The following is a 72,089-nucleotide window of genomic DNA, read 5'->3' as shown; positions in this document are numbered from 1 at the left end:
CGCGTGTCAGTCGTCTAATTTTCCGGCTGTTCAATGCAGCCCCCACAAAGGAGAATAGTCCCAGATTAAAATCCACATATTGCTGTAATGCAGTGTCCGTTTGATCAATGTCCTCTAGGGCAACAGTTCGTTTAACCCTGTTCAGAACGAAATCGTGATATAACGTGTAATCGTTGTGGTACATTGGAGGGGCAATGAATACAGGAGGTAGCACAAACGATACATAGCACGTGCCCAACCACCCCACTGGGAGCTGATGGTACCCCTTCGTTCCACAGATAAAATATGTGTTTCGGGATGCAACAAATGAAATGCCATTCGGGCTATCAAACGTGAGGGTAATGTTACATTCACTCTTCCCTACTGCAATCGTGCCCTTGTTTCTAATACATAAATCGGCTTTGGTAGCAATAACATTTATGACATGAGCACTAGATACATTCACGTTTCGCTGATTGCTATATACACGTGGGGCAGATACATTGTCAGGCCTGTACTCTTCCCATTCAAAACGTGTGCCCTCAGCCCGGGGAAACCCATCTTTGTCATGTAAACATATTTTATTCAAACGGAAAAGCACCCCTCCTTTAGTTGGCCATCTCAGAGTAAAAAGGAGGGTGTACCAGGCGTTGCATGACCCATTGTGTGAAAACGGAAGTGGAATAAGTGGGGTGCCCCCTCTTTTCTGGTGCCCAGGCAACATTCCACACACCCAACAATTAGAAGTATTGGTCATATCATGCGTGTGGTGAAGAATCTGAATGAAGCTGTTATTCAAATATGTTTGGCGATGGCGCTCTTCATGGAATGGCAATGTAAAATGAAAATGTTCAGACGGTGCCGGGGTAGTCGGCAGCAAATGTTCACGTACAGGCACCACAAGTTCGACTACCCAGGCTATAACAGCTATCACCACAATAGTCAAAACAAAGAGAAAGGCACCCAATATTTTCTTATCACGAGATGCCGTTAATGCCATAGTTCAAGAAAGTTAGTGCAAAGTCACAAGTGGCACAAATTGTTCACAAATTGTCCCAGATACACGCACGTGTATACCTAACAAAAAAGAAAAATGCGGTGCTGAACTCCGAGGTAGCCGTTGTTTTCTTCTCCGGGCCAAGACGGGTGTCGCTACTCTGGCAGAACTGATCCCCCCCCCTTGGAATTCCCGGTTTCCGTTTCACAAACCTGGAGCGGTAACCAACCAGTCATTTAAAAAGGACACAAAAATCTTCTTATCGTGGGCGTAGGTTGTAGCGCTCTCTCCCAATCGTAGTTTGGTCCGGGAAGGCTCCCTTCACTTCGGCCGACGTCACAGCTGGGCTCTTTTCTTTCTCCAAAATCTCCTTGTAATCAGTCAACACAGCAGGAGTCACCAGATCCGGAGAGACACGGCGACAATGTGTCGAATGCACCCACCGCTTCCTGTTTGTTACTCGTACTGCGGTGCGGGTCGACAGGAGGACCTGCTCAGGACCCTTCCACCTGGGCTCCAAACTGCTTGTTCTCTCAAACGAGCGGACCATCACGTGGTCACCAGGACGAAGATCATGGCCTTCTCCAGTAGAGTTGTCAGGGAGCGCTTCTTGAACCTGTTGATGAATAGAGAGCAAATCATTTGTTAATCGTGCCAAATAATCATTCATCATAACACAAGGCACATCATGTATTAATCGCGGCTTGGGCACCCCCCAAATGTTCATAGGGCGGCCAAACACCACCTCATAGGGCGTAAGGCCGGTTCGTGAGTGGGGTACTGATCTAAGAGATAGTAGTGCCAGCGGCAACGCATCTGGCCACTTCAATGATGTAGACGCCACAATTTTGGCCAGCTTAAGCTTCAACGTGGCATTGTACCGCTCGACCAAACCTGCTGACTGAGGGTGGAATACAGCGTGGAATTTTTGCTGAATCCCTAACCCCTTCAGTACATATTCCACAATCTTTCCAACGAAATGGGGCCCATTATCGCTCCACAAAAATTTACAAACTCCAAAGCGAGGAAAAAATTCCTTAAGCAACACCTTAGCTGTTGTCAAAGCTGTATTGTCTTTCGTGGGGTAGGCCTCAACCCATTTGCTAAAAGCACACACCACCACTAAGACGTACTTCAGGTGGTTGCATCGCTCAAGCTGGATGTAGTCCATTTGAAGCACTTCAAATGGTGCTGAAGGTGGAACGAAACCTCCTTTCGGAGTATGGGTCCCCTTTCCAGGATTGTGTTGCAAACACACCAGGCAGGTCTGCACTACTCTCGTTGCAGTATTAGCAATCTCGGGATGTTCCCAAACTCGTGTTAAAAGCCGAGTGATTGCAAGAGCTCCGACATGAGCCAGTCCATGTGTCATCTGGACCATCGCCTGTAAGTAAGCCGCAGGCAATGTCCACTTCTCCATGTCTTTGCTTCTCCAACACCCCTCATCATCTAGTACCCCATCTGCTGCCCAAGCCGCAACTTCAGATTCTGTGGCTGATTTTTGGATATCCCGTATCTCTGCTCTAGCATCACTCCATCGCTCAGCCTGTGATTGTACCACGTACATGGGGGAGCTAGTTCGGGACATAGCCGTTTGCCTTGCTATACTGTCTGCAAAGGCATTTCCTTGACCCACTCTATCCGTAATATTTTTATGGGCACTGCACTTTACTATCGCTACTTTCTTAGGGCCAAGCAACGCATTTAGGAGATCACGCACTAGCTCTCCGTGCATAATGTGCTCTCCGTGTGATGTCAGAAACCCCCGTTCTCTCCAAAGAAGCCCGAAGTCGTGGGCCACTCCAAAGGCGTACCGGCTGTCCGTGTATATGTTCACACATAATCCGGCACTCAATTCACAGGCTCTTGTTAAGGCTATCAGCTCTGCTGCCTGAGCTGATTTTTGTGGTATCCTAGCTGTTTCTACCACTGTCTTAAGTGTCGTGATCGCATATGCTGCGGAAGTCGTGCCATCTGGCAGCCTTAGGCACGATCCATCAACCCACAGTTCCCCATCCACATCTGGAAGTGGCACATCCTGTAAGTCAACACGACCCTTTGTCTGTTCCTCGGTCAGGAAAACACAGTCATGATGTTTTTCTTCCTGACCCTCCTCGGCCGGATAGGGCAATAAAGTGGCAGGGTTCAAAGTAGCGCATCTTTTCAATGTAATATGTGGCGCCAAGAGTGTCAGCTCGTATCCTGTTAGCCGTGCACTCGTGAGATATTGGGTCTTGGTTTGGTTTAACAGGGCGTCTACTGCGTGAGGAACTAATACCAACAATTTGTGTGATAACACTATTCCCTCACTCTGTCGTATGGCTACTGCAGTTGCTGCTACCGCTCGAAAACACCCTGGCAACCCTTGTGCTACAGGATCCAAAATTGCAGAGAAGTATGCACATGGTCTCTGTTTATCCCCATGTAATTGCACTAACACTGACAACGCGCACCCATCATTCTCGTGCACGTACAATGTAAAAAGTTTCGTATAGTCTGGTGTACCTAACACGGGTGCGGAGCAAAGGGCCTGCCTCAACTGCTCAAAAGCTTTCTGACATTCGTCTGTCCACTCAAGAGGCATTGGTGTGGCTTTGGACAGTAATGCTAGCAATGGTTTTATGATATGCGAAAAACCCATGATCCATTGCCTACAAAAAGATGTCAACCCTATAAAGGCACGTACATCTCTCTGGGTGCGGGGGACTGGTGTGTCTAAAATTGCTTGAATTCGATCAGATGTTAATGCACGCCCCTCCTTAGACAACAGATGACCAAGGTATGTCACCTGGGGTCTACAGTATTGGAGCTTCTTCTTCGAAACCTTGTGATTGTTTTGCGCCAAAAAGGAAAGCAACGCAAGTGTACTCTGTTCACATTGTGCATAGGAGTCAGCGGCAAGCAGAAGGTCATCCACATACTGGATGAGCGCTACGCCGGACTGCAATTTAAACGAATCTAGCTGCCTTTTCAAAGCCTGGCTATAGATGCTAGGACTTTCAGTATATCCTTGGGGAACACGGCAAAATCTATACGATTTATTATTGAGCGTAAAACCAAACAGATATCTGCTATCAGGATGAACAGGGATGGAAAAGAACGCATTCTTTAAGTCAATAACGCTAAAGGTGGTGGCTGTCGGTGGAACTAAGGTGAGCAAAGTCGTAATATCAGACACCACCGGATATTGGGGAATGACAATTTTATTAATCTCTCGCAAATCGATAATAAATCGATAGATCTTGCCATCAGTGTCTCTCTTAAGAATCGGTAGAATAGGGCTGTTACAAACATTATAAGGGACCTCCTCCACCACCCCCGCAGAAATCAAATCCTGAACAATATGAGTCAGTGCAATTTCACCTTCTCTCGAAATCTTATACTGTGGCACTCGTGGTAGAGGAGCCCCCTCCTTAACAGTAATGTGTATTGGTGGAATGCGCATCTCTCCCACATCCGTATCTGAGGTCGCCCACAACGTGTGCGGCAGGGAAGCCAGAGCAGGGATGTCTAAAATGGCATAAAATCTGTCAGGGTCAGGGCAATCATCAGGGTCAGGGTAATTGTCGTTCAGAATAACCCACACTCCCTCTGGAGCGCAGCGTATTGTCGCTCGAAAATATTTAAGCAAATCAATCCCCAGGATATTGTCTGGGGTATGGGGTGATAACAAAAATTGACCAAAGCTAAAATATTTGTCAATGCATAGTGCAAGGGGCTTGGACAATGGGCTGGGGGAGGGTGTGCCATCAAACCCTACACACGTAATCATTTCGCCAGACAGGGGAGCCCTCGGAACCAAGTTTTTCGACAGAGCGCTACGAGTAGCTCCTGTGTCGACTAGAAATTGATCAGTAGAACCCAAAATACCCGCTGTTACATATGGACCTTGCTGATCTACCGGCACTTCAACTGATTCCTTACCCCATCCTACGCAATCCTATGCATGCACATAATCCTGGTGCTCCACATTCGCTCCTTCCAAAATCTGAAATTGATTCCGTCTATCAAACGTATTTCGTTCGTCCTGGCCACGGCCCCTCTCCTCAATCTGTCTACGATCACCTCCGCTACCCCTCGCTCCAGTATAACCTCCTCTCGACCTTCCACTTCCTCGACCACGCTGACTACGCTGTTCACGAAGTACCGGACAATCTTCGGCCCAATGCCCAAACTCCTTACAATAAGCACACTGATCCTCCGCAATGTCCGTACGACCATACGACGCGTTTCCTCCACCCCGTCTACCTCTCTCATTCCCTCTACCCTGTGTTCCCCGAACCTGCGCCAACATCACCTTCGTTTTCAATTCCTTCGCCTTTTTCTCTACACTTTCTTTAGCCTCCACTTCCTGCCGCTCATAATACTGAGCCATAGTCAATAAAGACGCAGGGGTCGCCGTGGCCCAGGAACTTTCACTCGACTTCAATCGCTTTGCAATCTCTGGAAGGAGATTAGCTACATACTTATCTACAAACAAATGCCGACCCGTATCATCTGTTAAAGATTGACCACTGTAATCATGAAAAGCTTCCTCGAAGCGTGTAAAGAAATCTGAAACCGTTTCATCGGGTTTCTGCTTGCACGATGTTAGCATAGTCCAATCAATCTTTTTGGAGGGAACAAGCGTTTTTAATTTATTCAAGATAGCTGCCGGCAGATCTAGAATCAACTGGCAAGGCTTACAGGCTGGTTCTCTGTCTAAATCTGCGGCATTTATTTCCTTCCACGTCCCCCCCAGTACCGTTTCATCATTATTTTTACGAATCTGCCTCCACATATCGGGTGGTAATATCAGCCCAAAAAACAAGTCTATATCCACTAGAGTCATCACACAAGACGATATAGCCCCCTCTACTCCCTCATAAAATGCCGCCGGATTCTTCCGAAGATCAGGTAACGAATTTTTCAGTGCCATGACATCTGCTCTATTCCATGGCGTATATACCCAATTATACACAAAATACCCTTTCGCATCCTTTGACAATTTATCATCATCCGTACCTTCCCCTTTTGGCGGAACATACAAAGGTGCGGCTTCACGCATAGGCATAACATGCAACGCAGAACTCTTATCTGAACCACGGAGAGAACACTCCTTAGCCCGCCCATTATTCTCCGATTCGGACTCCTTTTGCCTCCGTTTCCGTTCCTCCCGCAATTGGGTTGTCTCATCCCGCAGCTTGATCAATTGCTTGAACAGGTCGTCAACATCTGAAAGATCAAAATCACCTTTAGCTAAATTCTCACGATGCACCGACAACACTTTAGGCTCTAACGTATCAGAAAGATCACGATATGCAGTTACAACTTCATCCGCCAGACTGGACAGAAAATACATTAATTCAAGATCCGACCACCCTTTCTTTTCTGTTAACAACTGCTCCTGAGTAACACAATGCTTATTCACTTTACGAGCCCAACTACGTAAATGAGCGGACCTCTCCGCAGTAAACCTGAGAGCCGATACCCCCTTCTTGCTCAACGAATCCCGTCCATCACCCTCGGGATCTGCAGCCGGAGCCGTCGGCGGAACGTACGGAGGTGGTGACCGATCTAACAAAGAAAAATCATCAATTTCATTATTAAGGACAGGATAGAGTGGTCGACGAATAGGAAATTGACCAGTCGTTTGCAAGTTACGTTCCCGTTCCTCCCTTTCTTTCTTCTCCTGAGCCTCCTTTTCCTCAAGCTGTAAAGCCTTATCCCGAGCAGCCTTGCGCTGCTCTTTGTCCGCCAAGGCAACCTCACGCTTCATTCGCTCACGCGCCGCTTTCTCCCACATTCGCACACAGTCAAACATGTTTTGTCTAGACCTACGTTGAAACATACATTGCTCTACAAATTGTATTTTACTCAAATCATACGACCCGTGTAGAGGCCATTGCAATTCAGAATCGGCCTTGGTGTATTTATGCCATAATTTACTGTACATAATAGGGGGAAGGCCAAACTTTATATACATGTCCCTATTTGGAGTTCCCTCTGGGGGAGCCGGCTGTGATTCCGCTAACCTAATTGAGGTACCCTCACCAAAACAACACATTCCTCGGAGTGTGCTGAAAACAGGCATGTTCAAAAAGTATCACGAAAGCGTGACACCAGACAAAATGGCACTTACAGTTCTCCACACGATTGTGCCGCTCAAAGGAAAAAACAAAGTTAGAGAAACATCTCTACATGCCTGCCTATGTGAAGTGCACTACACATATAAGTTCAAAGATCACAAATTCACAATGTTAGCTAACTCAGATCAAAGATCATAGGACTTTGGCAAGCGTCCGAGGACTACCTTACCGATCACAAAGCACAGATTTTCAGTAAGCGTCCGAAGACTACCTTACCGAACACAAATCGCAGAACTTCAGTAAGCGTCCGAAGACTACCTTACCGAACACAAAGCTTACCCAAATTCCCAAATGTCCAGATTCCAACTGCCAAGGTCGTGTAAGCCAAATCAGCCAAACGGCACTCTCTCGGCGATGCAGACACTTCGGAAACTCAGTCGGAGACCGGCGCCACCTGGAAGGTCAGATCGGAAGGAAAGGAAAAAACACCGTGGCAGCCAAGACTCGGGTCACTCGTGGCAGCGCGCGTCCATGGCGAGTTTCCAAGCCTTCGTCACGACCTCTCCTTCGGGCATCCGAGTCGCCGATGAGTCCCTTCGTGGTCGCCAATTGAAGTAATTCAGGGTTCTCAAGGCCTACACGCTCCAAAGATAACCCACTCACATTCAAGAACTGTTGGCACGGAAGCTGTAAAAGGCAAAGAACAAGTTTATTAAGACCCCATGGGGTGGTGGTACACTCAAACAGCACCCTTCGGTAATGCAAGAGGTATCACACCGAACACCGGTGTGACCCCGTTTATATACAGTTTTGGGGCAATAAAAGATAGGCGGCACAAGTTAGGACACATTTAAGGACATATATGGTCATGTTTTGGAATACTGCCAGCTCATTGGAGGGGGCACAACTCCGCTGGTCAGTTTGATGCACATTCCAGAAGGTTTACGGGTCAGTGGGAACTGCGCATGTGCGACTTGACCACTACTAAAAATAGCTTGTTGCTGGGCAGAAAGGAGTGGTCAGCGGAACGGACAACGGACTAAAGGGCACGTTGGCCACGAGGCCGCTCATGATCTAAGATGGCCGCTGCAACATTCAAAATGGCGTTTTCATATATAGCCAAGTTAAGGAGGACAACGTGTAGGTTCAGCTAATCGCTAACGCGGCCGGGCCAATTACAACATTATCTCCGCTTTTTTGGCTTTAAAAGCCAAAAAAGCGGAGATGATGTGTTCGCTCTAATAACAAGAGGGTGATAACATGCATTAGCGCATGTTAGCACCCTTTTACCCGACGCCTCCCTTTGCATCTCTAATGAGATGCAAAGTGGGCGTCACTGGGCAGAACAACCTTGTAAATATCGCTGATGTGCACATCGCGATATTTACAAGGAGGCCCAGGCATTTTTGAAGACATTAGTTTTTGGCAAAAACCATGGTTTTCGCCAAAAACTAACGTCTGCAAAAATGCTGACTTACCTATACTTTGTATTCGAGGTGGATTATGCTGATACGACCACAGGTTGTATCAGCAAGGTTATTGCCGTTTTCCAAGAAACATCGCTGGAAAACCAGTGATGTTCCATGGAAAACAAGGTATTGCTTGAATAATTATCGCCATTGCGCTATGCTTTGTTAATACAGCCCTAGCATGGCGATAATTATCAGCGATAGCCGGCGATAACATTTCTCACGTTAAGAACAGCCAGCGATAATTAGCTATGGCCGTTGAGAACATGCCCCTACTTTTTTCGTCTGAGTATTATCCCTGAAGAAACACCCAAGTGTATGAGAAGATTTCTTGTGAAAAGCTTAGAATCCAGAGAAAAACGATTGTGTTACTATGGGCCAGATGTAGGTAACTTCAATTTAGCGAATCCTTAATAGCGATTTTTACCAAATCGCTATTAAGGACTCGCTAAATGGAATGTAGGTAGGAATCGCTAAAAAAATTAGTGATTCCTTAACATTCCTTAATGACGAATCAGTAATTTAGATTTTTTATTAAGGAATACCTAGCCATTCATTCCTATGGGATAGGAGGCCCATAGGAATGAATGGGAATCTATTCACTATTAGTGATTCGGTATTACCGAATCGCTAATAGCGCGAGGTATTTCAAGGGTGCCAGGATGTCCAAAGGACACCCTGTTGCACCACTGAAATGTGAATGTGTTTACATGTGGCGCACATACATGCCTTAAGGGCATGGATGTGTGCCACATGGCACATTTAAAAAAGCAAAAAAGTGCTTTTTTAAAGGAAATCTCTACTTACTACCAAATTGGTGGTAATTACGATTCCTTAAGGCTCAAGTGCACTATTTCTAGTGCTACATACATTGCATTTAAGGAATCGGTATTTCCGATTCCTTAAATGCAGAGCAAAATAAGGTATCGCTATTTTGCGATTCCTTATTTTGCATGTAGGTATGAACTAACCTACATTGCACTCAGCCAAATACCGGTCAGTAACACTGAAATTCTCTGAAATTCGGCCTTACCGACCGGTATTTAGCCACCTACATCTGGCCCTATGTGACATCTGCATAGATATCTATATGTACACAGACACAGGAGGAACCCTGGAAGGAATTAGCATGCACATTTCATTTGTAAATATTTTAAATACATTATTTTCTTTGATAGCATTTCGAATAATATATTTTTTTATTTTTTATTGTTTTTGTGCGATTCAGCTTTGAATGCCGAACACACCTATTAAATAAACTCAAATTCAAATTGATACTCACACAAATACTAACCCAAATACAGACATCATTCTTAAACATGAATTCTTATGCAGACACAGGGACCAAGCACGTACTGGTATTTGCTTCCTTAAACACTCATATACACAGCTCAAAAGTTGTAAAGAAGCAATCATTCCTCAGTATGCTTATCCACCATTTGCTTACGATAGTCCTACCAATGCTGGCCTTCGGTGGCTCTGTGACAATTAGTCAAAAGCAATAATTCTTCAATGGCAGAGTCCAATGAGGCACGGCTCGTGTTAATCCAATGATTTCCCACCTCTAAATATGGTAGGGAAGCAAGTGAGTGGAATAATGAAACAGGACATCCATCAATTTACAGGGAATGTCCCTGTAACGCCTACCTCAAAATGTTAAAGTGTGCTGTATGGTTCAATCTGTGCAGACAAAGAGGCAACATTGGGGTTACCGACAATACAGTACAGGAGAAGAGAATCTAGTCATAAAAGATTGTGTTGAGAATTAAATTGCCTGGAATGGCAAAGAAGGGTTTGTTGAAGTTTGGTCCTGAAGAGGCAACAATGGTACTCAGAGAGTAACTAGGGTCAGTAAAGTGTCCAAGATGGTCATGCAGCAGCAGTATGGGTTCAGGGGCGGCTCTAGGCTCATGGTGGCCCTGGGCAGGGAGTGTAGGTAGGGGGCCCCGGAAGAGGGGGTCTGGGTGGGGCGAAGCGCGGAGGACAGTGAAGAGGGGGGGGTCAGGGTGTTTGGAAGTGGAACAGAGCGGGAGGCCGCCACGCAAATATGTATCCATCCTCAGAGGATTATTATATTAAGGATATATATTGGTGTGGTGGCCCCTTGGGTTTGGTGGCCCTGTGCAGGTGCACAGCTTGCACATGCGTAAGGCCGCCCCTGATGGGTTTCAGGAATAAGTGTACTCATATTGGTAAGGATCATTGAGGGAACAATCAGAGACTGTATTTGAATATCTTCATGCAGTCTTTCTCCGCTGAAACAGTTCTAAGAAACTGATGACATTACACTGATTTAATGAGAGTCTTACATGTAACATATAGTATTGTCAGTAAGTATTTGACACTTGCTAATTAACAGGCATTAGGATGGCATCACTTGTACTTTTGCTGCTCACCCACTGCATTTCTTCCAATTCCTATTTTCAAAGAGTTTTACTGATCGCTCATAGTAGTAACTATGTACATCACAGTTTGCTTAAGCATAGCCCCATTTATTTTAAAGTACTTTCAGTACCCTAGTGAAAAGGGTTGTCAGAAATCCAGAACACAAAGCTAGTGTCTATTCTATCCTGGCATGTGTCTTGGAGTGCCGACCCCTTATCCTTGGAGTCAACTTTCTCTCTTACTCATAATTTTAATTAATCACCAGTTTGGACAACAGTGGGTGAAGTACATAGGGCCCGATAAACCAAGTAAACGAAGGGGCAGATTTATATTGGGAATGCGCCACGTTTGCGTCACGCAACTGCGGCGTAAACGTGGCGCATCCCTACAACCCATTTACAACGTGACGCATCTAGGCAGATGCGTCACGTTGTAAAGCCCTGCGCCACTTGTGGGCGTTTCGGCGCAGGGTGGGCATTCCGGGGCAGGTGCGCCTCGCAAAAGTGGCTGAGTGAAATCTATAAGATTGCACTCAGTCACTTTCAGGCCAATGCTGCGTCAAAACCCTGCGCCTGCTTGAAGTAGGCGTAGGTCTTGACACAGCATTGTAAAGATGGGGCACCCCCGAGCCTTGCAGGAGCTGTGTCGCGCTTGCGACGCAACTCCAGCAATGCGCCACTTTTACGGCACAGATGCGTCATGCATCTGTGCCGTTTTTTCCCCATGGTGCGCCGCATTGTAAATGCGGCGCACCATGGGTGGCGGAGCAGCGGCGCAAAATAACTGGCGCATCCCTGGGGATGCGCCAGTTGTCATAAATCTGCCCCTTAGACTTTTGTGTAAGGTTACTACTTTTCAGTATTCACAAAGGTAAACTCAGACTAAAAGTCTAACTTTACTATTTTTCGGTATTCACAAAGGTAATCTTAAAACGAAAGGTCTAACTTTGCTACTTTTCTGTATTTACAAGTTATACTTAGATCAAAAGTCTAAGCGCCCTTTTCACAAATGTAAACTTAGACGTTTGGTCTAAACTTAGACCAAACGTCTATGTTTACGACGTTGGGAATTCACAAAGGGCATTTACAAGTACTCTCTTTATGTCTGCCCCCCGGGGTAGGGATCCGCCTCGAGCGCGAACATAAAGATAATACTCATAAATGCCCTTTGTGAGATCCCAAAGTCGTACACTTGGGGGCATATCATCAAGGCCATGCGACAGTTATCGCTCAGCGCTCTTAGTACGAGGATAATTATCGCCGGCCAACTCTGAATTTTATCGCAGAGATAGCGTGCTATCAGCAACGCTTATCTCCAAAGCGATAAAATTCAGAACACAAGCTGCAAATTGTGCGATTATCGCTGGAAATAGAGCGATAATCACACAAGGTTTGGCGAAAGCTTGCTGATAGGGCAAGACCTACTTAGCCATGATATCCACTTTACATAGGATATCATGGCTACGTCAGTTTTGATACAGGTGTAAGGAAAGTGGCGATAACAGAGGTTATAGCTACTTTGCTTGTCGCTATGCAGGTTAGCATGCCCATTGATAATTCTCCAGTTATGTCAGGGCAGGAACGCCCACTTTGCATCTCATTAGAGATGCAAAGATGGGCATCTGGGGAAAGGGTGATAATGCAAGGATTCACGTGATAGCGTGACCTTGCTGATTAGGCGATAAAATTATCGCCACTTTCCGTCCGAAAACGGACGCTAAAGCGGCGATAATTTTATCTCTGGGGCTTGATGATATGCCCCTTAGATATTTGGTCTACAATTAAACCAAACATCTAAGTTTACTTTTATGAATCGGGCCCTATCTTTACTAGTAGTGACTTATCTTTATGAATACTGAAAGGTAGTAAAGTTAGACTTTTGGTCTAACTTTACCTTTTGGAATACTGAAAAGTAGTAAGGTTAGACTTTTGGTCTAACTTTACCTTTGTGTATACTGAAAAGTAGTAAACTAGACTTTTGGTCTAACTTTACCTTTGTGAATCGGGCCCATAGAAGACATGTGTGTTTATTTAGCAAGTTTCCCGATTATGTACCTTGTAATGATGCCAACAGTTAGTTAACAGTCCACCACAAAATGTAATTTTTGCACTCTGTATGTATTTCAGATATGTTCTTGCACTTGTCAAGCATTGCAAATGTCGGTGAAAGTTGCGCCAATACAGGTGCAATGCCTGCAATGTGAAATGTTCATGCCAAACTGTATTGCGCCACTTTAATTTATATATTCGGTTCTGTAGAACGTGAAATGAATTAGTACGCGTACAACAATAGTTTGCATATTACCATCTAATGAGCATAATCTAGCAGACCAACAACATTACACGATTGACATTGTTTCATTGATGTCATGCATAGTTTAGTTATTTAATTGGGGAATTTCATAGTTCAGTTCAAAGGCACTTTGAAGCCATACTGAACCACAATACAATGAGTAATAGTAATATAATATGAACATAAATAGGATCCACCATGGAACACCATTTCTTCAACCAACACATATCGGCCTATCACAATCGAAAATACATGCCACTTCAGCCAGGGATCTTTTCATCATACTCATTCAACTCTGTAAGAAATGTTTGCATAGTAATTGGAACATTTTAATGAAAAAATATTCTTAACCCGGGAGCACTACCTGGCTGGTGCTGCAAACGGCCAACGGCCGACGCAGCCCCAACCGTTCTTGGAACGTTCCGCACTGGCGCGGAACGTTTGAAGCAGCCAAGGTGTTAAATTGAGTCCCTGCAATGATATTCTGTTATTATAGAAACAACTACTCTATGATGATTTGAAAAAGCTAATATTTCTGCTTTAGACATTGGGGTTAAGTTAAAAAAGAGAAACTCACAGTAAAGAAGCATGCCATCCCTCCTTGAAACAGCCACATCTCTCATCGCACTTTAGCTCTTGCTAATTAGCACGGAAGATTCAGAATTCTTGGAAACATATGAATTTGTCATTTTTCTTCTATATTTATCTCCTATTTTCGAGTGTTTTGATTGGTAAGCGTCATGAATGCATATTAGTAAATCACAAAAATGCTTTCTTCATAAATGAAAAACATGTTCCAGCCTAATTAGTAGAATGTTTTTAAAACATAAGGTCAGGTTGTTATCATTGTCAATTAAGTAAGAAATACCAATATAGTTTCCAATCGAAATTAGGCTGATTTAAGTGCTGGTAGTCTACTGACCAAGCCATTCTGTTAGAGGTGCTTTTTGAGTTAGATGGTTTGACTAGGTTTATTTCGAAGGTATAGCAATAAGCAATAGAATTTATATGTTTCTGAGTCTAAAGTAATCTAAAATAATGCATTACTAAAACCTAAGCATTGCAGACATTCTTCCTGTAAAAAGCATTCTCAAGTTAATGCATAATCAGCATATGGCATGTTACTTCTGAGCTTTATATATTTAAAAGCTTCTAGCCAATGCTCCAATGCCACAATAAAGTCCACAGGGTTGTATTGACTTGCAATATGCTGATAGACTCTTCAGTGTAAGGTATCATGGGAAGCGATTCATAGTTAGGGGCCGATTACGATCTCGTTAGGAAACTCTTCCAAACAAATTGGTTTCTGAATCGTTTTCCGAACGAATCGGGTTCTGCAAGTCTGACCGACCGATTACGATGCTTCCGTATATCGTTCGGTTGGACTCCCATTGACTTCAATGGAAACCTGTGTACCGGATGAGAAGACAGGATCCCATTGAATAAAGAGGTTGTTGGGGAAAACCATGCACCCTGTGATGGGCACCCCAAGGTGCCTGCCACACTGTGCATGGTTGGAAAGAGTGTCCCTTGGGTACCCCAAGGGACCGATTCGGAAGGCCCGGGTGAAGGGGGGGCTGCTATGGGCCCCCAAAGTCAGATTCTGACTGCCGATCCGAGTCGGAACAACTGATTCGGAAAGGCTGTCCGAATCGGACCTCGTAATTGCTCGGTGGGAAATGCGGTCCATAAACCTGTATGAGTCAGCTCTGAACGACTCGTTTACTCTGAATGCCAACCGGAACCGAGTAGGAAAGTCAGAACGCTTTACAAACATCGCAATCGGTTGTTCAGATACCTTTCTGAATTGGTCGGTAAGACAGGTTCTGAATCTGATTTGGAAGACGCAAATCCGATTTGGAGCCTTTCCGAACATCATCGTAATCGACCCCTTAGTAGAAATGAAGCAAACAACAAAGTGATGGAAGAAATGCTTGTCTTTATCTCAGCCACTTGACATCGCTTCTGGGCCACTTCCCAGACAATTGTTTTTTACCCACTATGCCACTCTAAATAGAGATCATCAATATGCAAATTAATCTTGACCTTCGCCAATAGGAACAGTTGAGCCTGAACTGACAAGCCATGTCACCTCAATCATACACAATCACAATATACTCTAGAACAGTTTCCACTGACTTAGTCCTCATCAATCAAGTATAGCTTTAGTTCAGAGCAATGTACCCACGTCTAATAACACCCTTTATACTTTGAGCATCTAATGTGATAAGCAACAAACTGATGGAAGGAATGCTTGAGTTCATGTTAGCCCCTGGCACTCACTCAGGGCCACATTTTAGACCATCATTGTTTGATTACTATGACCCTCTAGACAGGGACAAGCGATATGCAAATGGATCATGGTCATGAGGAATGCAGGAATGTGGCCAGAGCAATCACCCATGGCTGAGAAAAGCTGGCACTGAGTAGACGATTTTCTGTGTTTGTTTGGCCAACACCACAAACAGAAGTGCATGGTGGGAGCATGCTGTTTAGCCTAGATACTTGTACTGGAAGCATACCTTCCAATGTAAAATCCCATGCCGAGACAATTCTCAAACATTCTACACTTTATAAATGTGCAGTACAGTGCAGCATGCATGAAATGTATTGAATATTTGGAGAAATTAAAGTATTTCTCCTTGTTAGCAACTTTTTCAAGGATGTATTCTTTTTTAACGCAAAGCCCAGTGGGGATATGTAAGTAGGTTAGGCTTTGCACTAAAAACTATGTGGGGCATATTAGCAAGAACCTCGTTAATATTATCGCCGTTTTAGCGGCAGGAAGCGGCTGCTAAAACGGCGATAATGGGCTTGCTAATATGCGTTATAGAATTCCAAGAAAAGCCCAGGTTGGATGTCCTACACATCTAACCTGGGCTTCTATTGGATTTCTATAACGCATATTAGCAAGTCCATTATCACCGTTTTAGTGGCAGTTTCCTGACGCTAAAAGGGCGATAATTTTAACGAGGTTCTTTTTAATATGCCCCTATGTGTGTTTATGTTGTTCCACTCAAGGAACAACCAATTATTGCCTCCTTCAACCAAAGTATCACAGAGCGAAGCAATACACTATTTGCACTGACAAAAGGGCACCTTTTCAGTGCAAAATACCATTGAAGCTATAAAGTGAATATCCTTGTGTTGGAGGATGGGCTTTTGGTAGGGGTAAGTATGCACCAACCAGTAGCAATAAGGCCACCCACACAATATAAGGTCCAGGCAATGTCTCAAAACATTGGCCCCTGGCTCAACCCTTGGTAGCTGGCTGGGAGCAGGCAGGCTTACCTCAGGAGACAGGTATGTAAAGAATTTAAATACATCAATACATTAAATAAGTAAGACACAGCGCGCAATAAAAATCCACACCATTTATAATATGTAGGAACTATTGTTATATTAAAAATGACACCAAAACATAAAAAAATGCAATGTAGAGAACCAGAGATATGATTTTATAAAGATGAACCACTTTATAGTGCTTAACACTATATAGCGCAACAGTTTACCTTCCACTCAGAAACTTTCCTGGAGGATTTTTACTCGACAGCGAGCAAGGTTTGTTTAAGCGGGAACTCCTGGTCAACTCCTGGAAGTCTTGAACTGTGGAGCTTTCAGCAGGACGAACCTGAAATCCAGGCCAGGTCGCGGTTGAAGGAAGTCAGCTTGACTCTCGACACTGGAACAGTCCACTTATGGAGTTTTTTCCAAAAGTTCCTCCTAACTGCTCCAAACTTCTGGAACTTCTTCCTGAAGTTTCTATTGAGGGATGAAAGCACAAATCCAAGGGTCTAGAAGCTCTGAAATGGTCCACAGAAGTTTGGACTACAGTTCCCACCATGCACCTGGTCAAATCATTAAATATCCACCAGCCGCACTCCAGGCTGGGGATTTCTTGAGAGATATGGTGCAGGGAAGCTCTGCTAACCTGTTGCTTTCAGGGAATCCACTCCTTAATCCTTTTTGAAGCAAGGCAGAGTCCTCCTGGCTGTAGTTTTAAATGTGCAACAGGAGCAGTCCTTCAGGTAGCAATACTGTTTGGTGCAGACAAGGGTTCCAGCAGGGCACTCCTTCTTCTTGTAGTTTCAGGCTGAAAATGCAAAGTCAGACATTGAACTAAACTAGAACTAGAACTGAGTTGCTCTCCAACTCTCACATATTTATTCAATCATTTGGGGCGTCAAGCAGTGGGGCACCCCAGTCTAATGAGGGGGTTGGGTGCCACCCAAAAGCATGACAGCTTCCTCCAAAGTGTGGCATATTCATGTCCCACAAAACATTGCACTTTCAAATTCAAGATGGAGATTTTCTCTTCTTTGTAGTAAGACTGACTAAACTAACCTACTGGGGTTGCTCATTCCATGAACACCGCCTCTTCACCTGCTGCAAATTCCGATCCCGGGCCTGCCGTCTGGCTTGGATTACAGGAAGAAGGGGTGGTAGACCTTGAATTCCTTTCTGTCCTTCTTTGTCTTTGAAGCCCAGTTTGATTTACTCAGCCCCCTTTCTGACCCATCCTGTGCAGTTGCAGAGCTCTCTTCATCAGATAACCTCTGCTCTGTGTGGCCATTTATTACTTGATCAAAGCAGCCTGGGTAAGCCAGTTAAGGCTGACCAATCAGGACAGACTACTTGAAGGCTGGATTTTAGCTGAAAAAAGAAAGTCCCATAACTTATGTTAGACCTGGCATCTTTGGCGTGGTTCCCCCTACCTTTTTACCTCTATCTTCTGTATTTTTGATGCTGTGCTGGATTTCGTTTTTGCTGGTTTAGATGCTTTGGACACTCTGCCACTGCAGATCAGTGCCAGAGTGTAAGTGCTCCCTATGTAAATTGTTATCATGATTGGATATACATGACTGGCATATTTGTATCACCTCGAAGTCCCTATTAAAGTGCACTGGGTGTACCAGGTCTGGTGATGACAAATGCTACTAGTGGGCCTGCAGCACTGATTGTGCCACCCACATGAGTAGCCCTAAAATGGTGTCTCGGGCCTGCCACTGCAGTGCCTGTGTGCAGTCTAGGAACTGCCATGTCCTCCTGGTCAGTGTCCCCACTGACCAGGCCTAACCCTTCCTTTTTTGTGCACATTGGTCACCACTATGGAAGGCCCAAGGTACCCCCCCTGGGCAGGGTGCAGTGTATGTAAAAGGTGGAGCATGTACTAGTGCAGGTGACATGCTCTGGTAGTGAATTACAGCCATTTTCGATGTTCACTATTGTAAGGCTATATTGCCCCATAGGTTAACATGGGGGATGCTGGCTACAGTGGCTTCCAGCATTTCTTCCCATAGGAACAAGATAGGACATAAGTAACTAGTATCTCTGAACTCAGAATTTAATAACACATCTTTTAGTAAAGGTTGTTTTTAAATATTGTGTTTGAGAACAGCACTTTTAGAAAGTTGCTGTTCTCTTGTCTGACCCTTCTGTGTGCCTTGGCCTGTTTGTGTATTGACTGTCTGGTTTGAGAGTGAGAGGGGCAGGGGATTCCCCAGGAGGCTGGCTGAGTCAGCCCTAGGCTGAATGACTGCATTTACAACCTGAGTGGTGGGAGGAGTTAGCACCTGGGCCTGAATAGGGCTGTGGCTGCCTGCCACAATGCTGGCTCCACCTCCTGCTGGGAGGCTGACGACCCTGCCCCTCACTCTGAAAGGAAAGGAGAAGCCAGGAAAACAAAGTACTCAAGAAACACCCAGAACTGGTTCAGACCGGGCTCAGGGCCCACATGCACAAAGAGAACAAAGACTTTTAGGGGTATAAGTACAGGACCCCTGACAACAGAAAATAAGATCATCCTGGAATCAAGAAGGAACCTCTGCCAAGGAGAAAGCTGAATCTGAAGAAGAAAGACTGTCCTGCTGTTGCTCTGCTTGACTGACTCTCTGCTTTGCTGCCAAGGAGAGGGGAAGGACTTTGCTGTTGTGCTTTGTCCCCTGTCTTGAGGGAATCTCCAAGGGCCTGAGAAGAGCTGGCTCCCTGTTCTGAAGTCCCAGGAACAAAAGTACTTCACCCCCCAGCTTCCCTGAACACTGCTGAGAGAGTTCTGTCCTTCCTAGAGTGCTTGATCCAGTAGTGGGGCCTCTGGAAGTTGTACCTGTGCTGGGAAGCTTGAAACTAAGCTTGAGAGACTTTTGCCATTGAAAAGTGTTGCATCGCTCGCTTGCGGAGCGCATCCCCGACAGTGCGAGAAGTTTCCCGCCGCTACGAAGGTCGAGATCTACGCAGCGCCTGACGCCGCTGCCAGAGCCGTTGCATCCTTCGTTTGCGGGACGCACCAGACCGGTGCGGGAAAGTCGAACATCGCTACGAGTGTCGTCGCAGAGCCTGTCGTCGCTGTGTGAGATCGCTGCACCACTTGCTTGCGGACCGCATGACGTCGCTGCGTGGGGTGACCTCTGACCCTCTGGGCCGGTCACCCCACGCACCGCGCACACTCCCCGAAAGTGAGCCCAGGCTGCCCCCCGTTCCAGCCGAGTGCCGCCGCTGCCCGCAGCTGTGCTCCTGGCCCTCGACTGCTACTGCTGCATTTGCCCTGTTTGCGCAGCGTTGTATTATCCCTGTGTAAATTTTGTTATTTGTTTAATTTTGGTGTATTTCTCCCCCTGTTTGCCCCTTGTTGTATTATTTTTGCTCCTTGTTTAAATTTGGTGTATTTCTCCCTCTGCTTGCCCCTTGTTGTGCCCTGCCGCGTTTCCCGCCACTTCCCCGCTTCCCGCCGCTGCCCCCCTACAGGCCCGCCCCCTTCCATCTGTTGCCCTTCCTATTTGCCGCCCCACTCCCGCCTCCCAGCTGCTCCTCCCTCGCTCCGCTCCCCCACTCTCCAAATATGGCAGAGTGGCAAATGCGCAGCGTTGACGCGCAGCGAGCGCGCCGATTGTGCGCCGAAGGCGCGCCAAAGGTAAGCCCGTCTGCGCCCGTCCGCGCCTGGACCGCGACCAGCGCCAGGACCCCTGGCCCCCACCGATGCAAGACGACCCGACAAACCTACGACGCCGCGGCCCTCAACGCACTCAATACCGGCCGGACCCCACCTGCTGCCGGGCCGCCCCGAAACGCTTCCACGGACCATTCACCTGCACAACCTTCAAGTTCACCTGCCTCCGAACATGCACCGCGCCTGCCAAGCCAAACCCCAGCAGCGACCTCAAGTGCATCCTGCTTAACACCCGCTCCGTCCACAGACACGCCGTCGAACTCTGGAACCTGCTCGACACAACATCACCAGACGTTGCGTTCCTCACTGAAACATGGATGAACGCCTCCCCAGCCCCTGACATCGCCATCGCCATCCCGGATGGATACAAGATCATCAGGAGGGACCGCGTCAACCAGACTGGGGGAGGCATCGCCATCGTCCACAAGAACACCATCCGCATCACGACCGACGCCGACGACACCTACACCGCCGCCAAACACCTCCACTTCCAGATTCACACCGACACAAAGACGACCCTCAGAGGCACCCTCATCTACAGACCCCCGGGACTACGCACACAATTCAGCGAAGACATCACAGACTTCATCAGCCCACATGCCCTCCCCGCTGCCAACTACATCCTCCTAGGGGACCTCAACTTCCACCTGGAGAACAACAAGGACCGCACCACCGTCACCCTGCTTGACAACCTCGCCAACTTCGGACTCAAGCAACTGGTCAACACCCCTACTCACTACGCCAGCCACACGCTGGATCCCGTCTTCTCATCCAGCAAGCACATCGCCTTCAGCCACTCCACCGGACTTCACTGGACAGACCACAGCTGCGTCCACTTCAGCTTCAGAAAAACCACTACCCACCACCACCCGCAGCAGGTTCCTCACAGAAGCTGGAGCAAGATCACCGCCGACCCACTCACCACCTTCCTCAGCCAGAACCCACCTGCCAGCACACCGGACCCCAACTAAGCAGCCCGCAACTTCACGCAGTGGCTGACCGCCTGCGCCAATGACCTCGCACCACTGAAGAACCATCCCAGCAAACCCAGAAGCAAGAAGGCCCCCTGGTTCACCGACGAACTCAAGGACTCCAAGAAGACCTGCCGCACCCTCGAGAAAGCCTGGCTCCTCGACCAGACCACTGACAACATGACCGCCCTCAAACACGCCAACCGCAAGCACCACCAGCTCATCCGCGTCACCAAGAAGAAATCACTGAAGGATCAACTGGACAACAACGCCCGCGACAGCAAGGAACTCTTCAGCATCGTCAAGGAGTTCTCCAACCCCAGCACCGGCAACAACGACATCACCCCATCACAAGATCTCTGTGACTCCCTCGCCTCGTTCTTCCACCGCAAGATTGCCGACATCCACAACAGCTTCGGTGCACCATCCTCGCACCCAACCGTCGAACCAACGCACCCCACCGCCACCCTCCGCACCTGGACCGCAGTGACCACCGAAGACACAGCCCGCACGATGAACACCATCCACTCCGGATCTCCGACTGCCCCCTGCCCCCACCACGTCTTCAACAAGGCTGACTCCACCATCACACCCCAACTCCGAGACGTCATCAACATCTCCTTCGACACCGCCACCTTCCTGGAGAGCTGGAAGCATGCCGAGCTCAGCGCCCTACTGAAGAAACCAACAGCGGACCCCACCGACCTCAAAAACTTCCTCCCCATCTCGCTCCTCCCTTTTCCTGCCAAAGTCATCAAGAAGATCGCCAACAATCAGATTGCCGCCTTCCTCGAGACGAATGGATCCCTCGACCCCTCGCAGTCCGGTTTCAGAGCCAACCACAGCACTGAGACCGCCCTCATCGCAGCCACCGACGACATCCGAGCCCTTCTCGACAATGGGGAAACAGTGGCACTCATCCTCCTGGACCTCTCCGCTGCGTTCGACACTGTCTGCCACCGCACCCTAGTCCAACGCCTCAGCAACACCGGCATCCAAGAGAAGGCATTGAAGTGGATCATCTTGTTCCTCGCTGGAAGAACACAGAGAGTCCGCCTCTCCCCGTTTTGTTCCGAGGCCACCGAAGTCATCTGCGGCGTCCCGCAAGGATCATCACTCAGCCCCACCCTCTTCAACGTCTACATGAGACCTCTCGCAGCCATCGCACGCCAACACAACCTCAACATCATCTCCTATGCCAACGACACCAAGCTGATCCTCTCCCTCACCAGAGACCCCGACACCACCAGAACCAGCCTCCACAAAGGGATGAAAGACGTCGCCGAGTGGATGAATAACAACCGCCTAAAACTGAACTCAGACAAGATGGAAGTCCTCATCCTAGGACCATCACCCTCCGTCTGGGACGACTCCTGGTGGCCCCCAGCCCTGGGCACCACCCCCAAGCCAACAGACCACGCACGCAACCTGGGCTTCATCCTGGACTCCTCCCTCTCGATGACCAGACAAGTCAACGCCGTCTCCTCTTCATGCTTTCACACCCTCCGCATGCTCCGCAAGATCTTCCGATGGATCCCGATCGAAACCAGGAAGACGGTCACCCAGCCCCTCGTCACCAGCCGTCTGGACTACGGAAACACCCTCTACACCGGAACCACAGCCAAGCTACAGAAAAGACACCAACGCATCCAGAACGCCTCCGCCCGACTCATCCTGGACATCCCTCGACGCAGCCACATCTCCGGCCACCTGAGAAACCTGCACTGGCTCCCCGTCAACAAGAGGATCACGTTCAGGCTCCTCACCCTCGCACACAAGTCTCTCCACAACCTGGGCCCCAAGTACCTCAACGACCGCCTGACCTTCCACACGCCCACCCGCCAGCTACGGTCCGCTAGCCAGGCCCTCGCCGCCGTACCACGCATCCGAAGAGCCACCGCCGGAGGCAGACCCTTCTCCTACCTGGCGGCCAAGACATGGAACTCTCTCCCCATCCACCTTCGGCTGACCCAGAACCACCTCGCCTTCAGGAGATAACTCAAGACCTGGCTGTTCGAGCAGTAGCGGCCCCCTTCCCCCAAGCGCCTTAAGACCCTTCCGGGTGAGTAGCGCGCTATACAAGTGTTATGATTGATTGATTGATTGCGAGCATCGTCACAGAACCATCGCATCGAGGAGCAGCGAGAGAGAGATTTACCGCTGGACGTCGCGTCGTCGCCCCGGAGATCGTCGCAGCCCCTACGAGATCGTCACATCGTGCCTTTGTGAGAACAAACTTCCTACAAAACCTACGCACCGGAATCCAGACAAGTGGCCTTCCTCCCCATACAGACCGGATTCATGGCAACACGCCCGCTGCTGCTTCGGGGCTGTCGCATTGCCTCCCCAGGGTCTCAGGAGCAACGCATCGCTTGTTTTCCACCGCACTTTGTCGTGACTAAAGGTACTGTGTCTGAAACGTGACGCAACTGTGAACTTTTCACACAACTGTGGATTATTGTATTACAACCTTAAGAACTCTTTTGATACCATATTCTTGAACTGTGTATGTTGGATTTTTGTCGTTTTGGTCTTGTGTAGTTTATATTAAATACCTTTATTTTCCTAAACTGTTGTGGAGTCAGTTTGTGGTGTTTTCACTGTGTTACTGTGAGTGTTGGTGCAAATACTTTACACATTGCCTCTGGTTAGCCTAGACTGCTCGTGCCAAGCTACCTAGAGGGTGAGCAGGGGTTATCTCAGAGGGTTTCCTCCTTACTCTGACTAGAATCAAGGGTCCCTATTTGGACAGTGGTCCCTACCTCTGCCAACTAGAGACCCCCAGTTCTAACATAACTTATTTTCTGTATTAGTTATGATAAATTTAACAGTGGCAAGTTGTTGGATTTATCATTGCCAATCTTTCACGTTTTTTTACCAATATTTGTTTGCTCCTTCCTAGCAATATTAATAATAAAATAGCATATTCCAATGTTAGCCTATGGAGCTAATAATCTACAACGGGGGAAATGAGGTTGCAGTGTTCCCCGCACCAGGGCTTATAAAACATCTTTTATAATGAACCTGCTTATTGTTACAAAACACCCTACCCCTGGGGTACCTATGGGAGACCTTGGGGGTGACTAATATAGAACAATAAGGTAGATTTGGAAGTACCTGTTCCTCCAAAGTCGAATTTGCATACAATTTACTTTTAACCCGTTGGCTGCTGCCGTCGGCCAACGGTCGTCGTGATCACTACCTCGGTAGTGCTGCGCACGTCGGTTGGCTGACGCGGCCCCACCTGTTTCTTTGAACGCTCAGCACTGGCGCAGAACGTTCTAAGCAGCCAAAGGGTTAAAGACAGTTTGCAAAGCAAGGCTGCCTCTAAAAGTGACATCAGGCAACACAGTAGTGCACACTTGAGTGCAGGAAGTCTACTGGGCCTCTAAACCACCATGCCCTATTTTATACTTGTGATTTATAGGTAGTTTGAATCCCCCAGCCCTAAAATATATTATGGTATTACAGGGTCTGTCATTGCCAATGGTAATTATTCCTAATTAGTCTAGGGTGCAGTCAAGTCAATTATCACCAGTATAAGTCAAAAAAATTATGGAGGAGAACAATGCCAAAACGGATGACTTTCTCACACAAGGGGTGAGAAAGTGGATTATTAGTTGGGGATTGTAATACACCACACGTAATAAAGGCACTATTCATATTTGGTCCAGTAAAAGTTTTAACAATTTAAACCATGACCTCAACTTCTAGTAGCTATAAGCGCAGAGCAGACAGGCTTAATTTAAGAAAATGTGTAAAACATCTAGAAGCAGCAAAAAGTTAAATACAATTTATAATATTTATTATAATGAGCATAATTGAATGAAAACAATGGCACCAAAATGACAAAAATTTAATATGGGGAACAGGAGAAATACATTTGTAAAGTTTTAACTAAGAATAGCTCAGAAAAGTATTGAGCAGCTACAGGAAATTGAGTACCTGGTTGAGGGGGGGTAAAACTCTACACAAACAGCAACCACAACTCTGGTCAGGGTGAAATACACGCATACACCAAATTAATGTGTGATTAACCCTCTGGTAGCTTGGCACAAAGCATTCAGGCTTAACTAAGCGGCAATGTGTAAAGTATTTATGCAACTCGCAATGAGAAATAAAGTGAAAATGCAACACAAAAAAATCACTCCAATTTATAAGGGTGACAGCGATGGAGCGTGGGCCGGATACAGGGAGCAAGGTAGGCCCACTGAACAAAGTACCTTATGTCCTTGGTGCGGGGTCTGCGGGGCATTGCTTAGCAAGGCTTTGTGTTCTCTGGCATCAGTTCTGATGAAGGTGTGTGGCTAAGCTTGGCTGGGCTTTGCGTCGCTCTGCATTGTTTATGATGAGTCTGGCACCTGGGCGGCAAGGCTTTGCCATGCTTCTAGTCGCTTTGCGTTAGTTCCAAAGGGGTCCCCAGCTGGACTGTCAAAGCACAGTCAGGCCCACTTCCAAGGGTCCAAGACTGGGCTGGCACTACTTGAGAGGCAGGATTCACACTAGGCAGAATCCAGGTGCAGGGTTCCAGGTAGCTGAGGACTTCTCTGTCTGTGAGGCTGTAATCAGGTGGCCGCCAACTAGCCCTTGGCATGACTCTGGTGGTTCTGTGTTCAAGATGTAGTTCCAATCTTTTTCACTCAAGTAGCAGGACTGCAGGGCAGCAGAGTAGTAGGGAAGCAGAGTAGAAGGACAGTATAGTAGCAGTCCTTCCTACAGCAGAGTAGCACAGTGGTCCTTCTGAGTCTCCCACAGGTCTGGAGGTGGGCTTGAGGATCCAATATTTTTACCTGGTGACAGCTTTAAATTCAGAGAGGTTTCAACGGTTTAACCCAGAGGCGTTTGGAATTCCCTTCCTTCCTATCAATCAATCAATCAATCAGTGGCACTTATAAAGCGCGCTACATACCCATAGGGTCTCAAGGCGCTGGGGGGGGGGGGGGGGGGTGCCGCTACTGCTCGAACAGCCAGGTCTTCAGCTTCTTCCTGAAGGAGAGGTGGTCTTGGGTCAGGCGCAGGTCGGACGGGAGGCAGTTCCAGGTCTTGGCGGCCAGGTAGGAGAAGGACCTTCCTCCTGTAGTCGCTCTTCGGATGCGGGGGACGGCGGCGAGGGCGTGGTTGGCTGATCGGAGGTGGCGTTTGGGAGCGTAGAAGTTGACTCGGCTGTTGAGGTAGCTCGGGCCTTGGTCGTGTAGGGCTTTGTGTGCGTGGGTGAGGAGGCGGAAGGTGATTCTCTTGTTGATGGGGAGCCAGTGAAGGTCTCTCAGATGTCCGGAGATGTGGCTGGATCGTGGGATGTCGAGGATGAGTCTGGCTGAGGCGTTTTGGATCCGCTGGAGTCTCTTCTGGAGCTTGGCGGTGGTCCCGGCGTAGAGGGCGTTGCCGTAGTCCAGTCGGCTGGTGACGAGGGCCTGGGTGACGGTCTTCCTGGTCTCTGTGGGGATCCACCAGAAGATCTTCCGTAGCATGCGTAGGATGTTGAAGCACGCCGAGGAGACGCTGCTGACTTGCCTGGTCATGGAGAGGGAGGAGTCCAGGATGAAGCCCAGGTTTCGTGCATGGTCTGTCGGTTTGGGTGCGGTGCCCAGGGCGGGAGGCCACCAGGAGTCGTCCCAGGCGGAGGGAGAGGAGCCCAGGATGAGGACCTCCGTCTTGTCCGAGTTCAGTTTCAGGCGGCTGGTCGTCATCCACTCGGCTACCTCTTTCATCCCTTCGTGTAGGTTGGCTCTGGCGGCGGCGGGGTTGTTGGTCAGGGAGAGGATCAGCTGGGTGTCGTCGGCGTAGGAGATGATGCTGAGGTGGTGTTTGCGTACGATGGCCGCGAGGGGGCTCATGTAGACGTTGAAGAGGGTGGGGCTCAGGGATGATCCTTGGGGGACGCCGCAGATGACTTCGGAGGCCTCTGACTTGTACGGTGGTAGGCGGACTCGCTGTGTTCTTCCGTCGAGGAAGGAGATGATCCATTCCAGCACCTTGTCCTGGATGCCGATGTTGCTGAGGCGCCGTACTAGGGTGCGGTGGCAGACCGTGTCGAATGCCGCGGAGAGGTCTAGGAGGATGAGGGCCGCTGTTTCTCCATTGTCCATCAGGGCTCGGATGTCATCGGTGGCGGCGATGAGGGCGGTCTCGGTGCTGTGTTTGGCTCGGAAGCCGGACTGTGAGGGGTCGAGGGATCCGTTCGTCTCGAGGAAGGCGGCCATCTGCTTGTTGACGGTCTTCTCGATGACTTTGGCTGGAAACGGGAGAAGCGAGATGGGGCGGTAATTCTTGAGGTCGGTGGGGTCCGCTGTTGGTTTCTTGAGTAGAGCGCTGAGTTCGGCGTGTTTCCAGCTCTCGGGGAAGATGGCGGTGTCGAAGGAAGTGTTGATGATGTCTCGCAGGTGGGGTGCGATGACAGCGTCGGCCTTGTTGAAGATGTGGTGAGGGCAGGGGTCGGTTGGTGATCCGGAGTGGATTGAGTTCATCGTGCGGATGGTGTCTTCGGTGCTGATCGGGGTCCAGGCGTGGAGGGTGGTGGTGGGGGGGGTGGCTGGTCGGTCGTGGTGTGCGTTGGTTGGTTGTTGAAGCTGCTGTGTATGTCTGTGATCTTGTTGTGGAAGTACATAGGGTCTAGCTTGTCTGTGAGCACAAAATACAACTGTGAAACCCATTGTGAGTGTTTGAGTCATTGTGGTGTGCAAGTGTCGTAGGTGACAGCTCCACTCACTTATCAAGTCAGAGATGGCCCATCCTGCCAACACTATTTATTTATTTATTTATTGTGATTTATATAGCGCACTATAACCCAGAGGTCTCGAAGTGCTTTGTTAGGATCAGCTTGACAATAGAAAGGATGCATCAGATTACAATTAGCGGCCACCCCACGCTTGCTGGAAAAGCACAGTTTTTAATTTCTTACGGAAGGGCATTAGGTTCGTCTCATTGCGAAGTTCCAACGGTAATTTGTTCCACATAGCTGGCAGAGTATGTGAAAAAGCACACCCACCCACAGTGGTCAGTCTACAGCGTGGCTGAACAAGATAGATGGAATCAGCAGATCTAAGCACCCTCCCTGGTTTATAGAGGGTCAGGCGTTATTTCAAATAGGTAGGTGCCCTTCCATAAAGAGCTTTGTGGACAATGCAGAGCCCCTTGAACATTAGCCTCTGCCTAACTGGCAGCCAGTGAAGTTCCCGCAGGAGGGGGGATGCCTGGGTGTTCCTCGGTTTCTTAAAAATGAGCCTTGCAGCATCATTCATGACAGTCTGCATTCTGTTTAAAAGACCCTGTGGAAGTCCTATGTACAACGAATTGCCATAGTCCAACCTGGCTAAAATCATTGCAGAGACCGCACTCCTTAAAGTGGAAAAAGAGAGCAGCGAGGAAACTTTCCTGAGTTGTCGGCGGAGGCCGACACAGCTGCCCACCACAGCTGTGACTTGCTTTTTCATGGATAGCTTACTGTCCACCTGGATGCCCAGGCTCTTAACCACCTCCGCCGGTTCCGGAGGCATGCCCAACTCCCCAGGCCAGAAACGATCACACCAAGGGTTGCCAGCGATGGTAATTGGCAGCACCTCGGTTTTGTCCGGGTTGATTTTTAGGGAGTTACCGGACATCCAGTTAGCTGTACTTCTCAGAATGTTTTGCAATCTAGCAAAAGCATTCTGGCTATCATCCAATTGGATGATGATCTGAGTGTCATCTGCGTAGGTATATACCTGGCAGTCCATTTGATTAAGCATTAGAATCAAAGGCTGCAGATATAAATTGAACAATAGAGGTGACAGAGCAGACCCTTGTAGGACTCCGCAAGTGATCGAAGTTGCGGTAGAAAGCATGTCACCTAATTGCACTCTCTGCATCCTCCCTTGAAGGAAGGATGTGAACCATGCCAATGCTGTGCCCTGAATGCCGAAATCCCTCATCCGCAACAGTAGTTGTTCATGACACACGGTATCAAATGCCGCGGAGAGGTCCAGCAGCACCAGGGCCCCCGGGATTTTCTTGTCTGCTCTGTTCCTAAGCTCATCTACGATTGACAGCATAACCAGCTCCGTGCTATGATTAGCACGGAAGCCTGCTTGATTCGGCTCTAACAGCGTGTTGCTTTCCAGGTGTTCCGATAGAGTGGTGAGGACGTGCTGCTCCAGTACCTTCGCCAGGAACGGTAACTGGGAAATTGTTCTGAAATTTTTCAGACATTTCGCGTCCGCCCCCAGTTTTTTTAGCAAAGGAATCAGACGGGCTTCCTTAAAAGGGGAGGGCACTTGTCCAATCTGTAAAGAAAGGTTTAAGAGACTCAGCACATCTTCCTCTATACCAGGGAGTGCGAGTTTAAACACTTCAGGTGGACATGGATCCAACTATTCCTCCTTTTTCTCACTGTTTGGGAGTAATACATAAAGTCCAACTGCCAACTATACCTAGTCATTTGACCCAGGTAACAGGCCGCAGGTTCCAAATGGTTGGTACAAGAAAATGCCAACTTTCTAAAAGTGGCATTTTCAGTATTGTGACTTAAAAACCAAATTCACCATTAAAGAGTGTTTTAAATTCATTTTTTAGACACCAAACTCGACATTCCACCTGCTCCCAGTTGAGAGTCATCACTTATTACATGTAATAACTTAACTCAATGTTATCCTGTGGGAGAGATAGGCCTTGTAGTAGTATACAATTAATTTGAGAGCTTTTCACTAAAAGTACATGTCCAGTGTTTGTACACTGCACCCTGCCCTCTAGGCAGCGTAAGGCCTACACTAGGGGTGACAGGTATGTTTTAAAAAGAAAGATTTAAGTCTGACAAAAGAGTTATGTTGCCAGGTCGAAATGGCAGTTTAAAACTGCCAACAGGCTGCAATGGCATGTTTTTTTGGGCTACTTAAGTGGGTGGCACAATGAGTGATTATATTGAACTTACATGCCCTGGGTACATGGAGTACCACTTCACTAGGAACTTACAAGTCAATTAAATGTGCCAATTAGGTGTTAGCTATGTTTGATGGAGAGAGAACAAGCACTTTAGCATGGGTTTGCAGTTGTATAGCTTGCAGAGTGTTAAAAGCCAACAAAAACAAGTTCAGAACACAGGAGGATAAAGACAAAAAGTTGATCCTTCAGAGAGGACAAAGTCCAACTGCGATCATCTGTTTGCGCTTGACAGGGACTTGGGTATAATTTAAGGCTGACCGCAATGGAGCGCAGGTAAGATACAGAAACCATGTTTGTCCTGATTAGAAATTTTATCTTCTGACTTAGGGGTTAATTATGATGTTGGGCAGACCACAACTGACTGACGGTCGGTTGCGGTCTGCCCAACATCTGCCTCTGTAGTCCGCCACATTACGATGTGGTGGGTAGAAGTCATCGGGCGGTAGGACCGTCAGCTGCTGTTCCGACAGGCTCCTTGAGCCCATCAGAGCATTGGAAATGCTCATGATCCCTTAACGATGGTAGAGCCAGTCTCGGCTCCGCCGTCAGGATTATGATGTTATTTTCCGACAGTCTTTCCATGCGGCCTTCCTAATATGGAAAAGCTGTCATAAAAGGACTTTGGGGGCCCCCTTTCCCCCTGGTTCTCCACTATGGGGCCTGGGGGCACCTATGGTACCCCCCCTAAACATCCCTGCACCACACACATGGTGCCTGCCACACAGTGCAGGGATGTTTACAAACATCCATTTTACAATGGCAGCTTGTTCTGTGGGCCTTTTCTGCCAGCTGTACAAGCTGCTATTGTTGAATGGATGTTTACCGCCGTCCTATGGCCCTAGGTATCTGGACTGGAAGCCAAAAATCGGCAAGGCTGTAGGCTGTGGCTGAGATAGGCTCCAAAAGGCCGGACAGCCATTGGATGAAGTTCATGGACTTTTGGTGGGAAAGCTCAGAGCGGAGAAAGATCCAAAATTTGCACCTAAGGAATGACCCTAACGATATGATACTTTTGCCACCTTTACCTGGTAGAGAATTTTACTTTTGAATTTAGTCACTATTTTTGGAGTTGGATTCCTTCAGTGGGGCAAAGCTAAAAGATATAGCCGAACAGAGCTGTACAGGTTATATTACCTCTCCATCATGTCCCACTGAAATGGATTTGCTGCTATGGAAAAGTTGTGAGCGGGAGCAACATGAATCTTTGGCCTAGAAGCAATACACTTCATTAGGTCGATCTGGCTAGTTTGTAACAGTCCCTTGGAAGTCTTTGGAGGCAAAACGTTATGTCACAGGTTTTTTAGGATGTTAGGAGGTGAATAGTTTGATACAGCCAAGTGTCTCACAATCTCATGAAGAGAAATTAGGGGTCGAGACTAATTCCAGCAGAAGCAACTAGCAAGGTCTAGGGAGGTCCAGTTGGAACTGATCTCCTGGAACTTCATGGAAAAGACTTTTAGCACCTTGTTGTTTCCCTCTAGCTGAACACTATATCAGCCAACTGACCCTTGGAGTCCACTTCTTTGTCCTGTGTAAAAGTGTGAGCAGGTCCAGTATTCCAGGTCTCCTCACAAGTCTCAGCCGCAGATGCAGTCCTTCTTCACTCTTCAACAGGTCCGTTTGTGTACTGAAGAGGGTGCCTTGGGATGCAAAAATCAATGCATAGCACTACACTGTGGCTGGAGATGACTTCTGAAGCCTCTCTAACCAATAGGAAAAATGTATCAAGGAGTAGCCTTATACACTTTTGTAGCAGTTCCTGTGTATCTGACTGCAAACAATTGCATAGTACCCCTCTCTACCGAAATCCAACTTGTCAGTAAATGTCTTCCCTTCTGCAGAGCTCCTGTTCTCAACCTAGAAGTGTAGCCAGAAAAAGGAGTTTCACCTCCTCTGTGATCACACAAAATTGGTTCTGGGGGCAGCTCCTCTCCCACTGGTATTGGTGTCTGGTTGACTGGAAGAGCAAAGGAGGGGGCAGGATTAGGTGTTAGCTACATCTACCCCTGACAGGGAAAGCCTCTTTGAAGTTAATTAAGTTCCTGGTCACTTCCCAGAAGGCTATTTTTTCAAAGAATCATATCCCTACCCCATGCCCAAAGCTTTTGTCATAACACAGGGCCTCGTCCGCTCCTGGGTATCTTGTGAAGCTCATGTAAATGAGCTTCTAAAAGCTTTAGACAGGTAAAAGGTGACTTTTTAAGTCTCTTTTGTATATTATTTAGTAGAAATTCGACTTTAATAGTGAATTAGGCTTGTTATAAATATTTGTAGAAGTCCAAGGTTTATCTTTGTATCTGGTTCCTAGTCAGAAATATTATTATTCATTTTTAATATAATTTCCCAAAGGTTTTTACAGAACAGTTATCCCTACTATAGGAAAAATAGCTTTTGCTACTTTGTCATTGTAAGTCCATGTTTTACATTAAACGTTTGCACGCCCTACTTCTAACATTCAGGCGCACTGCCTTATTGGGCATTAAGGCCTGCTTGTGGAGGACTTCTTAATATTTAAAAGGAGGGTATTAGGCCTGTCAAAAGGGGTTACTTTGATAACTTGAAATTGCAGTTTTAACAGTGGTAGGCCTGCTGTCGTGTTTTGTACTGCCACTCTAGTGGTGGCACAATGTCTGCTGCATTCCAGTAGTGGCATTTCACATATGAGCCTTGTGTACACTTTGAACCAAATATTAGAGACTTAGAGGTAATTCAAATATGCCATTAAGGAATATAGCCAAATTCAGAGCACCTGCAACTGGCTTTAGACAGCAGTATCCCCATGCGCAGAGTCCAAAGACCAGCAATGTAATCTAGAAAGGTGTTGGAGTGACCATGCAATAAGAGGGTATGTATTACAGCTTGCAAGAGCTTGCACTGCTTTATGTCACTTGGTGCAAACTCATGGTAAATCTGTCCCATAGTAAATTTCTTCTCTTACACAACTCTCACAGCCTCAATGCACAGAGTGTATGAAATGTCTGGCCATTAGGAAGTAAAGTTAAACTGAATTCCCTTAGATATGGCATTACCCTGACTTTCTATAGTTTAACAAATAGTTATGTGCTAGGTAAAGAACCCATTTCCCAAAATACGTGTAAATGGAAAGGTAATGATGGGGGTATGGTGAGTTTTGAAAGATTAAGGGGTCTATTACGATGGTACCGGAAGGCAGGACCATCCGCAAGGGGTTTGGCGGTCCCGCACCTGCAATTAGGATACCACCACCACCGTGGCGGTGGCATCCCCTATTCCTAGCATTGTGGCGGGTGGCGCTCACAGCATCGCCCGCCACAATGCTGGGAATGAACGTTGTGCAGTGGGTGCCTGCCACTTCGTCCATGCCAATGCAGGGGGGTATCATAGGTGCCCCCTCTGGTACCACCCTAACTTCCTGGGGGCCCACTACGGGCCCCCAAAGGCAAAACGTGCATGCCTTTCCATGGCGGCAACGCCGCCATGGAAAGGCACATCTCCGCCTGCATGCTGGAATGGATGTCAGTGTCTTGAAGACACTGCCACCATGTTAGACCCCTTTTCCACCCGGTCGACCCGTCGACGGGCGGAAAAGCGGCGGACAGTCTTCCCGTGTGCCGGGGACCCCCCAGCCATCATAATATGGTGGGGGGGGTCATTCATGCGTGGATGGCGGGCATATCGCCGGGCCGGGGTTGGCTACCGCCAGCCCAGCGGGGGCGATCCGCCTGCCATCCAAATAGACCCCTAAGATAGGCCCTGTTGTGAAAATATGTGCTACCATGCCCTTACAGTATGGGCCAGATCACTAATATGGCACTGGTGCTCTTTACGTTTGCACTACAATTACTAGATTAAGTATATTGTACTGGTGCTGCTGCAATGTAACACTAACCTTGGCACCAACAATTACACTGACAATCCAATGCAAGGTGTAATGTTTGTCCTTGTCTGTTTGTGTAAATATCGTTATTGCACATTTCAGGAGGTGCAACACTTGTGATTGTGATTAAGAAAATAGTGTAGAGTTGCTATCTGATAAATATTGTATCCTAAATATTGTTTACAAAAGCATTGTGCTGTTGGGTGTAGATTTCATACTATTGACATGAGTGGGATGATATTTTTGTGAGCTATAATTAGGACACAATATACTGGCAACAATATTCTGGTGCTGTGGGCGCAGAGAACCCTGCAATCTAGACACCACCAAATTTTCCTCAACAGAAAGCCCAAACCTTTGATGAATCAGTGGTGGTGTTAAACCTCAATTTCATGAGGCTATGTGCGCCTGAGCTCCCTTCACATCAAAAATATCAAAAATATCAGAAATGCAGACAATAAAATAAAAAGGCTGACTCAATAACTGAGTTCTAGATCAGCTGATTAGTTAAGGGTTTTAATACAAAATTCAAAAGTAAGGTGATGCAGAGTCAGTGCTATAAAGGCTCTCAGAAAAATGCGGCAATAGAGATGAATGCAAAACCAAAGAGATTAGTCTATGTACCAAGGAAGCAGCAACATCGAGAAAGAAACAGAAGGAATCCCTAGTAGAATGGGAAGGTCTTCTGATTCACCCCCTACATCAAGGGTTTTTAGACATTATTTTGTATATGAAATTAACAGACCTGCAGAATCACTGTGGTGTGCACAAATGTATCATTTTAATAACAAATCAGAGATGTCTCATAAAACGTAATATTGCCTTAGCATATAAGCACCATGCCACTACGTGAACAATTATCCTACTCCCTCTACGCTACTGTCATCTGAAAAATAGATACATGAACAGCAGTGTGTTATTTGAATGAATGGGGCACGCTGATCTAGCGGAAATGGTTTTCAGACAAAATATCAAATTTTTTGTATCAACCTACAGGAAAATCAAGTTGGAAATATTGTCAGGCGGAAAGGCCGGCATGGTAAGGCTGTTGGAATCCAACAATGTAATCCCGATGGCAGCCATGCCGCTATCCACCTACCACTGGATAACATGGCTAAGAACTGCTCGGGGGCAGGTGTTAGCTTTTGGAGATATTCGCGCTTAGCGCGAATATCTCCAAAAGTTGGTAATAGGAGATAGCGATGTTAGCGACTGTTTCCAGTCGCTAACATCTTGGCACGCCCACTTTGCATGTCATTAGTGATAAATATCACTGACATGCAAAGCGGGGCCCAAGATGGTCGCTATCTCCTACTAGCTGTCGCTAACTGGTGTTAGCAACAGCTAGGTAATAGGGAGATAATTTTATCTCCGCTTTCTTGTCTTTTAAAGCCAATAAAGCGGAGATAAACCCCCTTAATATTTTTGACAACTATATTAGTGACATGGATATTTTTCTTTCGACATTGTTGTCATTTACATTATCAGTATGGAATGTCAGATTTTTTTGTTGATAATTTTGTAGTTCGATGTTAGTTGCCTCAATATTATCTGTCAGTGAACCAGCGGAAATACCTTGAAGAAATAGTTGCAGTTTTGTGCCTGAGCCCTGGAAAGTTAATCGAAAGCAGCATGAACAAGGACACTGAAAATCCAATATTAAAGCCCAGAGTTCCGCAGCAGCCCAAGAAGAGGTGGTGCAGCACAGGTAGACATTGGGATTTTTGCACTTGGGGCCTGCATTCACCATGATGTCAATTGGTGATCTTGCATACCTGACTCACAGGTCAGTCTTTATACGGATTCAGTGACAATTTTTGTAAAACTAAATGGCCACTCATATTTGAAGTTCCACTTCCACCTTTGGACGATCCAACCTGTATTAAATGCACCTTATTGTAGGCGTTGTTCAGCTCCAGCGAACATTGCGCAATCATTCGTGTCTCCTTAATGAAGGCATGCATCCTATCATGTCAACTGTAGTTGCATATCTGACTCAAACTGCAACCATTCAGGGACTGTTGATTTGCTCAGCTCTCCTGTCCAGAGTTAGGTTTAGGATGCAGGAAGTACACAGGTATATTATTTTCTTTATGATGGAATGAATGAATGATACTTTATTGTTCAGTTAATTCAAACTTACAATTTGACGCTCTATTTTATAACCATATTAACACATCATAAATAAATATCATTTTAAACCATCTAAAAATACAGTTAAAACCTTCATATATATATTCATAGCTGCAAGGTATAAACTGGTTTTAAAAGCACTGATCTGCAGTTGCAACATTTCATAAAGTCTTATTGCAAATAGTAGGTCCATTACGCCTTAGATTTCCTATTTACGCAGGTGTAGGTTCTTCCACAAATCAACTAGTGCATAGCAATCAACAAAGTGCAATGTGCCTTGCTGGAATCCTCTATTAACCTGATATTAAATAATAGTCATGAATTTTACCTGCCTAATTAGTATGTGCTATCAAAAAAGCTGAGATTATTCCATTGTTGCACACTTTCTTCATTAAAGATTTTAAAGTGCTATGTGCCAATTTTATAAATATCATCACAAATAAAAACTTAAAAGACCCAGGGGCAGGTTTACAAGCCACATTTGCGCCACCATTGCGCCACTTCTGTGATGCAGCAGCTGCGTAAAGCTAGCACCATACTGCGGGGGATTTCCAAAGTGACGCATCTAGGGAGATGCGTCACGTTGTAAAGCCCTGTGCCACATGAAACCTGCGTCTGGTTTCATGTGGGCATACCGGCTCAGGGTGGCCGTTCCGACGCAGGAACACCTTGGAAGAGTCCCTGAGTCAAACCTACAAGATTTCACTTTTCCGACCCCGCTGCGTCAAAACCTTGCGCTTGCTTGAAGCAGGCATAAGATGTGACGCACCTTGAGGAAGATAGGCCAGGTTGGCACTGTGCTTGAGTTGCGTCGTGCCTGTGACACAACTCCAACCCTGCGCCAACCTTACGCCAGCATCTGCCTATTCTTGCACCATGGCGTGCCGCATTTTAACCCTTTCGATGCTGATGACGAGCTCAGCTCGTCATGATGCACGGTTGAGCTGTGCTGATGACGAGCTGAGCTCGTCATGAACAATGGGAATGCAGAATAAGCAGCACAGGAGGGGAATTGCTGCAGCAGCCAAGGTGTTAAATGCGGCGCATTTGTGGTGGAGCAACAACGGCATTAGGTGTCGCATGTTTCTAGGCGCATCCCTGCTGATTTGCAGGTATGCACCAGGTAACGTAAATCTGCCCCCAAGCGTTTCTTTTTTTACAAATGAATCAAAACACTTGAGCAATTATGACAGAGAACCATCTCTATCTGTGTGTATAGTTCCTCTCATTATGAGCTTGGGTAAATAGCATAAAAAAGATCTTAAATCTTTATTATACGCATTTATCTATTTTATCCTCTGCTACCTCAATAAACATAAAAAATGTACCAGTAAATGGCAAATCTTCTCCCAGCAAGCCAACTATTACTACTTGCCGACATGTGCGAATGGCATGTTGGTCAAACCCCTCTCTTAGAAGGGTTCTGCGCTCTCTCATTAAAGCTGGACAACTACAAACTATGTGACTGGAGTCTTCTCTATGATAATTACAGAGGTGACATGACATTGAATTGCCAACCCTTTTCCAAACTGGCAAATTGCTATGGAATTGGAAATTGCCAACCCAAAGTCTCATAAGCTTTAGCTTTGCTTTTAGACCATTGAAACACCCCAGATAATTCTGGGGTTTTAGTTGGCCATATGATGCAGTTACCGTCCAAGCATGGGATCTTATCGCTAGCAACTCTCTATCCATCAGTGATGACATTTTTTTTGCTGGTCCCATTGAACGCTCTATTAAAAGCGACATGCAAGAGGGGCAGAACCTATAATTGTTCTGCGCTAAAAGTGGTTATATCCAGATTAAAATATTCATGGCCTACCGTATTTCTGGGGTCGCATATAGCCTGCCATGCGATTGTCATCAGAGTTATGTTATGTTATGTTAGATGTTCTTTTATAGCGCACGAATCACCCTGGGGCATCTCGGCGCTGCCTAGTGAACAGACCAATGGCGGGGGGACGGGGCGGTGGTCTTTTTAAAACAGGAAAGCTTTTAGTTGTTTCCTGAAAATGCAGTAAGTGGGAGTTTCCCGCAGGGCCTTCGGCAGGCTGTTCCAAAACTTTGGAGCCAGATGCGAAAAGGCTTTACCCCCAGTGCGGCTCAGGCGTATGCGAGGGATATGAAGAAGTCCTAATGAGACTGATCTCGGATTTCTGCCTGGAATGTATTTAATTAGTTTCTTTCGTAGATAGTAAGGGCCACAACCATTTAGAGCGTTGTACGTTAGGCAGAAAATTTTGAAAAAGGATCTCTTCCTCACTGGCAACCAATGCAGTTCTTTTAGCAAGGGTTCAGAGGGGGAGCCAGCAGGTATGTTCAAGATCATTCTGGCCACTGTGTTCTGAATGACCTGTAATTTCTTTAACTGGGTCTCATCCACTTCCGCCAGCAAGGCATTGCCATAGTCTAAGCGACTGATCACCATTGCTTGAACCAAGGTTCTGCGGTGATCAGTCGGCATGAATGGAAGGATTTTATGAAGTAATCGTAGGCTATAGTAAAAGGAGCTCATCGTGGCTGCTACATGATCCTTCATTGTTAGTGGTTGATCCAATTTTAATCCAAGATCTTTGACACTTTGTGTGGGCACGGGGGCTAAACCCAACTGAGGAGGCCACCATTCGTTTGACCAAGCCGCTGAAGCTTTTCCCAGTAGCATGACTTCCGTTTTTCCAGGGTTCAACTGGAGACAGTTATCAGTCATCCAGTTGGAAATAGCCAATATGCCCGTGGAGAAACGTAGTTTGTCAGCTTCTGGGTTAGGACCAATGGTGAACAAAAGCTGGGTGCCATCAGCGTAGGAAACCATTTCAAAGCCCAGATGTTCGACTACTTTTCCCAAAGGAGCCATATATTTGTTAAAAAGGGTTGGGCTCCGGCAGGAGCCTTGAGGTACACCCTTTGTCCAAAGGCATTTTTCCTGACTGAAATGGACCCAGTATGACTGTATGGGTTCTATCGGACAAAAAGTTCTGCAACCATTTCAGGGCAATTCCTTGAATGCCACAAGAAGCTAGCCTCTCCGCGAGCTTTGTGTGTGAGATGGTATCGAAAGCCGCGGAGAGGTCTAGTAGGATCAAGATTACTGATCCCCCTGCATCCATTGTCAGCCTGAGGGAGTCAGTCACGGCTAGTATGGCTGTCTCCGTGCTGAAACCAGGCGAAAACCCGATTGTGAAGGGTCCAGGATTAGATTGGTTTATAAATAGCTGCTCAATTGCCTGTTGATAATACTTTCAAGCAGTTTTGCCGGTAATGGAAGCAGGGAAATAGAGCGATAGTTGCCAAGATCTTGAGGATTTGCCGAGGGTTTTTTCAGTATTGGGCGTACAAATGCTTCTTTCCAAATTGTAGGTATATACCTGATTGTATAGACTCATTGAACATTTTTTGGATGGCTGGTGCACAGCTAGTGGTTAGTAAGGCCAGTTGTCTTTTTTTAGTTTATAACAGAATTTCAAGAATTCCCTGAGACTGTATAAATGTTGTCTCCTGAGGCCAAACTCAAATCGAATTTGTGCAGGTAAGGCCTGTTTTGGGAGATTAAAAAAGCGACGATAGGTCCCTACCATGAGCTTGTCTATTAAATTACCGACTTTCCCTCTCAGAATCTCCACCCGATACGTCAGAGATGGGGCGTGTTTAACTGCCATGATTTGTAATAGTGGTTTAAGGGACAAGCCTCTAAGGGTGTTCCGGAGTGAGGTGAATGCTACAGTTAATACTTTGTTCCTTCTTTGCATCGTAACAGTGAATCTAAAATGAGCCTCTTGCATCAAATATAACCCCCAGATATTTGCACTCTATTACTGACTCTAACCTTAGGCCTTCTATATAGCATTTTGGTCGCTTTACTATACCCTGTGTCACAAGCATGTTTTTGTTTTATTCAAATTAACTTTTAATCCATGATTCGAATCGCACTGGGCAGTTTCGATAATTAGCCTTTGAAGCCCCACCTTGGTGTAATTAACTAAGAGAAAGGGCCATATGTATCAAGCTAATTTTTAGTCGCAAATGCTGCAAATCGCAAAAAACAGCATTTGCGAATAAAAATTTGCTATTTCCAATGCATGAAGCAAAATCGAATCGCAAAATGAGAAATCACAAAAATTGCGATTCCTTACGTTGCGAGATCAAGAATTCTGCGAATTCCCTAGCGATTCCTTATTTTGCGATTTTTCAGTTAGCGACATTCGCAAACGGGAAATCTCAAATTAAGAAATCGCTATGGTATGTATGAAAAAATTGCAATTTGTGAATTTACGAAAATTGCAATTTAGAGAATCGCAATTACCACCAAGAAGGAGTAGGTGGTAACCAGGTGCAAACTAAGGGCCCATTAAAATGTCGGGCGGATCGCCACCGCCATGCAGGCGGTGGCGATCCGCCCGACATCCGTCACCGGCCGCCACCCATTTCCCCCACCATATTACAATGGCGGGGGGACCGCGGCGGACGTAAGCCAGCCATATTAGGATGGCCAGGATCAGATGCCTTTCCATCACGGAAAGGCATGCAGTCTTCACTTTGGGGGCCCCCTGTGGGCCCCCATTGTGAAGGCGAGGGGGGTGCACATGGGGGGTACCTGTGGTATCACCCTGCATTTGCATACGCAATGCGGCAGACACAGCACGGTGCCTACCGCATTTATAGCATTGCGGCGGGTGCTGGTGTGAAAACCGCCTGCCGCAATGTTATAAATGCATGATGTGCCCGCCACTGTGGCGGGCGCATCATAATATGCTAGGCGGGACAGTCGCACAGCTCACAGGCGGTCCCGTTTTCCGCAAGGATGGCGGGTGGGCAAAGTCTGCCCGCCATCCTAATGGGGGCCTATGTAAGGAGTACCAGAATGCAACAGACTCTGTCGGCAATGGCTGGGCTGTATGTGATTGCCAGGAGGTTGCGACTCAGAGCTGCTGCACAGAGGAGGAGACGCCAGGAGAGGATATTCTGTGTGCTCATTACCATGTTCCAGCGCACTGAGGAGGACATCTATACACACTACAGACTGGATGAAGAGAGTATCCTTGATTTAATTGAGGAACTCAAACCATCCCCACCCACATCCAGGTCCTGTGCTCACTGAACCTCTTGGCATCAGGTAGTTTCTAGGGGGTAATAGCCTCAGCAGGAGGGGTGTCACAGAGTGCACTTTCCTGCTTTTTCCATGCGTTCCTTTATGCCATGGTACAGAGGCTGCATCACCACATTCACTTCCCAAGCACCCCACATACACTAGACCAGACCAAGCAGGACTACTATCAAATAGCCCAATTTCCCCACGTCATTGGATGCATAGATGGGACACATGTTGCAATATGCCCTCCCTCCCACAATGAGTACAGGTTAAGGAATTGCAAATCCTACCATTTCCTGAACATACAGGTGGTGTGTGATGCCAAACACATCATCACAAACATTGTCGCTAAATACCCAGGCAGCACGCACAACGCTTTCATCTTCCATCACAGTGGGATATACAGTAGACTCACAAGTGGGGAGTTTGGCGAGGGATAGTTACTAGGTAAATGCATTTGAACAGAGGCCACACTTGTTAAGAATAGCATGTGCAGGACAGTGTTTAACCATATCTATCCCACCCCACAGGTGACAGTGCGTATGCGGTCCAGGACTTCATACTGACGCCCTACCTGAATCCAGCCAATGCTGGGGAGCGGCAGCACAACAGCGCCCACCTAGCAACCAGAGGCACCATTGAGCGTACATTTGGGATACTCAAGAGAAGATGCAGATGCCTACACAAGAGTGGAGGGGCACTACAATACAGCCCCCAGACCTGTTGCAAGATAGCGGTAGCATGTGCCATGCTGCACAACATCGCCACCAGGAAAGGCACACCCGAGGAGCTCAGTGAATCAGATTAATCAGATGTGGAGGTGCCTGCTCCAGGACGTAAGCCAGCCGGTGTAGCTGGTGCAGCTGCTGGGCGCCAGAGGCGAGATGAGATTACACACAACTATTTTTAGGTAAGAAAATATGACACAATGCTAGATATCATTTGTCAGACTGTGTTTTATTCCTTAACTCCAGGATGAATGATGTCACACAGCCTGAATGACACCCAATGTCTCTCCCAAAGTCCAGCACATGTTATTGTCACAGTGCAAGTCTTTCATCAGGAGCAAGTGTACATGTAAAGTGGGTGGCTGCATCCATCTAGTGGTCACATTTGGTGCACCTCAAATGCGGCGCTGTCATGAGGAAGCCCCTGTTTGGGGTTGCACAGTGCCCTCCTCACTTAAGCCACTAGGTCTACTGGTACGGCTACTACGGCGCCTATCCATGGAGGGCGGGGGTTGATGCTGCTCCTTCCTGACTGTGCATCCTCATCTGTGTGAGTCAGGACTCCTGGCCTAGTAGGGCGAACTTCCCGCAGCTCGTCTACTAAAGATGTAATTTGGACCAGTGCCCTTGCAACATCCTGGCTTTGGTGGCAGAGGACAGGCGGCTCACTGCCCGAGTGTACAGGTCTAGGCGCTGCATCTCTCTGCGCCTAGCAGCACAGTCAGTCTTGAGTTCTGCACAGAGTGCCTCCAGGGCACCCGGCATGCCCTTGAAGCCTGCCCTGACTTTCCTCTGTAACGATTTTATATTTTTTTGCTTGCAGGCGCTGTACCTGCAACATGTGCATCTCCAGTCCGCCAAACACTGTTTCATCCCCTAGGTCTGCAGCACTGCTGGATGTACGAGACCTGCGCCTGGTTGGGACTGTTGGTATTGGGTCAGCACGTGCACGGTGTTGTCGCTCTGGCTGTGTTGGCTCAGGTTGCACATCGCCATCGCTGTCCTGGCCCTCGTCCTCCAATAGGGGTAGTGGTGGGACAACATGTCTCCTGTGGCACTTTGGAGGGTTGACTGGGCTGTCCTCCTCCTCTGTGTCCTCCTCTTGCCCTGCTGCTTCTCTGTTTGGGGAATCGCCCTGTCTTCCACTGCCTGTTGGCTGTGTTCCAGATGGTGCTGTGGAAGTAAATGCACACATTTATTTACTGTTCTGACTTGCACTTGTCAATTATTAAAGATCACTGTTTGGGATTACATGTGTCTTGTATTTGCCTTTCCTGAAGTGCACATGTTATTGGGGACTGAATGGGTGTAAATGCACCACTGAAATGTGCATGTGACTGCATCTCCCATAATGCATTGCAGTGTGTGCTTGTGTACCTGCACTGGACTACTAATTTTGTCCTGCCCCTGGGTCGCTGCTGGGGGTGTGGGGGTGGTTGGGGGGTGTCAGTGATGTGATGGCATGCTTCTTACCTTGTCCTGGTACCAGGTGGTCAGAGCTGTCTAGGTCTGTCACGCCCATTACGCTTTCAGGTAGCAGGGTCCCCTCCACCAGTTCCTCAAGAGGTGTGGAGTCAGTGGCTGTGGAGGTCCCTCCACCGGTCTTCCTGGACTGCTCCAACTGCTCCACTTTTTTACGTTAAGGAATTGCTATTGGGGGTATCACAATGAAAATAGCGATTTTTACTGATTCGCTATTTTATTGCGATTTTTTACATACGTACCATTTTGCGATTCTGAATTTGCGATTCGCGAAAAGGCCATTAGTTGTTGGAATTTTGTTTGAGATTGTTCTGCCCTGACCCAGACTAACTATAGACCATGTATCAGTATACAGTAGCTGAATTGCTCTGAGGAGATTAGACGAAATACCCCATTTAACAATTTACCTAAGAGTATTTTTCTCTGCACTGTATAAAGAGCTGAACGAAAATCCATAAAACACTAATGAAGGTTAATTAAACGCTACTTGCTTGTTCTGTTATAGAGGCCAACATGTGAGTAGTGACGGATGTATAAAGGCCTTTGATGAACCCGGTCTGATTTCTGGGCAACAGATTATTAAATTCCATACAAGCCTTAAGCTCAGCAAGCAGGCATTTGGCAAATAACTTGACCTCACAGTCCTTAAGGGCTATCTACTGATAGTTAGCAGGATCTGCAGGTGGGCTGTCTTTATGAATTGGAGCCAATATTGATCCCCTCCAATTGTCAGGGATTTGTCGGCTAAAAACAGTGTAATTAAATAAATTGGTCAAGATCTCCGCCCAGTATTGCTGTTTCTGTTTATAAAGCACTAGAAGGATAGCATTTGGACCTGGGGGTTCACTGATAGAAAATTGATTCCCAAAATATCCCCATACATAAATATTGACGCCCTATATTTAAAACTGTAAGTACAAAAATATCGAAAAATACTGATGTAAAAAAATATGGATGTAAAAAATAGAAATTTTTGTATTTAAATAAACATTAATGTTAAATACATTAAATAATAAAATTAACTTAAAAAATATTTAAGATTTAATATACATTGTAACAAATATAATAAAATAAATATAACTTAAAAAGTATTTAAACATACACATGTAAAAAGTAATATATATATATATTTCGTTTAAAACAATTAATAAACTATTATTTTAATTTATTTTATAATTTTATGAATATATAAACATTTACAAATAAATATATATAGATTTACATACACTTATACCATCCAATCTAATAAAAAACATTATATTATAAATTAAAACATTAAAATATTTAATAGTCCTTAAATAAATGTTGCACTCCATTGAGTGCAACAGTAGGGAAAGTGTTGGATAGCGGATGGGTAAAAATTACTATTCTCACTCCTGTGGATGCAACAGTAGGGAAAGTATTGGATAGCAAAGGAGTAAAAATTACTATTCCCACTCCAGTGGGTGCAACAGTAGGGAAAGTGTTGGATAGTGGAGGGGTTAAAATTACTATTCCCACTCCAGTGAGTGCAACAGTAGGGAAAGTGTTGGATAGCAAAGGGGTAAAACTTAATATTCCCACTCCAGTGAGTGCAACAGTAGGGAAAATGTTGGATAGTGGAGGGGTAAAAATTACTATACCCATTGCAGTGGGTGTAACAGTAGGGAAAGTGTTGGACAGCAGAGAGGTGAAAACTACTATTCATACTCCAGTTGGTGCAATAGTAGGGAAAGTGTTGGATAGCGGATGGGTAAAAATTACTATTCCCACGACAGTGTGTGCAACAGTAGGGAAAGTCTTGGATAGAGGAGAGGTGCAAATTACTATTCCCACTCCAGTGAGTGCAACAGTAGGGAAAGTGTTGCATAGCGGAGGGGTAAACATTACTATTACCACAGCGGAGGGGTAAAACTTACTATAACCACTCCAGTGAGTGCAACAGTCGGGAAAGTGTTGAATAGCGGGGGGGGGGGGATAAAAAATAGTATTCCCTCTCCAGTGAGTGCAACAGTAGGGAAAGTGTTGGATAGAGGAGGGGTAAAAATTAGTATTCCCAATCCAGTGTGTGCAACAGTAGGGAAAGTGTTGGATAGCGGAGGGGTAAAAATGTATATTACCACTGGAGTCAGTTCTAAATTAAAAACAAACAAATTAACAACAACACAAAAGATTTAAAAAAACAAAATGATAAAACATATATAAAAGTTTTAAATGTTGCAAAAGATAGAAACAGATTAGAATGTTAAAAAGATCTAACAAATACCTAGAAAGATTATTTTTAAAAATTCAAAATAATTTAAAAACAAACAACTATATGTTTAATAGACTTTTTTTATAAACAAAAACATTATTTATTACATAACAGCTTTTTAAAAAAAATCCTACCCTATAACACCACCCAATTCACAACCCACAGTTAAAATGTAAAAACATGTACCTCAATAATTAACAAATTAAATTATCAATTAAACAAATATGATACATTTTTTCTTTTTTTAAACAAATTAAAAATGTACTCCCCAAACCTTACCCCATAAAAACAAAGCACACACACACAAAATAACAATAAACACTAACCATAAATATTTATCAATTGATAAATCAATATTAATAATCAACTAATTATTAATTAATTAAACATAGATTACTTTCCACCCTCTACCCCAATAAACACCACAACCCACACCTAAATAATTATTACACAATTTCCATAACCAATTTTACATTAAGAAATTAATATCAATTAACAACAACTCATTAATTCATGTAAAACAATTTACTTCCCACCCGTTACCATTATAAACCCCACAATTTACATCAAAAACTAATTACACAATTGCCATATTTTATTTTAATTAATTAATTAGCATTAATTATCAAACAATTATTAATTCATTATAATACATTTCTTCCAACCCTATTCTCCTATAAACCCCATCACCCACTCCTAAAAAAAATGACACAATTAATGTAAATGTGGGGTACTTGTAAAGCGCACTGTTACTCTAACCAAGTGTCCTGGCGCTGCAGACCGCTGGGGAACCCGTCCTGGTTTTCCCTGTGAGATGGTCCCTTTCTGGGTATCTCCAGGGTGAAACCAGGTATCCCCAGCGTCTGTGGGGGGCCGTTGTAGAGATGAGGCAAGCTTAATGCCCAGAGTTACCGAGTGTGTTCCCTGGTTAGAGGAGGCACTGAGGCAAGATTTTTCGAGTCTGTTGACCCCTGGTCCACAACCCTGCCGCGTCGGGAATTGAACCCTGGTCCCTGGCCGTTCTCTGCTTACAGGTCTGCTGTCTCTAACCAGTGAGCCACACCTCTGCACAATTAACATATACATTTTCAAAGTAATTAGTTATTAATAATTAACAACCAACTAATAACATTTTAATAATAGAATAACTCCCACAATAAAACTACAAAATATACATTAAATAAATATGAATACATACAAAATATTAATGCATTTATTATAATTAAATTACTTCCCACCCTATTCTCCTATACACCCACAACCCTCTCCTAAACAAAGTACACTATTAACATAATTGCCAATTAATTCATTAATAATTAACAGCCAAATAATTAATAATGAATTAATTCCCACAGTTAAGACTATAAAATCTAAATTAAATAAGTAGTAATACTTAAAAAATTATAAATAATTTATTATAATTAAATTACTTCCCACCCTATTCCCCCCTAAACCCACAAAATGCTCTCAAAATAAGGACACAATTAACATAAATGCCAATTAATGAACTAATAATAATTAACAGTCAATCCATTAATAATTAATACTAAATTAATTCCCACAATTAAAACCATAAAATCTAAATTAAATAAATACTAATACATAAAAAAATAATGAATTTATTATAATTAAATTACTTTGCACCCTATTCCCCTATAAACCCACAACCCGCTACAGAACTTAAAAATGCAAAATGTAATTAAGATAAAATTAATAATTACTAAAAATGTAACATATATATTTAAAACAAAACAAATTCTCATACAAAAAAAGATCACACTTTTAAAATAAATACTAAAATACATAACACTAATTAAAACATCAATATTTCAAAGAACTATATTTTTGCAAACGATATTAACATTTTCGATATTTCCAAAAACTAGGGGGCTCATTATGATGGAGGACGGAAGTGCGACCGCAGCCCTGGAGTACGCGGAAAAAGCCGTTTCTGTGTCCGCCTGCCGCGGTCCCTCCGTCCGCCATATCAGGATAGGAAAGAGTGTCAAAATTCCGTCCGCGACGGAAGAGCACGCACCGCCGCCCAACTACACCCGACCACGCGGCGGACGTAACCAATCCAGAGACTCCGCCGTACGGACTGACGTCTACGACCGTCCCCCAAATCAAGATGGCAGAAAATACACATAAAACCGCTGCGGAAAAACAACCTGCCTGAACACTGCGGATTCCCCACAGCGAAGATACCATACATAGCAGAGATACCCACCACAAGCTGCTCGCCGTCATGGACCCAGCACTACTCGCTTACCCGATACTCTTCGCGATCCACCACGTCCAAGTCTTGGCCCACTATCGACGACGACGCAGGTACGCTACAAACCATTCGCTGTGTGGAGGGGAGTACCTGCAAGGGTCGTGATGTTGGGAGGGGGAGTGTCATGTGTCAGAAACCACTGTTTTGAAGCAAATACAAATACACAACTGTAGCACACAAGCAGGAATGACAACGACAAACCACGACACATTATTGACTAGCTTTATTACACATAATCGGGGTATAATCACAGTGTATGCTTGAGCATGGGCAATGTGGGCACCACAGCAGGTATATCAGAGGCAGCACATGAGGTCAGACAGCAGTATCAGAACAGCAACAGGGCATTGTGGCCAACAGAGCAGGTACATCAGAGGCAGCACGAGGTAAGACAGCCGTATCAGAACAGCAACAGGGCATTGTGGCCAACAGAGCAGGGACATTAGAGGCAGCACATGAGAGGGCCTAAGTGCAGTATAAGAACAGCAACAGGGCAGTGTTCGTAACAGAGCAGGTACATCAGAGGCAGCACATGAGAGGGGCTAAGTGCATCAACAGTCCATTGCACTGAACAGGTGCATCAGAGGCAGCACATGAGAGGGGCTAAGTGCAGTATCAGAACAGCAACAGGGCAGTGTTCGTAACAGAGCAGGTACATCAGAGGGAGCACATGAGAGGGGCTAAGTGCACCAACAGTCCATTGCACTGAACAGGTACATCAGAGGCAGCACATGAGAGGGCCAAATGCAGTATCAGAACAGCAAGAGGGCATTGTGGCCAACAGAGCAGGTACATCAGAGACAGCACATGAGGTCAGACAGCAGTATCAGAACAGCAACAGGGCATTGTGGCCAACAGAGCAGGGACATCAGAGGCAGCACATGAGAGGGGCTAAGTGCATCAACAGTCCATTGCACTGAACAGATACATCAGAGGCAGCACATGAGAGGGGCTAATTGCAGTATCAGAACAGCAACAGGGCATTGTGGCCAACAGAGCAGGTACATCAGAGGCATCACATGAGAGGGGCTAAGTGCATCAACAGTCCATTGCACTGAACAGGTACATCAGAGGCAGCACATGAGAGGGGCTAAGTGCATCAACAGTCCATTGCACTGAACAGGTACATCAGAGCCAGCACATGAGAGGGGCTACGTGCATCAACAGTCCAATGCACTGAACAGGTACATCAGAGGCAGCACAAGTACGTGGTGCAAGGTACCTCTCACAAGGACAAGGACAATGCCAAAGTCTCTTACATGGGCACTATACACACCAACTCCAAATAGATGTGAGTGAAGTGCATCAACAGTCCATTGCACTGAACAGGTACATCAGTGGCAGCACATGGGAGGGGCTAAGTGCAGTATCAGAACAGCAACAGGGCATTGTCGCCAACAGAGCAGGCACATCAGAGGCAACACATGAGGTCAGACAGCAGTATCAGAACAGCAACAGGGCATTGTGGCCAACAGAGCAGGTACATCAGAGGCAGCACATGAGGTCAGACAGCAGTATCAGAACAGCAACAGGACATTGTGGCCAACAGAGAAGGGACATCAGAGGCAGCACATGAGAGGGGCTAAGTGCATCAACAGTCCATTGCACTGAACAAGTATATCAGAGGCAGCACATGAGAGGGGCTAAGTGCATCAACAGTCCATTGCACTGAACAGGTACATCAGAGGCAACACATGAGAGGGCCTAAGTGCAGTATCAGAACAGCAACAGGGCAGTGTTCGTAACAGAGCAGGTACATCAGAGGCAGCACATGAGAGGGGCAAAGTGCATCAGCAGTCCATTGCACTGAACAGGTACATCAGAGGCAGCACATGAGAGGGGCTAAGTGCAGTATCAGAACAGCAACAGGGCAGTGTTCGTAACAGAGCAGGTACATCAGAGGCAGCACATGAGAGGGGCTAAGTGCATCAACAGTCCATTGCACTGAACAGGTACATCAGAGGCAGCACATGAGAGGGGCTAAGTGCATCAACAGTCCATTGCACTGCACAAGTACATCAGAGGCAGCACATGAGAGGGGCTAAGTGCATCAACAGTCCATTGCACTGAACAGGTACATCAGAGGCAACACATGAGAGGGCCTAAGTGCAGTATCAGAACAGCAACAGGGCAGTGTTCGTAACAGAGCAGGTACATCAGAGGCAGCACATGAGAGGGGCTAAGTGCATCAACAGTCCATTGCACTGAACAGGTACATCAGAGGCAGCACATGAGAGGGCCAAATGCAGTATCAGAACAGCAACAGGGCAGTGTGGCCAACAGAGCAGGTACATCAGAGGCAGCACATGAGGTCAGACAGCAGTATCAGAACAGCAACAGGGCATTGTGACCAACAGAGCAAGTACATCAGAGACAGCACATGAGGTCAGACAGCAGTATCAGAACAGCAACAGGGCATTGTGGCCAACAGAGCAGGGACATCAGAGGCAGCACATGAGAGGGGTTACGTGCATCAACAGTCCATTACACTGAACAGGTACATCAGAGGCAGCACATGAGAGGGGCTAAGTGCATCAACAGTCCATTGCATTGAACAGGTACATCAGAGGCAGCACATGAGAGGGGCTAAGTGCAGTATCAGAACAGCAACAGGGCATTGTGGCCAACAGAGCAGGTACATCAGAGGCAGCACATGAGGTCAGACAGCAGTATCAGAACAGCAACAGGGCATTGTGGCCAACAGAGCAGGTACATCAGAGGCAGCACATGAGGTCAGACAGCAGCATCAGAACAGCAACAGGGCATTGTGGCCAACAGAGAAGGGACATCAGAGGCAGCACATGAGAGGGGCTAAGTGCATCAACAGTCCATTGCACTGAACAGGTACATCAGAGGCAGCACATGAGAGGGGCTAAGTGCATCAACAGTCCATTGCACTGAACAGGTACATCAGAGACAGCACATGAAAGGGGCTAAGTGCATCAACAGTCCAATGCACTGAACAGGTACATCGGAGGCAGCACAAGTACGTGGTGCAAGGTACCCCTCACAAGGACAAGGACAATGCCAAAGTCTCTTACATGGACACTATACACACCAACTCCAAATAGATGTGAGTGAAGGTAAACACACCGCACATCACGGAGCACTGCCTGAAGTACCTGCCCCTGAGACACTGGTAGCACCAGAAACTGGAGTGTGAGACACAGCCATAGCCGACGTTTGTTCCACGCGTGGCTGTAGCCCCCTGTGAAATAAGAACTCTTGGCAGGAAGACTGTGTGACTTGAGCCACTTTGCAAACATTTACTGTTTTCATCTCCTTCATTTCGTGCTGGGCGGACACATTGAAGACAATAAGATTTCACGATTTGAGCCGAGACGGTGGCTACTACCCCACCCTTTGTGGGTGGTAGTGTGGGTTGGCCATTTAAGATCTTCCCTAGACTGGACCAGGGCTTTGAAGATTAGAGTACCCATGTCCTGATGAAGCCTATATCATCTGGCTGAAACACGACCACGACTGCGTCGACACCTTTGGCTTTAAACGGAGTCCCTTATTTAAATCAAAGAAAGATTTGATTTACTCATTGATGCACCTATGTAAATATAAGCTGGGTATATGCGTTAACCTCCTGGTGCCTTTTTCGTTTGGGACTACCTTGTAGTTGTATACTCCACTAGACTGTTGAGGAGGTACATATGTAAATTGGTGTGTATATATATAATTGTATATATTCCTTTGTCCTGAGGGTACATATAAGTTACTTTGATATTGTATATGTTGTGTATATTTGTATATAGTGTACATGTGATGTGTTGTACATAAATTGCGTTTTTGTTGGGCCTTTTTGGCTGTCCGCCCATATTTGTGTATATGAACTTTGATATATTCTTCTTTGATTTAATCTGTTTATCACAAGATAATTAATTGTTTCTTGTTTGATAATTAAAAAATGGATTGATCCCTTCAGTACCATTTCTCTCTACTTTTTCATCTTTGGATGTCTCCTGCTCAGGTACGGGAGGGTGAGGTGGGCAGAACCCCTAATCATTTTTTCTAGCCCTAGTGACTGACACATGAGCCGCAAACCCAGACACACTACCAGCACCAAAACCGGGAGTGTGACACACAGCCACAGATGTAGTGACTGACACATGAGCCATAGACCCAGACACACTGCCAGCACCAGACATAGGAGTGTGCGACACAGCCACAGCTCTAGTGACTGACACATGAGCCATCAACCCAGACAGACTGCCAGCACCAGAACCAGGAGTGTGACACACAGCCACAGCTCTAGTGACTGACACATGAGCCACAGACCCAGACACACTGCCAGCACCAGACATAGGAGTGTGCGACACAGCCACAGCTCTAGTGACTGACACATGTGCCATAGACCCAGACACACTGCCAGCATCAGAACCAGGAGTGTGACACACAGCCACAGCTCTAGTGACTGACACATGTGCCATAGACCCAGACACACTGCCAGCACCAGAAACAGGAGAGGGCACAACTGAGACAGTGCCACAACATGATGCATGACAGCAGACAACAGACACAGTGCCACTATCTGACAACTGAGAATGAACCTCTGATGCGCCACTGAGAACACCGGATTGATGAGCCACAGGGATGTATGGGCCAGGTGGCACGGTGGCTCTGGGAGCTGGGGATAGCTGGACTTGAGCCACATCGGTGTGGTCATGTGTTAATGGTGTGTGTCTACGTTTCTTTGGGATATGTGAGTGCACCCTGAACATGACAGGACTGGTAAGTGGAGCGGACTCCAACGAAACATCACCCACCAAAGGTGGAGCATCTGCTGCTGGGGCTCTGCTCTCTGGGGACATTCTGGACCCTGCATGCCATTTGCTTTGTGCCTGCCGCCTGAACTCAGCATCATGTGTAATGGGGGATGCAACAACAGGTGACTCCTTCCTCAGCTTCTGACGGGCCAGGATGGGAGTGGAGGTATGGGGGTACTCCGCCGCGGAGACATCTGTTTTCCGTTCCTTCAACAACATCAGCCTCAGTGCAGCCAAGGGTGATGTATGCCTGTCCTTGATTGCGCCACTGTCCATGTGAGAAGCCTTGTCCCCTGGATGTGCCTTGTCCGTAGAAGGAGTGTTGTCTCTGTACTTTCCCTGTTCCCTGGACGGTGCCCTGTTCTTGGCAGCAGACTTGTCGTCTGTGGTGTACCTGTCTCCAGAACACACCTTCTCCCTGTGTGTGTCCCTGCCCTTGGGAGTGGCCCCTTCCTTAGCACTGTCCCTGCCCTTGGGAGTGGCCCCTTCCTTAGCACTGTCCCTGCCCTTGGGAGTGGCCCCTTCCTTAGTCCCTGCCCTTGGGAGTGGCCCCTACCTTACTAGTGTCCCTGTCCTTGGGAGTGCCCCTGCTCTTTTGCTGTGCCTTTGTCTTTGGACTGTCCTTGTCCCTGCCCTTGCGAGTGGCCCCTTCCTTAGTACTGTCCCTGCTCTTGGGAGTGGCCCCTTCCTTAGTACTGTCCCTGCCCTTGGGAGTGGCCCCTTCCTTAGTAGTGTCCCTGTCCTTGGGAGTGTCCCTGCTACTTTGCTGTGCCTTTGTCTTTGGACTGTCCTTGTCCCTGCCCTTGGGAGTGGCCCCTTCCTTAGTACTATCCCTGTCCTTGGGAGTGTCCCTGCTCTTCAGAGGTGTCTTCGTCTTTGGACTGACCTTGTCCAAGGGAGTGTCCATGGACTTGTGAGTATCACTTGCCTTGGAAGTACCTTTAGTGTGGGATGCCTGTGTAGCATGTGAATGCATTTCCCCCACCACCACTTGTGGATCCTGTGTGTGAACTCCAGTGTATGTGATGTAGTCTTTGTGAACAGATTTTGCTGACCTAGGGGATGGTGTCTGTGCCCTCCGTACCCTGACGTGCTGTCTGTGGCTGCTTCTAGTGCAATAACCTGTATTAGAGTCCTGGTCTGAATATTCACTCCCCCCTGAGACATCCAGTGGTGTAGATGTGGGAACAGAAGTAGCACCCTGTCCATGCGACTGTACAATGGCAGACGACACACTGCTTCCCAATGACTGAACTGTCTTGTGTAGACCAGCAACATCGCCATGCATCCCTTCCATGAATGCCACCACCTGCCCCAACTTCCTATTGTGGTCTTGGAAAGCATTGATCATATTGGTCTGACCCACACACAGCTGTCGCAGCAGATCAACAGCCTCAGCACAAAGTGCATTTTGGGTCACCGGGGCAGGGGCAGCGGTGCCTGCACCGATGGCCACTCTGCTCCCCCTACTTCTGCGTGCACGAGCAGTACGTGGTACAGGTGGCGGCAGTGTGGGCCCTGTGTGCTGTGTCCCGACCGAAGGTGTTTATTGCCCACTCCCAGTCTGTGACAACAGTGCTGACTCACCGACACTGTTGGAAGATGAGGACGATGGTGTCTCGACATGCGAGTCCTCAGGGACGGTTCTGTCCCCCTCTCCGGGGCTGCCCTCTTCTGTGTCAGTCTGCGTGTGCGTGAAGTCAGATCCGGATGCATTGCCACCACTTATCTCCGCTGTCTGTGACTGAGTGCCCTCTGCCAAAGCTGAAATGCACAGAAAAGAGGTGTAAGTCATGGCCACACTCACGTACAGAAGGACATGAAATCCCTAATTCCATTGGTGACAGAACACATCTATCCATCATCCTGCACACGGCCCACCCCTACCAGTCATCCTCACATGATTTCACCGGTAATGGCCGTGAAACGCGTACAGCATGCGGACAGAGCAGGAGCATGTAGTCATGCACACATGTCATCCCATGGGGCCACAGAGCTCTACGGCATGTGGTTCAACACTCCACTACTGAGCAAGTGGCGTGTCAACATGCCGGACCTGGATGTAAAATTACACTCCGCCAATGGCACCAACATGCTATTGCTGCGATACACCACGGAAGTCACTACAGTGTCTGAGTACCAATACATGCATTGCACTCCCAAGTAACATACGCAGACAGTCTGCTTACCGCTAGTTTGCTGTTGATCCACACTCAGCCGGTCGGACAGGTCAGGACGCGTCACAGCAATGATACGGTGCATGAGAGGGGTCATGGAGCGTCGGTGGTCAGCTCAGCAGCAGGAGGTCGAGGAGATGGTCACAGGCAGCAGTCGGGGGTCAGCTCAGCATCAGGAGGTCGAGGAGATGGTCACAGGCAGCAGTCGGTGGTCAGCTCAGCAGCAGGAGGTCGAGGTGATGGTCACAGGCAGCACTGGTTCACAGCGTGGAATTTGTGCTTCTGGTAATCACACATATATAGGGGCCTGTGCCCATGTCAGTGGCATACGTCGGCAGCAATTGGTCACCCCTGGATGCGTGTTTGTAAAAGGGCCAATGACTGGCCCTGGTGTTGCGGTGCACTGCTTCCGCTACTTTCGATTGGGCATACGCGGTCCGCATTCCCTCTTCCCATTGGCTGCATGTGCACAGGCCGTTATGGTCACACGTCGGCAACCGCATGTGCAAGTTTCCGGGACGGATGCTCCTTTTGCAACAATGTTCAATCACTGGCGCCACCATGGCGGTGCGCGTATTCCACGGGGGAGGTGCAGTCCAACACATCCTTCAGATGGTGTCAATGGACATGGCAGTTCATGACCCCCCTTACAGTCACATTGCATCATCCACCGTACACCGGCCGGCCAAGCCCGGCCCAGAACCGCCATGCCAGGCCCCGTCCACAACCGGCGGTCCTGGACCGCCGTGCCAGGCGCGGTCCAGGACTGCGGTGCCAAGCATGTCACCCACGGCCTGCACAGCCCCGTCCACAACCGCCGGTCCTGGACCGCCGTGCCAGGCCCGGTCCAGGACCGCGGTGCCAAGCATGTCACCCACGGCCTGCACAGCCCCGTCCACAACCGCCGGTCCTGGACCGCCGTGCCAGGCGCGGTCCAGGACCGCGGTGCCAAGCATGTCACCCACGGCCTGCACAGCCCCGTCCACACCGCCGGTCCTGGACCGCCGTGCCAGGCCCGGTCCAGGACCAACGTGCCGGCCATGGCAACCACCGCAGTGCCAGGCGAGTTAACACCCATTGGTGGGTGACATGGTTGGCACCGCGGTCCTGGACCAAGCCTGGCACAGCGGACCAGGACCGCTGGTTGTGGACGGGGCCTGGCACGGCGGTTCTGGGCCGGGCTTGGCCAGCCGGTGTACGGTGGATGATGCAATGTGACTGTAAGGGAGGTCATGAACTGCCATGTCCATTGACATCATCTGAAGGATGTGTTGGACTGCACCTCCCCCGCGGAATACGTGCACCGCAATGGTGGCGCCAGTGATTGAACATTGTTGCAAAAGGAGCATCCATCCCGGAAGCTTGCACATGCGGTTGCCGATGTCTGACCGTGACGGCCCGTGCACATGCAGACAATGAGAAGAGGGAACGCGGCCCGCGTATGCCCATTCGAATATAGCGGAAGCAGTGCACCGCCATGGCGGCGCCAATGATTGTATATTTTCAGACGCTGCACTGTGGTGTGTAGTCTGCAGTTGCGTCATGAGGGTTGTGAGCATGATAGCGGTCCTTCATATGTCATGCTCTATTTCATGTGTTCATACTATGCCCATCGGTGTGCACACAATGTGCAACACTAGTGCATGTCGCCGTGTTGACGTCGGGTATTTCCATACAGACGTTTATGCTTCGTCACATCTACACAGTACATCACGGCTGTCTACCCACATTGTGCATCTGTTGTCAATGTGTGGTAATAACAATGGTGGGGGTACACATGCATTCCGTGTATGTGTGTAGCCTGTAGTGTCACCATGCATGTAATGTCCGTATGCTCACCATTTTTGGTGTTGTCATTGGTGCATGATGACATGGTGCGTGTGTATCATTATCGTTTGTGTGCTTGCACGTGCATGTGTGTCAGTTATGATGCTTCTACACATGTGGGTCATGACACATGTCTTGTTGGCAATAATGTTGGCATTAGACTAAGATGCATTGCACACGTTGACACACATCATGTTGTTAGTGGCTGCACATTGTTCATACAGCACTCCGTGTTGTTGTGACAATCAGAGATGTCACACATATGACAATTGACTACAACAATTTGCAAGTTGGTAGAGTTGGATGACATGTGATTGAGTTGCTATGCCATGCGTTGTTTGTGAATTGACTTCCATTTCATCTACTCCCACACAGGAGGGCCCCTAATGTCCTTCGCCCATACACTGTGCTGGAGGATATGGTTGACGAGGAGGTGATCAGGAAATTCCGGCTGGATCGACGTCGATTGATGGAGCTTGTAGACCAATTGTCTCCTCACCTGCAACCACGAAGAACCTATCCAGGATCCATTACATCAACAGCAAAGGTGATGGCGGCACTACACTTCTTTGCAACTGGCACCTTTCAGCACACAGTTGAACATGCCGGGGGGATGTCACAGTCCATGTTCACCATGGTACTTCGGGATGTTCTAAAAGCCATGATGCTGTACAAGGATGACTACATCCATTTTCCACGGGCGGCAGAGTTGGCATCTGTCAAAACAGACTTCTACGCACTGGGCCAGATACCACACGTAGTGGGTTCCATTGATGGAACACATATCGCTCTCATTCCACCACGGGCACGTGAGCGGGTGTATAGGAATCGGAAGCACTTCCATTACCTCAACGTGCAGGTGGTGTGCCTGGCCGACAACATCATATCCCATGTGTGTACAAGATTTCTAGGCTCTGCACATGACTCCCACATCATGCGGAGCAGCATTGTCCCCCAACTGATGGCAAATCTACGTCCAGAACGTGCGTGGCTTGTTGGTGAGTATGCTGTGGGGACAGTTGTGTTATCTGTGTGGCATGGGGTACCCACCAATTCTGGTTGTGCCATTTCTGTCTCTCATCCACCTACATAGGCGACTCGGCGTACCCAAACAGCCCTTGGCTGCTCAGTCCCATACGTAATCCAACTACAGCGGGTGAAATGCGATACAATGATGCCCATGGAAGGACACGTAGAGTGGTTGAACGTACCTTTGAACTGCTGAAGTCTAGGTTTCGGTGCCTGGATAAGACCGGAGGGGCCCTGCCTTACTCACCAGGCAAAGTATGCAGGATCGTGATTGCCTGCTGCATGCTCCACAACCTGGCCTTGCGCAATTACATTGAACTGCTCTTGGACCCTGAAGACCAACAAGTTCCTTGGCCTCCCATCCCACCCATGTCGACTGATGAGGATAGTGGTGAGGAGGAAGGTGTGGACCAGAGGCGCCAGCTCATGGATTGCTACTTCCCTTGAATGTGAGTGACTACCTCTTGTGCCGGTTGACAATGCCTTATGTATGTTTGCTGGTGTTGTGTGGATGTGGTGTGCATCAGCTGGGTGTTGTGCTATGTGATGTTTGCATGTGTGTGTGTTTATTTATTTACACATGCAAGTCTACATGATGTGTGTCCTCTCATCCAATTATTTAGTGATGAGTGTGGTTTGTGTAATGTTGCCCTGCAGTGTGTTGTGATGGGTGTGATTCAGTTTGCTGACGTGTATTTGCTTTCTCTCTGATTTATCCTAGGTCACTCCCACAGCGGCATGATTATGTACGACTTTGATCCATGCACCTGGTAACGTCTGTTACTGAGACAATCATGTGAATAAACATGGAGGCAACACATCATTGAGTGTGTAAGTGCTATTTATTTACAGGTTGTGCATTGGTGCTGGTGAATATTTACAGGTAAGTGTGGGGTGTGGGAGTGTGAGTTGAAGGTAATGGCAGATGAAATGTCTGTGCTGACACCACATTGGATGATGTCCGGCTAGTCCAGCAGACCTGTGCCAGTGATTGGCTATGTGGGACAGGATAGTTGGCAGGGTGAATGGCTGGCTCAGGCTGTTTCAGAGTCATTGTCGGCCCCTCTTGGAGCGTGAGGACGGAGCATCCCCACTGCTCTCGCCCACTTCCAGCCTCGGACGGCCCCTCTGTCTTGGAGCCGGAACGGAGTCAGCTTGTGGGGCAGGTTGCTCAGGGGCCACATCCGTCGCCAGGGGCACAGGTGGCAGTGGCGGTGGTGTTGCTGTCCGTGGCATCTGGACACTTGGTTGAGGGGGGGTGGGGGTGTTGCGGGCTATCCATTTCCTCCACATTGTTGTCTGCTGGCCCATGATGTCCACTATTTGGGCAAGGCGGCTGTCAATGGCCCGCAACATGTTTGTGTTGTCCACCGAGTCCTGGTGGGCACGATCTGCCTGTTCCTACCCACGCTCGTAGGAAGCTTGGACCCTGGCTAGGGCTTCTAGTGACTCAACAACAGGATGGGGTGGGTGTCCTTCACCAGCCCGACGGTGTGTGGAACTCCTGCTTGGCTGATGTGGCCTCGGCACACTCCTGTCACGCCCACTCTCCCTGGTTGGCTGTGATGTCGATGGCCCTGCGTCGCGCGGTGGGATAGGCAGGGTGGCACAGACAGGAGTGGTGTTACTGGTGGTGGTGGAGATGGTGGTGGTGGCTCTGCAGCTCACTGTGGCCGGTGTTGCAGGAGTTACACAGGTGACAGTTGTCGAGCCTGGGATTTCCTGTGAGCCAGATGGCCCTGGCTGACTGCTTGGGCCGTCTCCATCCTCCGCACCGGAGCTGGCTGTGGCATCGTCCCCAGAGCATCCTGGAAGTGTGTGAGGCGAGCCTTGCGGCCGGTTGCTGGTTTCACCAGTCAGATTGCGATCACCTGAGGGACAACATTGTGCAGATCAGTACTGTGGAGATTACATGTTTATTTCGCAATGATAAGATTTCACTGTCCTGTCGCACACACCCCACCCACCTCTCGACACACACCACCACCACCGCCCTCCCTGTGGACATGGGGGCTTGTTGGGAGTTGTAGTGGTGACCTCTCACACACCCAACACACCACCACTGCCCTCCCTGTGGACATGGGGGCCTGTTAAGTGTTGTAGTAGTGACCTCCCACCCACCACCACCGCCCTCCCTGTGACATGGGGGCCTGTTGGGAGTTGTAGTAGTGACCTCTCACACACACCACCCACCACCACCGCCCTCCCTGTGGACATGGGGGCCTGTTGGGAGTTGTAGTAGTGACCTCTCACACACCCCACCCACCACCACCCCCCTCCCTGTGGACATGGGGGCCTGTTGGGAGTTGTAGTAGTGACCTCCCACCCACCACCACCGCCCTCCCTGTGGATATGGGGGCCTGTTGGGAGTTGTAGTAGTGACCTTTCACACACCCCACCCACCACCACCACCCTCCCTGTGGACATGGGGCCTGTTGAGAGTTGTAGTAGTGACCTCTCACACACCACCACCGCCCTCCCAGTAGACATGGGGGCCTGTTGGGAGTTGTAGTAGTGACCTCCCACCCACCACCACCGCCCTCCCTGTGGACATGGGGGCCTGTTGGGAGATGTAGTAGTGACCCACCACCACCGCCTTCCCTGTGGACACAGGGGCCTGTTGGGAGTTGTAGTAGTGACCTCTCACACACCCCACCCACCACCACCGCCCTCCCTGTGGACATGGGGGCCTGTTGGGAGTCGTTTACATTTTGGTGAGTATGTGGACCACATGCATGGGTTGGGGCCTGGGAGATGTGTCTTCAGAGTTGTGTGAGGCAGACCATGTCGTTGTGCTGGTGGTGCTTGGTTTGTACTTACCTGCCTCTTCTCCGTCCTCAATTCCTTCCAGGCTCTCTGGGTGCAGTATGCCCAACACCTTTTCCTCCCAATCTGTGGAGGGTATGGGCTCCGGGGGTGTGCCGCCGCCAGTGTGCTGTGCTCTTAGATGGTTTTTGGCACGGATCCCTTTGACACGCGTTTTCAGGTCATGCCACCGCCTCTGTATCTCGTGCTTTGTCCTTGGCACGGTCCCTGACGCATTCACCCTACTTACGATCCTGTCCCACATGTGATTTTTGTGAGCCACGGTGGTCTGCTGGACTAGTGCCCCCAATATGGTGGGTTCAACACGGATGATTTCATCTACCATCACCTTCAACTCGGTCTCCGTGAATTTTGGGTTTTTCTTGGGTGCCATGGTGTGTGGTGCTCAGGGTGTGGGTTGAGTGAGTTGGGAGGTGCAGGTGTGTGGTGTGTAGGAATGGTGTGGTGGGTGTTAGTGTGGTGGATGTGTTTGGGTGGTGGTTGTATGTCTTCAATAGGTGTGTGCTGTCGGTCGTCTTGGGCCTCTTGCTAGCAGCTATGCTGTGATGCAAAGGATTGTGGTAGTGGGTGGGAGTCATTTTATTGTGTTTGTCGTGGTCGTGTCCCAATGGTTGTTGGCAGTCAGGTGCTAGGTGGGTGTGTTGACTATTGTGCATTGGTAGGTACTTGGGGGGGGGTGTCGTTGTGGCTTGTGATTGGTGTTGGTGCTTTAGGTGGGTGGTAGTCCTGTTTCATGTGTTGGCTATTTCCTTCCGCGTAACTTTTTGTCATTGGTTTGACGGTAGGGATGTTGTTCGTGTTGGCCTTCCGCTGAGATGCACCGTTTCTCGTTACATTGTTTCTGCTGCGGCCGTGGATTGCGGTGCGTACCGGGGTACAGGCGGCGTTATCCTAATCGCTGACATGGAGCCTTCGCAGATATTGCGGTAGATGTGGCAGTTCCTGCAGTCAAGTGCGTCCGCCGGCGGGCGGTGTTTCATTGGTTCCGTCCGCGTGCGGCGGTCTCAGGTGTACTCCGTTCGCCGCGGACGGTGTTTGGTGAGGTCCGTCCGCTGCGGTCGTACTTTCGTCCCATTTGTATCCTAATTGCAACGGAGGTTTATCCGCGGTGCGGTCTGGAGAAACTTGGCCGATTCCTTGGCTGACGGAACACGTTTCCGTCCGCGATCCTAATCGGCCTATATATTTCTTACCTGCAATTCGATATTCTTGACCACGATATTCTACATGTCGATATTTCTGTAGCACGATATTTAAAACTCAATATTTGTGTATGTCGACATGTTATACTCGATTTTCTGACTCTGGTCAGGGCTTTGGTCCCCAGACCTGCGAGTATTGCTGATGATTGTTTCTACCGTTCTAGGGTCAATTACCAAGTGGGGGACTTCCCAGGTGTTATTATTAGGAACAAATTTTAAAGGTATAATTGCAAAGTCTGTGACTCCGTACATGGCTCCCAGGTGTTTGCTCCACGTTTCCTCTGAGATGTTTGATGACAGAACTTGGGATTTCCATCTGGTAGATTGATTAACCAATTTCCAGGATTCTCTTGAGTCTTCACTTTTAGAAGCGTAGAGGATTTTTCACCAGTACCGGTCTAATTCTGTTTTTGTTTAAAGTCATACCTCTTTATTGCATAACGACCTTAACTTAGGTAAGCTCTCTCTCAAAACTGTTGTGTTTGGGTTGTTTCTTAATGTCCTTAACGCGCATTTCAACTTCTTCTTAGCGATAATAAATTTGACTGAATATTTTCGTATAAAAGTGGATGGTATTGTCGGTATGCCCATTTGATGCCCGACAAATTCCTCATGAATTCTAATGGCCCAGAAAATGTTGGTTTGCATCATTTTTTTTTTTTTTAACATATTTTTATTGATATTTTGAATTTACAGTGACATGGTGTAGCAAAGATCATTCTCATAGAGTACATTTACTGGTATTTATCACGGAATGCATCAGTATTCATGTAGTTACTGGTCAAGTGTCCTGTCACTATCGAGGTCTTCCTATAAAAAATTGCTGGATATAACTGGGGGGGGGGTAAACTGGGGGGGTGCTCATGGGATGCCGGGTACAGACAGCGGATGAGGCCTGATTGCGGCATGTGCCCCGGGGTAAATGTAGTGTAGCGAATTACCTAGGGTGTGGGGGGACCCATGATTGGTCTAGGTAAGAAGGATCGGCTTATACGTGAGGTGCATTACCTGGCGCTGATGCCAGTTGGCTTTGAGTGCGCCCTACGGAGGGGAGCTGGCTGTTGTAATTGTGGCTCATCCATGTGGCTGTGTGGTGCGTGGTGTGTGAGGGATGCCCTCCGAGTCGTCTAGGGTCAGTGGTTGCTTAAATTGATGTAGCAGGAGGGCCCAATCTATTTATATGGGGTGTTTGCACATCCCTTTCACCTCTTCTTCTCTCAGCATTTCCTCCTCCGCCAATGCCCATTTCTTCACAGCACCCACCCATGCGTCGATCGGGGGGCCTGTGGGCGACCGCCAGTGCATGGCTATGTTCCGTTTTGCTAATAAGGTGGCTAATGAGGCAAACCTGAGGGGTACTTTGTGTTGTTTCTTTCTCTGGTAGATGCTCAGTGCGCAGGCATCCCACGTGTCTAAGAATGTGAGCCCAGTAAGATCTCTGAGTAACTCGTGTATGTGTTGCCAGTATGAATGTAATGCGGGGCAGCTTCAGAACATGTGTTGGAAATCCGCCGCATGCGTTTGACACCTGGGACAGGAGAACTGGGTCTCGGGATAAAAGCGTTAGAGACGTGCTGGTGTCAAATAGGCCCTGTGTAGAACATAAAATTGTATATTTTTAAAGCGCGCATTTCGTGACACCTTCTTGGGATATTCAAGGGCTTTTTCCATTCCTTCTTGTGTAGGGAGCGGCCTAGTTCCTCTTCCCAGGTAGCCCGTAGAGTCTCTAGTGGAACGTTTCTGAGCTACCTAATAGCTTTATAGAGCCATGTGACTAGGTGTCGTCCCATTCCCATATGAAAGATTGTATGTATGACTGGGTGTGTGGGAGGTTTCCCTGTCGAGAGGTCATGGTGTTGACGATAATTTGTGAGGAGTTGGTGGTGGAGTAAGAATTGGCCCACGGGGAGATCATATTCCTCTGTCAGTCGCTGGAAGGGTCTAAGCTGGCCATCTTCAAACAGCGACTCCACCTCAGTGATGCCACAGTCTGTCCATGTTGCGTAACATGTTAGATGTGTAGAAGCCTTCCTGTATGGGCCACCTAGCCAGAGGGAGGAGGGGAGAGTATGGGGCCCTCCCTGATGACATACGGTGTATTCTTTGCATGCATTTGCGTGCAACTGTTATATGTAGGGGATATGTGCGTCTAGGTTTGGTGCCCGGTAAGAGTAGTCAGCGGATTTCCAGAATGGGCAGCGGACCATTCACGGTATGTGTCTCCCCCATGTGTCTACCTGCTGTCCAGTAAGAAAGCCACTGTAATTGGGCGGCTAAAAAATAGGATTCGAAAGAAGGGGCGGCGAGTCACCCCTGTGTGGTAGGTAGTTGTAACTTTGCTAATGCTATTCTATGCCTGCCCTTTCCCCAAATCAATGAGCCAAGGAGTGCGTCCAATTCTTGAAAAAAGGATCTGGGCGGGATGATCGGTAGATTCGTGAAGTAGTATAGCAGCTCGGGACCATTATCATGTTGGCGATAGCCACTGGACCTATTGGGGCTAGTGGGAGTTTTTTCCAGAATCCCACTGAGGATCTGATGCCGGCTAGTGCCCTACAGTGGTTGCCTTCATAGATATCGGTCAGGTGTGATAGAGACGAACCCCGAGGTATCGGGGCCTCTGCGCTCCAGGTGATGGTCTAGTCTGACGTCCTGGGGGGGGGGGGGGGGGAGATGCCGGTGCAGAGGGTACACAGTAGACTTCTCCCAGTTGACTCACAACCCGGATACTCCTGCGAATTCTGTCAGCGTAGTCCAGATGGGTGTTAAATCAACGGTGATGTCTTTGATATATATTAGGAGGTTGTGGGCGTACATAGAAACACTGTGCGTGGTATTGGCTATGGGGATGCCCCATTGTTCCCCCTCCCGCTGCAGTCGTATGGCCAGTAGTTCCACCGCAAGGGCAAAGAGCAGAGGCGAGAGCGGGCAACCCAGCCTCGTGCCTCGTTGCACCACAAATTCCGGTGAAATACAACTCCCTATACGTACCCGTGAGGTGAGTTTAGTGTATAAGAGCCACGTGTACTCCAAAAGGGTCGGGCCGAGTCCTAATCATCGTAAAACCGAGAAGAGATAATGCCATGTAAGGGTGTCGAAAGCCTTTTCGAGGCCTAGTATAAGGCAAGCTGCACGAGGGTAGGTATCTCTTACTTGGTCTTGGACATGGAACAGGCGGCGTATATTCTGGGAAGTGTTCCTACCCGGGACGAAACCACATTGGTCGGGATGTATCAGGGGCCGTACGATTTGTGTGTACCTATCCGCAATATCTTTCCATGGATCTTGCAGTTGGTGGAGAGAAGTGTAATGGGGCGATAAGATGCCATCAAGTGTGGGTCGCGGTTGGGTTTCAGGAAGGTCACGATAACCGATTCCCGGAGGGATTTCGGCAATTCCCCTTTATCTAGTGCTGTGGTATACATCGTCACCAGTCTGGGGATCAACAAGGGGGAGAAGGTCTTGTAGTATTCTAAGGTGAGTCCGTCTAGACCCGGTGCCTTATTGTGGGCTAACGAGTGCAGGGCATGGGTGATGTCGGCAGGTTATATCCTCGTCTCTAGTGACGTCCAATCTTCCCTCGTGATCTCGGGAATCACTAGGCGAGTAAGAAAGTGGTCAATTATGCCCTGTTCAACGGGGGCTGTATACCTATATACCTCTGAGTAGTATTGGTGAAATGCCGAAAGAATCTGGTCCTGGGACCGTACTAGGTTGCCATGGGGGTCTATCACCTCAGGTATAGGCTTCATGTCACTGTCCTGTTTGGTTAACTATGCCAGCAAGGTACCCATTTTGTCTCGTTCCCTGTGCATTCGGGTTGCATACGACCTGAAGTTGTTACGTTGGAGGTCGACACAGGCTGTCCTGTATTCTGTCCTGGCCTTGGCTATCTGTGTCACTACCTCTTCCAAGAGCACGTCCTGTTTAGTAACAGTGGCAAGGTGCTTTTCGGCTTTGGTGAGTGCTTGCTCTAGCGTTCGTCTTACTCCCACTATTTGTGTGATGCATTCTCCTCAGGCTACCACCTTGAAGGTGTCCCATTCTATTAATGTGGAGGATGCTGTTCCTGCATTGTTCGTGAAATATTCCTCTATACTCCGCCCCTGGTCATGTTTGAAGACTGGATCTGCTAGACAGTCTAGTGGGAGACGCCATGTGGGGACCGGGGGGTGCGGGGGTCTCCAACTTAGTTGCAGTATGTGAGCGTCATGGTTGGAAATGATCCTCCCCAAGTAATCTGTGTGGTGCACCTTGGGCAAGACTGAAGCGATCCAAACGGACCTGAAGGTCATGTGGGACGGAGTGGATTGAATACAGTTTTCTCTGCGGATGCTGCATTCTCCATGCATCGGTGAGTGCCCATTGTGTGACCCAAGATTTAAAGTGCTCCGTTTGCTTCTGTGCAGCTGAATGTGTGGGGGGAGGGTGGGAACAATCGAGTGCGAGGTCTAACGTGCAGTTGTAGTCACCCCTAATATCCATGGTATGGAGGTAAATTGAGCAAGGATCCCAGTAAGGCGTTCCCAGAACTTGTCTTGGTCTATGTTCGTGGCGTATATACTTCCCAGCAATATCGAGTGTCCATCTAGAAGGCACTCTATTAGGGCATACCTGCCTTCCTTCTCCACCACCCGTCTAAGTTCCTGGAAGGGGGTCCCCGGTCGGATCCAAATCAGTGCTACCGGTGCGTAGGAGGAGTATGCCGTTGAACGTTTGAACTGTAGTTTGCCTAGCTCAGTGCTGGTGAGATGTGTCTCTTGGAGGAACACGATTCCGGCGTTTTGTCATTTCGCATATGAGTATACTGTGTATCGGTTGCGCAGTGTGTGAAGACCTCGGGTGTTAAGTGTTAGGATGCTAATATCCACATTGCGTGCCGTTACAGCCATATGAGGGTGTCGGTGCCTGTGTGGGAAGACGCGTCTGTCGGCAACTAGTTTTCAGTGGGTTCCCTGTGATGTGAGGGGTGCAGTCACCACCAACTGACTCTTGGAAACCCATCTCGGGTACCCTGTTACAAATATTTCCATGAGAGGGTGGGGTGATCTTGAACCTGGGTAAAAAACTACTAAAAACTGGGGTCGGGAAACGGTTCCAATGCTGAGGACTCGTTACAGTCTGCAATGCGTCCAAACCCACTTTCTCTAACAGGAGAGTGCAACAAAAAACGATGGGTGTGGCAGTACGTGCTAAGCGAGGCGTGTCTCAGATCGGGCTTTTGTAGAATCTCATGGCGCCTTCTGGGGTATGTCAAATCATGTCTGTGGCGCAAGCACCCAAGAGGGGAGTGCAGTTGATATCAGTATGAAGTAGTTATGAGATCAGCTCATGCGGGGAAGGAGGACCCTTGGCCATCCCTCATGGTATCAGTTGTCTCGGGGTGGCCAGGGGAGGTGTACTTGAGTCCACTCCAGAAATTGTTCCGTCACTATCGTCCTCCCCTTCTGAAGTGAAGATGTGTGGGGCTTGATCGATGTCCCCTGTCTGCGAGGGGGTCTGTAGGTCGATCACCGCTTGTAGAGCCCCTCGCCTGTCCTTCATTATTTGTTCTAGGTCCGGGTAGTCATGGGCGCCGGACCGGGCCATTATCTTTGCTCCGCTAATCTGTTGCTTTGGGGTGCGTCTCCTTTTGCGTGGTGGTTTGGAGGTCGGGCCCCGGGTATAGTCCGTTCGAGATTGTTGCGTGCAGTAGCAGTATGCCCATTCATGTGCCTCTTCTGCACTTGTGAAGAAAGTAGCCGTACCATTATAGAGTATTTTAAGATGGGTTGGGAAAAGGAGAGAGTACTGTATTTGGTTCGCCTGCAGCAGGCGTTTTACTTCCAGGAACGAAGATCGTTGCGGTTGCACCGCTAGTGCGTAGTCTGGGAATATCATTATATGTTTGATTTCCACATGTATGGGACCTATTTGTCTGGCCACTCGAGGTACTGCGTCTCGGTCCTGAAAATGCGAGAATTTTTCCAGCATCGGTCTGGGAGGCGTTCCTGGTGGAGGCTTGCGAGCTGGCACTCTGTGCGCACGTTTGATGGAGGAAAATGCTGTTCTATCTGCTGTGGGGGTGAATCATTTCACCCAGGTCTCCATGTATCCCAGTGGGTCCGTGCGTTCAATTCCCTCCGGAAGTCCCAGCACTCGGATGTTGCAGCATCGCGAATGTCCTTCCAAGTCGTCTGTGCGCTCCTCAATAGTAGATAGGCGGCTCAGGACCTCTTGCAGCGTGGTGTGATGCTTCTTGCCGGTGGGTTGCAGCTCAGCAAGTTCCTTCTCCCCCTCTTTCACTTTGTCAGAGAGTTTGTGGTGATCGTCTCTTAGGAGGCTAATGTCCATCACAAGGGTGCCCAGACGTTTCTCTACGGAGATCCTGGAGTGTTCAATACTTGGTCCAGCTTGTCTGAGATGGACGGGTCAGTCTGAGACCCAGTGGATGCGGCCGTCATCCTGGTGTTAGGCATATGTTCGGGGGTGGTCTCCGGTACTGCGGTTTGCTGGGATGCCCTTGGTTTCCCCATAATGGCAGATGGGGGAGTCCTTTGTGGTGTAGGTGTCATGGATGGGGACGCGTGTCTTGCGAGTGACGTGCCGCAGTGTTGGGCCGGGAGAAGCCCGACTGGCTATTAGTGCCCGACCAGTTGACGATGATGGGTCGGTAGCCCTAGGAATTGGATGGGAGCTCCCGCTCCAGTAGTCCCCGTGTTTGGATTCACCTCCTTACAGGGTGTGGAGGGATATTTGGTCCTGTTGCCGGTGAGTAGGGTGCCGCCGGGGACTTTGATGCAGCTGTTCTCGTGGTGCACTCTCAGCGAGGTGTACTGCCTTGAGAAGGTGGCTTGGATTCACTGCCTTATAGGGCGCAGGAGAGCATCTGGTGCTGCATACATTGATGCCAGGGAGTAGGGTGCCGCTGGGTCTCTAATGAGGTTGTTCCCATGGCGCCTCCTCGGTGGGGTGTGATGGCGGAGGCGGGAAGCAATCAAGGGTATTGAGCAGCCATGTTAAGGTCAGGCACCGTCCGGTGTGGTGCATCTAGCGCCGAGACGCCCACGGGTATTCGCCGCGCTCTACAAATGTCAATAAATAAATAAATAAATAAATAAATAAATAAATCAGAGATTCACTGCCTTGGGATGGTGGGGGTTTACAGGTATAGTCCCACCCTTGGGCAGGTATCCAGAGGCTCACCTGGAATCCACCTGTGGGCGACCGGCTCCCGGACCGTGGCTCCAACAGTGCTACGCACCACCGATCGCGGGTGCCATTTTAGGTCCAGGCAGCCCCGGGGAAAGAGGTAGTCCCGCAAGTGGCATCTGCAACGGAGAGAGTAGGACTCCTGTATCCGGAATCGGGAGTGCGGTCCCCCGCTGGCGATCCGCTGTGATGGGGCTTCTGCGAGGGGGTCACCAGTTCCCGGGCTCGGTGTTGCGGGCTGGTCGGGACCGGGACGCCATCTTAGGTCCCGGCGTTGTCAGTATGGAGGGTTCGGTTGGCCGCCATCGGATCTCTAACTTCAATCTGTGGTGAAGCGGGGCGATGGTAGAAGTGGGCGGGTGTGGGCTGCGCTTTCCAGTGTCTGCTCTCAGTGGGGGGCGGACGCCATCTTGTTTCGGCCAATCCTCGTCCCGACTGTTTCCCCTTTCCATCGACACCACCCTCTGTGGCTGGATCCTGCGGGGGACGAGCTGTACCAGCAGGTACAGCTCGTCCCCCGGTGCTCGCCTGGCATTTCAGTAGTTCAGAATGGCGCTGGGAAATGTGCGATATGCTGGCCCAATCGTGGAGCCTCAGCAAAGCACGTCTGCTGCCATAGCCGGCTTGGCCACGGCCCATGTTGGTTTGCATCATATAGTTTTTCCCATAGCTCTCTCGCTTGAAGTTCGATTTCATCAATATGAGTTACCGATCACTGTAGTTTTTTATAGTTGGACATCATGCTGTGGCCTATTTCAGGTGCCCTTTGTTCGTCCAATGAAATAATCAAGTTGATTCTCCTCATTTGTGGCTGGTGGTCACATTCCAATCTATTGCCCAGCCCGAAGAATATGCCCACATGGTATAGATTCAGAAATACTAAGGAGTAGTCAATCCCAGCCCGGGAATTTACCAAGTGATGAGATGCCTGAGCAGGTATGTTCTGATATGCCCTACCATTCAGCACATGTAGTCCCAAATACTCCAAGTTACTCACCAATTGCTTCCCCATTAGTATGATCGTTGTTTCACAGCTTGGGTAGGGAGATTATGCCAACTATGGTCATTTATTTTTCATCCCTTGGCATAGCTTGACGCAAATTCATGTTAAAACCACCAGACAAGAGGATCATAGGGACTGAGTTCGATGTACACTGTGTCGATATAAAACTCAGAAAAATGTCAATTGTCTCTTTTTTCTTCATTTGGTAGAGGATGGATGTACACATTTATAATCACCAGAGGAGCTGCGTTAACTGTGTTGGTGGCCTACACTTTTACCACCTGTAAGTTAGGATGATCCATTTTTACTTCTTCAATTCTGATATTCAAGTCTGCAGGGCAAGACCTGCTGCATGCCCCATTAATTTTGATTCAATTGTTTGTTTACTGTAACATAAGTTTGCTGGAAGATCAACTTCTTCTTGGGCCCATGTCTCTTGCAGGAGCACTATATGCAATCTCCTAATAAAGCTTGGAAAATCCTTATCGTCTCTCTTCCTGGAAATCCCCTCAATGTTCCAGACACAGACCTCAACAGCATCCGGCGTTTGGTAAATAAGTGAACCTTTTTCTTGTCATTTGAATGTATTTTTGTGTACACCTGAAAACAAAGCACCCGGAAGCCAGGACCAGTCGGTGTTTTGATTTGAAGTTTGGCTTGCAAAGTGGACGCTAGGACTATTACATTCTGGGGTGACTGCAGTTGCTCCGCTGCATTCGATTGATTGGCTCCTTCCTAGTTCAAAAATGAGGCAGACACTGAATGTTTATTTTTCATTGGATTTTATAGACGTTTGCTCTCTGCCTACGAGCCCTGTTCTCTCCATTCCCTTTCTACTTATGCACTATATCCTAAACTTTCCAGCTGGAGAAACCGAGGGTATGCTTCCACTTTTTCCCATGCCATGTCTATTCCCCAGCTTGCAAACTCCTCTGTTTCAGTGCACACTTGATCGGCTATTGAAGGTATAGCACAGATAATCAGCGTTGGTTCTCCACCACTCCCTATTGAGGCATTTAAAAACATTAGATGATACAATATGGTGTAATGACGGGATTTCTTTAACCATTTGTAACGTAGTTCCTCTATTTATTTAGTCAAAACGGCCCCTTGACTTTTATTTTGGGAAAAAGGACACTGTACAGAGGTTATTTGGTGAACAGATATAAGTTGATGTAGCTCTTAGGCTGGCCTGGGCTGTAGAAGCAGCTGCCTGCCTTGACATACAGTAACCTCTCTCCCTGAGGCTTGAGAACACTGTTGTGGCACTGCGTTATCTATCTGAAGCAGCCGTACTTGAATGTTTTCCTTTTCATCGACTAAAGAAATCAGCTTCCTATAGGTGGATAAGTTGGAACCACATTTTGGATGATTGGTCCATGTATTTATTTCCTTATTTGCAATGCGTAATGTTAAAGAGTCTTGATCCTTTGCGAGGGAACGTTTACTACTTATAGACCTTTTTGACCCCGTCCAGTGCTGTACCTGACCAGGTCCTCTTATAGCTTGTTCCTTCTTGCCAAGCTGAGGGGAGTCCGGCAGCAGTTGGGATTGATCTAGATGTTGAAGATGATATTTTGTCTTCCTCAAAGAGGAAGCTTTGCCTGAGGACTCAACAAATTAAACCCCTTGTTGGCTTTAAAAAATCAACTTCCGGTTCTTCTTGTTTTTTCAAGGGTTGTATCTGGCTTAGTTGTCTTTGCTGATACTTTAACAATAGGGAAGACTTGGGGGAGGAGCTACGCCGTGAACCAAGATGGCCGCATAAGCTCCCGGCTCCGCCGACCTCCATCAGCGGCCCGTCTATCCTGTTGTCTATCCTCTACCCACGCCCTGAGCCTGGATGTATGAAGGTTGCCTGATGCCAACGGTGCTTTCCCGGAATTTCTGTTCACTTCAGCGACGAAGTTATGTCGTGTTCCATTTTCGGCCTACTCCCGGGCTGCCGCCGGGTCCTCGATTTTTGAAATACTCGAGAGAGACCTGATCAACATCAGCTGTGGGACCGCGATTGTGGCCGGTCTTCCGGGTTTGAATATTTTTTCCACCCTTGAGTCCCTTGTCCTCGTTGATGGATGATGCCGGAGTGGAGACACTGTGCTGTGCTGTGATCCTCCTGCACCGTGACTGTGGGTTGTGTGCCTGACCCTCGTTTCCCGTCCCGGGAGCTGACGGGCTGCACCCACGGCCGGTGTGTGTGCTGATTTGCTAGTCTGGGGCGCCCGTGTTGTTACTGTCGCCAAATG

The 72,089-nt window shown here is 47.9% G+C and overlaps 1 protein-coding gene across 1 annotated transcript; it reads right to left on the bottom strand.

Annotated features, from left to right (window-relative positions):
- Positions 1-17,214: 17,214 nt before the first annotated feature.
- LOC147707548 (uncharacterized) lies at positions 17,215-53,939 on the bottom strand. Its single transcript, XM_086925657.1, has 3 exons — positions 53,417-53,939; positions 42,653-42,993; positions 17,215-17,283 (listed from the first exon to the last, which is right to left on the bottom strand). The coding sequence occupies exons 1-3, from the start codon at positions 53,937-53,939 to the stop codon at positions 17,215-17,217; spliced, it is 933 nt and encodes a 310-aa protein (XP_086781783.1).
- Positions 53,940-72,089: the final 18,150 nt, after the last annotated feature.

Source organism: Lissotriton vulgaris, chromosome 6 (genome assembly GCF_964263255.1).
Source record: "Lissotriton vulgaris chromosome 6, aLisVul1.2, whole genome shotgun sequence".
Taxonomy (NCBI): domain Eukaryota; kingdom Metazoa; phylum Chordata; class Amphibia; order Caudata; family Salamandridae; genus Lissotriton; species Lissotriton vulgaris.
This window is presented reverse-complemented; position numbering and strand designations above follow the sequence as displayed.

Excerpts from the sequence above, each read along its gene's own strand:
- LOC147707548 (XM_086925657.1), bottom strand. The coding sequence starts at position 53,939 with ATGATCAATGCTTTCCAAGACCACAATAGGAAGTTGGGGCAGGTGGTG. Across the intron at positions 42,994-53,416 it reads CACTCCCAAGGACAGGGATA|CACCATCTGGAACACAGCCA; the intron begins GTACTAAGGAAG and ends TTACTTCCACAG. Across the intron at positions 17,284-42,652 it reads TGGAGATGCACATGTTGCAG|CCTGAAACTACAAGAAGAAG; the intron begins GTACAGCGCCTG and ends TTGCATTTTCAG.